Source organism: Solanum lycopersicum, chromosome 5, assembly GCF_036512215.1.
Source record: "Solanum lycopersicum chromosome 5, SLM_r2.1".
NCBI lineage: Eukaryota > Viridiplantae > Streptophyta > Magnoliopsida > Solanales > Solanaceae > Solanum > Solanum lycopersicum.
Genome location: NC_090804.1, coordinates 52,155,278 through 52,227,366, shown reverse-complemented (window position 1 = coordinate 52,227,366; position 72,089 = coordinate 52,155,278). Strand labels below are relative to the sequence as shown.

Sequence of the window (72,089 nt, the reverse complement as noted above, 5' to 3'; positions counted from 1 at the left end):
GGTAATTATCATTGGGGGAGGTGTTTGGACTGAAGTTGAAGGTGGGAAAAGCCCTAGCTGAACATTGTGATCATGGGTTTTGTCTTGGGTTAATAAGTTTTTTATAAGTCGGATAAATTAAGCATTGTTTATTGATTCTTGCGTCGATTACTTGTTTATAGACCAAGAACAAGCTCAAAGAGTTTGAAAGGGAATACTCAAGTGTCTTAGGAGTATTCAGGTTTGGTCGAGGCAAGTGATAATTTTATTTCCTTTTGTGTAATATATGCCCGATAATTTATTCGTTTTATACGTGCATGTATGTGAAGATGGATTGTGAATCAAATCAAATGAAACAATTGTGTGTGAAAAATACATTTCATAAATATGTTACTTTATTGTATGATTATGAATATTGTTCATTATGTATGTGATTGTTATTGTTGTTGTGCTGACTGGATCGGGTGTCACATTTCTATCAAACCCCCAGCCTACACCTAAACGTGACCGACACGCGAGAACAATTGTTGGCTCCAAGCGATCATTAGCCTGACTTACATACTCAATGGAAGACTTTAGCATAAGAGATAGTCTCAAAATATAAATCAAAATTTATTCGTCTTTGCAAAAATGACATTTCAAGTCTTAACGAATACAACTGAAAACAAAAAGACTAAATAACTATGACTACTTCGCTGTGAATTCTCTAAAACAAAGAGGGATGTCAGCATAGGACCCCCAATCATCCTAAGACTTACAGATAAACAATTATGGAAAGGATTCTCCGGAAAGCAAGGAGGATCACCAACTGACTCTGAGTGCTCAATCTGATCAATGAGGCATTGGTTTCTAATCATGGTTATCTATGTCTGCATCATAAGAAGACGCAGCATAACTAGCATCAGTACATTGAATGTACTAGTATGTAAGTGGAATGCTAAACATAACATAAGCTTGAAAAGAATCTGAAAGAAACACTTACCTTTTCTTTACTTAACTCATTAATAAATCAACTCAAATACAGTGTAAAATAACAATAATAGTGAAATTTATACAAATCATTTAAAACAATAAATAACTACTAATTTTTTTTAAAAAATTCAAGATCAAACTAACCTTTACTCATATAACAAAGTAATATAGTTTCTGTGGGAGATTATCTAACTGACAACCGCTACTATGAGTCTAAGTGGTGATACAATGTCTTACCCATGCTACCAGAATTTTCCTATAATTTACCGTCATATAGAAAAGCTTAACTAAGTGGATCCACTAGTATATGCTAAAAATCACTTCAGGAGTAATCTAGGAAATATGACCCTTTACAACCCATGATGACTACATGGTTTATGGAGACTTGAGTTAATATTGACTCACATCCCTCTATCGTTCTCAATACTATTCCCAAAAATATACTTAGCTCATATGTTCTTAAAAAAAATTCTTTCTTTGGTTTGAAATAATTATTCAAAACATAGCATAAAAGTTTTTTAAATCAGTGTTTCACTTTCTTGTTCAAATGTAAAAACATTTTAAACTCTTTGAAATATGTAGTTCCTTCATATATTTTAAACAAATGAACTCAAACCTTTACTCTTTGGTTAACTCAAAACTTAAGTATTAAAACAAAGTTAAAACATTTGTAAAAGTTTTCAGAAAAACTTTATGAACTTCTCTTGACTTAATTCATAAGTTCTTAAATTGACTCTTAACTTTCCTTGAATTGAATTTATGGATTCAAGGATTTTGATTTGTGATAGGAAGGATCTCATGATGTTTATAAGTGTGTTTAGATAGTTGAACATGAGAAAAGATAAAGAAATCAGTGTCTGTAAACTAGTCCACGAAGCGGAGATGTATTAAAATAATTGATCGTGAAATTAAATTTTGGAACCGAGGAGTTCACTTCATAACCGCGATGCGGAGGTGATTTTTTTACATTGGGGGAGCAACTCCCCGATGTAGACTTGCGTGGCAAAACCTCCTCGACCTCGTCCTTCTTCATTGTCATGTCCTAAGCCTACACCTTGGGAGCGACTAGCACTCCAACACTATTGTTTTCCTGGAGCAACCCTTCGCATGACTTACTCATTCAGGGGAATACTTAAATACAAGAGAAATTCATGAAATAACTTTAAAAAATGCTTATCCAAAGCGGGAAATCATTTCATAATCGTTTACAATTGAAAAGAATAAGAATAATGAACTATACTATATTTCTATGAAGCCTCTAAAAAAAGAGTGATGTTGGGACAAGACCCACAATCATTCTAACAACTGAAAACATATAAAGAAGGTGATAGAATATTTCCTCTGGTATGTAAGGACTCTTACCAACTTAATATGAGCTGCTCACTGGATCAATGGTACTCCGAATGTTGATCCTCGTTACCTGCGTCTGCATCACAAGACGGTACATATTAATTGGCATCAGTACATTGAACGTACGAGTATGCGAGTTGGAAATCTAAATATAACTTGATCTTGCAAGGAGTATGAAAGGAACATTTACCTTGGCTCTGCTCAATTCATGAACAACTTAATTCCATATAAAGCAATAAGAAACATGCAATATATATAAAGCTTGTAAAACTGTTGAAAACTTAGTTCATTAAATAAAATGCAATAACAAACTCAACTTTACTTATATAATGAAGTACCATAGTTTCTGTGGGAGATTCTCTAATCAACAACCACCACTATGAGCCTAAGTGGTGATACTGCATCTTGCTCACGTTGCCATCCTATACTTTGTCGTCATATAGAACTTCTTAACTTAGTGATCCAGTAGCTTAACTTAAGAGATCATATAAAAATTATGATCCTTTAATGCCCATGATGGCTTCATGATTTGTGGAGATTTGAGTTATTATGAACTCGTATCCCCATATCGGTGCTCAATACTACTCTCAGAAATATATACTTAGCTCATATGTTTTTAAAACTTCTTTATTTGGGTTGAGAAAATTACTTAACATTTATCTTAAAAACTCTCTTGGAATCGATGTTCCCTTTTCTTGCTCAAAACTCTTTTGGGAATCGTAGTTTTCTTTTATCTTAAATATGAAAACATTTATAAACTCTTAGGGAATACTTAGTTCCCTTTCAACTTTAGAGAAATAAACTCAAATATTTACTTTTTACTTAAACTTGAAAGTTGAGTCTTAAAAACAAAGTTAAAACATTGCTAATGATTCTTGAATAATTTTAAGAACTTTACTTTGACTTGCTTCTTAACTTTCCGACTTGACTTTTATGTTCTTTGACATTGATCTTAACTTATTGGATTATTGATTCAGGTTTATGATATCATGTTTATGAATGATTTCATCAAGTTTATATGTAACTTAGAGTGTTAGGATCAACTAGGAAACATTGATACATCACTTAGGAACTAGTACGAAAAGATGGAGAATAATCTATTTTATAATTCAAATATCACTAGAATATTTTAGCCTCTTTAACATGCTATTTTTAAAGATTTTAGATATTTCAACAGGTTCAAAATACAAGGTACATACATATATATGTCATATGCAAAAAGGTAAAAATGTTATATTTTAGTTCTCTATACATGCATTACTTATTATTTTGAGACACTTTATATTATTATATCTACTATCAATATTACAAATGTTATTTTTTTTTATAATTTATAAATCCTACACTTCCATACTCTACATTATAACTCCTAAAGTTACATATTTTACATGCACATTATTTTGTTACATGTATACACTCGGTTACTATCCAATTTTACTTTTTTCCTTTTCTTTCACGTCTTGATTCTATACATAAATTAAATGAAAAATTTCCAGATCTTTTAAAGTCAGTATTTATTTTGGAGACATTTATATAATACGCATCTGTATTTTTCAAAATATAAAATTGTCATACACTTTTAGTACATTAATTTATTTTTATAATATCATAAACATACTAATATTAATTTTATTTAATGGATATATATATGTTGTACCTTATGTTTTGATTCTTTTTTTAAAACTAATAAAATTTACTTACCGTTGACTTTAACGCAAATAAATAAACAAAATTTCCGAATCATATTTTTCTAAATTGAGTACAAGGACTATGTTCTTATAAGCTCTGAAGGGTGCTTAACACCTTCCCCTCAAGTAACCAAAACCCTTACTCAAAAGCTCACTGGTTTCGCAAATCAAAAACAGAATTTACATTTACATAAAAAATGGTTTTCCTAATATTTTCCTTAAATTTAGGTGGCGACTCTAAACAAACAAAACATATTTTTTAAAAAAAAATCAGGGTATCAGCCATATTCTGTTGTGAATTTTTTTGGGTAGTTCGAAATAGGGGTGCAACATCTTGGTGACTTTGCTGGGGACCTTACTTAAGTTTAAACCTTAGAAAACTTTATTTAGGAATTAAACTGTTGATGACTTGTTTATTTCTGTGTGTTTTCTCATCCAAATTGACATACAGTTTTGACTGAAAGATTGCAAGTGAAATCCAAGCTTGTGTTCCTTATATATTTTAAAACACTTCTTGTTATTGCTTTTCTTATATTGTCATTTGCATATTCTATCGAGTCTTGGTCGTACACGCACACACTGTGTTCCTGCGCTCCTCCGAAACTCTCTTTGGATTCCTTAGTTTCAGAGTTGGTGCAACTTAAATAGTTCACCTTCTCGTAATTACTCAGTCCCACTCTCAATCATCTAACAAAATAACCTTACTCATAGAATTCGTCGTGTTGTATAACTTAGGCAAGACAATATACGGTATTGCTATTGCACTTAGGAAACCATCCAAATGTCAAAGACATTATTCTTTAAAACTCAACAACATAAACTTTGTGTGAAATTGATATAAATTATCCAAGCTTAAACACTTGACGGATATGGAGAAATAAAATCATCCTACCCTTTACCTTTTTTTTCAAATGTAAATCAATCAAAACCTTTCTAGCATCAGCATGATAACTGAGGTCCCTTGAAATTTGAAAGAGTGTTGGGGTAAAGTTCGAGTGGCATACGGAGCTGAGATCATGCCACACTTAGGGTCATTAATTGATCTATTGGATGTGGAGGCAAACAAGTCACTCATTAACATAATTATTGAATTTTGGCAGCCAACAATAGTGACTTTCTAGTTCGTAGATTTTGAAATCACACAAACATTGTAGGAAATAAGTCAAATTGTAGATTTAGTTTTGGCTGGACGAGCACCCTTGGCCCCACGCACTATATCGGTAACCGATTTTCTCTAGTCCTTGGGTTTAAGGGTAGGCCCATGTTTGCGAACTGTTAACGAGGGATGGGTTAAATTTAGACTATTTTCTTAAAGGTTCGGCCGCCGAGAAAGCTATGATAGATTCCAGCAGGAACTTTTCATCTCAAGGGTTGGTTGGGAAAGGTTAAGGTCTATTGTTTTCGTGATGGATTTTTTTGTGTATTATGATTTTCCCAAAGAAAAGAGGTGGTGTCGACGTCAACTTACTGTGTATGGTCATATTCATGTTTAGGGGACCTGTTAGAGTGACCATGGAAACCATGATCTTGGTAGAAATGTTTCAATCATTATCCCTTTACTGTAGAGGATATGATCACTTCAAGAAAAGTAACTTGTTGTTGCAGATTTGGACGCTTGAACTCTTCTATCAGAAAAGAGTAGAAAATGTCACTGAAGCATTCTCACATAACAGGATCAGGAATCATACGATAATATTGAGCATGTGGGATTCCCCCAAAAATGAAGAAGGCTGGCGTATTTTCCTGACCCACCTCACAGGGAACGATATTCAATGGCAACTACCATGGGTCCATGGCCGAACTTTGTGTTGAGCTAACAGGCTTATTTTATTGAGTTTATTAGGTTGGAAGTCTTCGATCCCTACAGACCTTCAAGAGTCCTCCAATAGGTTAGGATTATCCAAGGCGTTCATCTGTGGTCAAGTATGACATTGATAGATTTCGATTATGAAGGAAGAATCTCGATCAAAAGGATCTCTGCTTTGGTATAAGAATGGTGCAGTATTCTTCACTCAGACATGGGGGTTGAATCATAGTGCACACTTAAATATTATGCTTGGTTTATGATGGGAGGAATTTTTTCTAGACCTAGCTAAGAGGGAATTTTTGGGTTCAGAGACACTCAAAGGTGAATCAAATCGACATGGAGTTATTGAACCTCATGCACATCAGTACAACCATGTATCTGTAGATGACCCCACGGTCTACCGATCATATAAGACAGGCAGTTGATGATAGGACAAATGAAGAGATGGAGGAAGACCCTAACGAGGATCTGTGAGAGACAGTTCAGGAGATGGAAGAGGATCCAGAAGAATGCTTACAGCATGACCCTAACTTGAATGACCCTTAAGATGGAGGAGTGATACATATGGAGGATAAACCTTCCCCAATAGTACAAGATGTTCACTTGGAATATGGTTCCATAGGGTTTGGTGATGATCAAAAAAACTGGGAGTGGAAGACCGACGAATCCCTAGAATACCATCCAGAGCAATTTTATGATGGGGACGGTGGCGGTAAGATGCTCTAACATGGCCATAGATCACCTTTTTTCTTTGAACTCTTTTCATAAGCTCCATGTGACCTATTCCTCTTGTTTGTCTAATGGCCCCCCGTACTTTCATTTATTAGGTATGTGATTTCCTATCTCAATGTAACATCCAATACTACCTTAATCAATAAAGTTATATTTGCTCCAAAATCTAAAATGTGTTTAAATGAGTTATTTATTATAAAACTGATTGCAACGTAGGCCTACCTCAGGCAAAAAGAGGTTCTACATTAGCAATCGTTTTGAATGTCGCCAAATCGATGTATATATGTGTTACACTTATAAATTTGTTACATCTTTGAATACTTCCCAAGCTAACATAGTTTTCTTTTTCTCTATCTTCTGTTAATTTTCATCGTTTATCTCTAAAAGTACGTTGATTTGTGTTGACTTGCAAATTGGCTAACTCACGATACAATCTTCAATCAAAAGGAAAAATGATTGAAAAAGATGAGGTCAATGCTGCTGCAAATATAATAGTACATATTGAGAACCCTGAAAGTTCTCGAAGTGTAACGGATAGCAAAAAGAGGAAAGAATGGCTCACATGGAAGAAGAACTCAAGATCTTGAGGAAAGCTTCCAAACTGGCTGACTCATGATACAACCATTGATCAAAAGGAAAAATGATTCAAAAAGACGAGGTCAACGCTGCAACAAATATAATAGTACCTATTGAGAACCCTAAAAGTTTTCAAAGTGTATTCGATAACAAAATGAGAAAAGAATGGCTCACATGGAACAAGAACTTTAGATCTTGAGGTAAGAATTATGTCTAGTGCGATACTTGGCCAAATTATCAGCAATCACTTTTCCTTACTTTATAGACACATATCTACTTCCCAATGGCTGACTTGCCTTCTGCCGACTTACTAAATATGTCGGAACTGAATCAACATGCTCCTATTAATGGTCTTCCGCAAGCTTCTCCAATAGTGGTCAAAACCTTTCCCGACCTTTCTAATCGTGACCCCACCAAACCTACACTGCAACAAATACTTGGGGAACATGTTGTCTCACCCTATGAGCCACATGTTCCACCCGTATATGCCGTTGGAGCTCCTACCTTCACATTCCAGCATTTTTTAATGTTACATACAAGGTCGATCAATATGTAGAAATAGAGAAAGATGCCTAGTCAAAAGAGGATGTGTTGTGTTAATAAATTCCCAACTTCAGGGTTTAAGAAATGCATCGAAAAGCATGCAAGTTACTAGAGGAACAGAGACTCTGGATTATGATGACTTGTGCATCCATCAAAACAATGACATGCCAGTAGGGTACAAACCACCAAAGTTTGACATGTTTGATGGAAAAGGTGATCCTCATGTACATTTAAACGTGTACTGTGACATGTTAGTTAATGTTGGGAGAAATGAGAAGCTGAGGATGAAGTTGTTCATCCGGAGTCTGTCTTAGAAGCATTGACCTGGTATCCCCGCCAAGACCCTCACAAGTGGTGTGACTGCAAGAAGGTATCTACTTTGACAAGATGATGTCAATGATAGACCAGAAGTTTGCAGAATTGGTCAAGATGGGTGACTTTATAAAGGAGGATGATAAATCTGGGAATATTCAATCTATTATCGCATTGCAAGCTGTAAGTAGAACCATACAATCAGGCGCCATTAGAGGCATCAAGAATAGAAGAGAGGATTGATATACCTTGGTTTCACGGTATAATTAATACTTTTTCCTTAAGTTTACTGTGTCCGAAAGCCTTGTTTGTGCTAAGTTTAATATAATTTTCTCTTTGTTTTGCAGGAAATCTGTCCAAAGCTGAACGCGGAGATTTTGAGCGAAAATTGCAGAAGAGACCACCTACGGAGCTTATGACGGTCTGTAGGTGGCAGCGTAGAGAAGCTGCTGAAGGAAGATGGGGAAGTCTGACAAGTGTGGGGTTACAAAGATTATGATGGTCCGTCATGGCTATGACGGTCCGTCCTGCAGGTTCGTCGTGAAGATCAGAGAAGTGATCCCAGTACCCAGATTCCAAGAGTTGAAGTATTTTAAAACGAGACCCTCGACGGACCGTTGTGCTTATGACGGTCCGTCACACTTGCCATCGAGGGGAATGAAGAAAGCAGCAGAAGAATTGCACCAAGTATGGGACGACGGAGTTCACGACGGTCCGTCATGACCACGACGGTCCGTCGCGTGGTCCGTCAACCCAGCCGCGTTTTGGCAGATTTTCAGTAATTAGAATCCTTGTTTAATTAGGTTTTTATTTTTTTTATAAATAGTTCGAAAAACCTCATTTTTGAGGTTAGACTCTGTGATATTAAACATTATATTGTGAGACTTTGTGTTTTGAGTGCTTGATTGTTAGAGATTCTTCCAAGTGATTTTTGTTGATTAATCAAGCAAATTTTTGGACTTTATTCTTTCTCATTGAAGTAAGAACATGAATTCTTGTTTACCATATTTGAATATTGTGTTTATGGCTATGAGGAACTAAACTCCATAACTAGGGTTGTGGGAACTATAGGCAAATAATGAGATAAACCCTAGCTAAAATAACAATTCTAGAATCGTGTCTTGCATGTATTAATAATTCTTTCGCTTAGAAGTCTTTTTAACGGATGATCAACGTTAGAACTCGCCTTAATGCTACTTGCCGGACCAAGGAGGTAGATAATAGGAAAAGAATTATTAACATAGATTTAGTGTATACTATCTAATAGGCTAGTATTGATTGGTACGAGGTAATAACTTAGTCAAATATCGAATACGGTGCTTAATATTAGGTAAGGATAAGGGTTAGGAAAGCAACACACGTACACGGGCCAAGGTGCAGAGTGAGATTTTCTAGATGCCGGACCAAGGATTTAGAAATACATAACTTATCACTTTGCATGCAAGATACTAGGAAAGAATTGTTATAGTTAGGATTATCAAGTTATGAACCTGTGGGGAACACGTAAACCCTAGTTACTTTGATTACTTGATTAAAACTCAACATTAAAAGCTGTTAAGTGTCTCTTTCAATTTCGTTAGTTATTTTTGCTCATTAGGAAATACAAACCCCCCATTTTATGCTTTTTCTTTCTAAGGAAGTCATCAACCGAACAATAGTAATAACAAGTAGAAGTTAAGTCTAGACTATTTTCCTCGTGGGAACGATCCCAACCTCACTAGTTGGGTTATTTACTTGACACGACCGCTTTACTTCTCATTTGAGAAGTAAGTTTGAGCGTATCAAATTTTGGCGCCGCTGCCAGGGAATTTAGCTTTTAGATTAACTTAAACTTCTTACTATAGTTTAGTTGATATTTTGTTGATTTTACTTTGTTTTATTGTTTTTGATTTCTTTTCAGAATTATCCTCCTTGTATGCCAAATACACGGTGAGGAAGAGAACCGTTGTTCCCCTACGATCACGAGCTAGAACGTACACTGCGAAACATGAATCGTAATTTGGGAATCAATGATGAGGATCCAAACCAGAACATCCCAGCTCCGGCTGATGTTCATGGTCAGATGTTACCCGATGCTCAGGATGAACATCAACAGAGGGGACAGAATCCCGCTCCACGGCCCCAAGCATACTACAGAGGCTATGATAACATAGCAGATTCGGATGGGCCACTGGTTTTGCCTCCTCTACCCACAGTCCACACTTTTGTGGTAACTAGTAGTCTGATGCAAATGCTCACTGCCAGAGGTTTGTTTTCAGGGCTACCTTTGAAGATCAACATGCCCATATAGCTAAGGTAAGGGCAGTGTGTAAAAGTTGTGTGGGGAGGCCTGATTTGGATCTATATGTAATAGGTCTCAGAGTGTTTCCTCTCTCACAGACGGGAGAGGCTGCTATGTGGTTTACTGAGCTCCCATACAACTCCATTTTCACTTGGAACCAATTACGGGTTGTCTTCTTAGCACGCTACTATCCGGTCTCCAAGAAATTAAACACAAAGACAGGGTGAATAACTTTGTGGCACTACCAGTAGAGTCAGTTAGTAGTTCTTGGGATAGATTCACCTCATTCTTGAGAAGTGTCCCAAATCACCGTATTGATGATGAGTCACTAAAGGAATACTTCTATAGGGGACAAGATGATAACAATAAAGCGGTGTTGGACACTATAGCAGGTGGATCTTATGGAGAATGCCCTTATGCTGAGATTGCTGAGAAATTAGAGAAAATCTCCCGTAACAACAATGCTTTGAGTACTAGGAAGTCCGATACAGGGAGAAACACCTTCGCAGTGCAGTCCACTCACAACCCAGCCACAGATGATATTCGGGAAGAAATGGCTCAGATGAGAATTGAGCTTGGGTTGGTACTAAAACATGTCACTGGGGGTGCATAAAAGGTTAATGCAGTCAACTACTTGGCTAAACCACCACCTCCAATCGATGAGTGTTATTATGAGGAGGATTCCTATGCAGTAAATGAACAGATGGGCGGTTTCCGACCAAGTGCCCAAGGCTCTAATCAGGAAAATTGGCGCCAAGGTCAAGGGAACCAAGGTCGGAACTATGGTAATTACAATCGTGAGGGTCATTATGTCCGAGGGAAACTACAATCGCGACAACAACTTCAACAGGGGTAGCTATGGTAACAGAAACGACAGAAATGGACCTTATGTTCCTCCTCAAAATCGTGAAGTTACTCCTAGGGATGGTGGAGGTAGTATGTCGCGAGTTAAGGATATGTTGCATAAAATGATGAGGAGGTTCGATGCTAGTGATGAGCAAACTAAAGAGTTGAGGAATGATCTATCAGGTATTGGACAAAAAGTTGATACCCATGCAATATCAATTAAGCAACTTGAGTTACAATTGGCCCAATTATCTGCAACTGTGATCACACGGCAACCGGGCACTCTTCCTAGCAACACTGTCCAAAATCCGAAAAATGATGGACATTGTATGGCAATTACTACTCGCGGTGGCAAGCAAACCATTGATCCACCTATGCCATCTGATGAGAATAAGGTGAAAACAGAATCTTATAAAGTGGTAGAAGTTGATGCTGAATTAGAGGATAACACTGCAAAAGATGCTGAAGTGCCTAAAAAGGTAACTCCTATGCCTAGGCCACCACCCCCTTTTCCTCAGAGATTAGTGAAAAAGACCGAGGATGGTAAATACCGGCGTTTTATAACAATGTTGAAGCAACTTTTTATCAATGGCCCTTTGGTAGACGCTTTAGAACAAATGCCCGGTTACGCCAAATTTATGAAAGATCTGGTTACAAAGAAAAGATCGGTCACTTTTGAGGATGATGATAGAATGCAGCATTGTAGTGCTATTGCTACAAGATCTCTGGTCCAAAAGAAAGAAGATCCGGGCGCATTTACTATTCCTTGTACAATCGTGCTATTACATTTTGCGAAAGCATTATGTGATCTGAGGGCAAGCATAAATCTCATGCCCCTCTCGATTTACAAGAAGTTGGGTTTGGGTGACCTAAAGCCTACTGTGATGCGGCTACTGATGGCTGATCGAAAAGTAAAACGACCTATAGGAATACTCCACGATGTGCTAGTAAAAGTGGAGTCATTCATCTTTCCAGCCGATTTTGTTATTCTTGATTGTGAGGTTGATTTTGAAGTGCCTATTATCCTTGGGAGGCCATTCCTAGCTACGGGAAGAGCCTTAGTAGATATGGAAAAGGGGCAGATGAAATTTCGGTTGAACAGTGAGGAAGTGACCTTTAATATTTGTAGGTCCATGAGGCAGAGTGGTGAGCTCCAATCGGCATCTGCTATATCCTACAACATGGGTGAGACCTTTGAGACACAAATAGAAGAACGTTTAGGTGTCGAAGCATTAGCGGCAGTGATAATGAACTTTGATAGTGATTGCATTGAAGAGTATGAGTCATTAGTAGCAGCTCTTGACCGAGGTGATGTTCGGTTTAAACCGAAGAAATTTGAGCTTGATATGAAGAATCGCGAGTCCCCACCCGCTAAACCATCTTTAGAGGAAGCTGCAAAAGTTGAATTAAAAGCTCTCCCACCTCATCTTAGGTATGAATTCTTAGGAAATGTTGACACTTTGCCGGTAATCATTGCATCAGACCTAGATGAACAACAGGTTCAGAGTTTGGTGAAGGTACTAAAAAGGTTCAAAAGAGCTATTGGGTGGACCATTGCGGACATTATTGGGATCCCTCCTGGTATTTTCTCTCATAAAATCCAACTCATGCCTGATCATAAGCCGAGTATTGAGCACCAGAGACGCTTGAATCCTCCTATGCAAGAGGTTGTGAAGAAGGAAATTATCAAGTGGTTGGATGCTGGAGTAATCTATACAATCGCCGATAGTAGTTGGGTATGCCCAGTTCAGTGTGTACCTAAGAAAGGGGGAATGACTGTGGTCCCCAACGAAAAGAATGAACTTGTTCCGATGAGACCGGTTACTGGATGGAGGGTGTGCATGGATTACCAATAAACTGAACTCATGGACTGAAAAAGACCATTTTCCTATGCCCTTCATGGATCAGATGTTGGATAGACTTGCCGAAAAAGGGTGGTAGTGTTTTCTTGATGGGTATTCGGGGTATAATCAGATTTCTATCGCACCAGAAGATCAAGAGAAAACCACTTTCACTTGTCCATATGGGACTTTTGCGTTCAGAAGAATGCCATTTAGGTTGTGCAATGCACCCGCAACCTTTCAGAGATATATGATGTCAATATTTTCTGACATGGTGGAGGATACTATAGAGGTTTTTATGGATGATTTTTCTGTGGTTGGTGATTCAATTGAGCGATGCTTGACCAATTAATCTGAGGTTCTTAAGAGATGTGAAGACTGCAATCTGGTACTAAACTGGGAAAAGTGTCATTTCATGGTAAAAAAAGGTATTGTGTTGGGTCATCGCATTTCAGAAAAGGGAATAGAGGTTGATCGAGCTAAAGTTGAGGTAATAGAGAGACTTCCCCCACCGATCTCTATGAAAGGTGTGAGAAGCTTTCTTGGGCATGCAGGTTTTTATCGGAGATTCATCAAAGACTTTTCAAAGATTGCACACCCATTGTGCAAATTACTGAAGAAAGAATGTAAATTTTGTTTTGATGAGTCCTGTCTTAAAGCATTCAGTGAGCTAAAAGAGAAGTTAGTGTCTGCACCTATCATTATTTCTCCGGATTGGAAAAGTCCATTTGAGGTAATGTGCGATGCTAGTGGGGTGGCTCTTGGTGTAGTATTGGGACAGAGAAGAAACAAAATCCTTCACCCAATTTACTATGCTAGTAAAGCCCTAAATGAAGCCCAGAAGAACTACACAGTGACTGAGCATGAACTCCTCGCAGTAGTCTTTGCTTTTGAGATATTTTGCTCCTATTTGCTAGGTACTAGAGTCATAGAGCATACTGACCATTCAGTACTGAGATATTTGATGGCGAAAAATGATGCGAAACCAAGGCTGATTCGTTGGGTATTACTGCTGCAAGAATTTGACTTTGAAGTGCTGGATAGAAAAGGGACTGAAAATCAAGTTGCTGATCATTTGTCCCGTCTAGAGGATGAAGCTATGAGAGAGTTAGGGGATAAGACTGACATTGATGATACTTTCCCCGATGAACATGTATTGGCTGCTTCACAAGACTTGATTCCATGGTTCGCAGATTTTGCGAACTATCTGGCTAGTGATATTGTTCCATCAGACTTGTCCTTTCATCAAAGGAAAAAGTTCATGTACGATGTGAAGAAGTTCTTTTGGGATGAACCATACTTGTATAGGAGTTGTGCCGACGGGCTTATTCGGCGTTGTGTGCCAGAATGTGAAATGTTGAGTGTATTGGAGGCATGCCATTCTTCACCTGTTGGCGGACATCACAGTGGTATCCGAACCGCTCACAAGATATTGCAATGTGGTTACTATTGGCCAACTCTTCATCAAGATGCTCATGGGTTTGCTAAATCATGTGACAAATGTCAACCAGATGGTGGTATTTCAAGAAAGCAAGAGCTCCCTCTAAACCCCATTCTTGTGATTGAGTTATTTGATGTGTGGGGTATTGACTTTATGGGCCCTTTCGTGAGTTCTCATGGGATGAAGTACATTCTTGTAGCAGTTGATTATGTATCTAAATGGGTCGAAGCCATAGCTCTCGCAAACAATGAAGGGAAGAGTGTCACTGCATTCTTGAAAAAGAATATATTCTCCCGTTTTGGCACACCAAGGGCCATTATTAGTGATGGGGGTTCCCACTTCTGCAACATATTGTTCAAGGGGTTATTGGAGAAATACGGTGTTCACCATAATGTGGCCACGCCTTACCACCCTCAAACTAGTGGGCAAGTCGAGGTATCGAATCGGGAGATCAAACAGATATTGTCCAAAACAGTGAATGCTAGTAGAACAGATTGGTCAAGGAGGCTTGATAATGCTCTTTGGGCCTACCGGACAGCTTATAAGACTCCCATAGGTATGTCTCCATACCAACTTGTATATGGGAAAGCTTGTCATCTTCCGATTGAGTTAGAGCATAAAGCCATGTGGGCTATGAAGAAGTTAAAATTGGATTGGAGCGAAGCTGCAGAGTAACGGTTAAATGGGTTGAATGAACTTGATGAATTTCGCTTGAAAGCCTATGAAAGCTCAGCCCTATATAAAGAAAAGATGAAGAAGTATCATGACAACAAAATTGAAAAACGAGAGTTTCTGGTCGGGGATTTAGTGCTTCTATTCAATTCCTGATTGCGCTTGTTTCCAGGCAAACTCAAGTCCAAATGGACTGGTCCTTACACGATTACCCAACTATTCCCTCATGGAGAAGTTGAGTTGGAAACTAAGGAGGGTGTGCAGTTCAAGGTGAATGGACAGCGCATAAAAATCTATCTAGGGCATGCTGAATCGGTGAATGAAGTGATCGAGGCATACCATCTTGATGAAGTCTGAGTAATCAAGTGGCCCCAGTCGTGCCGCGACGTTAAATCTGGCGCTTGTTGGGAGGCAACCCAATACTTATCGTCTTTTTAATAATGGTAGCATTTTTCTATAAATGGGTTTTAAATTTGCAGGCACATCACCAGGAAATTCTGCAGAAAACTACTCCGCAGTAGCCACTGATGGATACAACGACGGACCGTCGCGACTGAAACGGACCGTCGTATGCACCGTCACACCAGGTACGTATTTCTGTCATTTTTGAAATTAGGGCACACACGACGGAAACCACGACGGGGCGTCGCATGTGCGACGGACCGTCGTCGGGGAACCGTCGCGCGATTAATGAAATGAACCCGACCCGACCCGGCTGGACCCCTTTTCAAAATTTGACCGTTTATACTCCCCACCCCTCCATATTCCACCCCATTACTTCCAACTTCCTCTCATCTCCCCTCTCTTTTCCACTTCCACACTTCCCCCACTGATCATTACTCCCACAATCTCCCCAAACCTTATTACTATCATTTACTTGTCGGTGCTGCTGCTTTTGGTATCTACCTTGCCACCTGAATCATTCCCCACTTGTGTTTTCTCCATTTCCAAGGTATGTGTCTCTAAGTTTATACTCATTTCTCTTGTATTTTTGTTTATTAGTTAGTATTAGATTCGCTCTTAGTCGTATCTTGTTTCCTTTATATGATTATGTCTAGACCTAGGCTCTAAATGTTTGAATTTGCCATGTTAATAACCCTAGACATAGGTGATTTCACATTAATAGTTTCCTAGGTAGTTGGGATAGACACATATAGGTCCACAACACTACAAGACCACGTGGGTTCATTGGGGTTGCTTAGGGTACCTACAGTTCTGTCTCTGATATTCAGAATGAGACCCCAATGACGGTCCGTCGTATACACGACGGAACGTCGTAGGGTCCGTCGCATAAGCCCTAGCACACTCCCCAATGACGCTTGTGACGGACCGTTGTCTTCACGACGGTCCGTCCTGCACGACCGTCATGATGGTCAGAGACCCCTCTGAAAAGGGTCTCAAAAAATTTTCCAAGTGTCCAACGACGGACACTTACAACGGACCGTCACACCCACGACGACCCGTCCTCCACGTCTGTCATGATGGTCAGAGCCCCTCTTCTTAGGGTCTCCCATCATTTTCTAAGTGTCCTACGATGGATTCTTACGACGGACCGTCATACCTACGACGGTCCGTCCTGCACGACCGTCATGATGGTCAGAGACCCCTCTGATAAGGGTCTCCAAAAATTTTCCAAGTGTCCAACGACGGACCGTTACACCCACGACGGTCCGTCCTGCACGACCGTCATGATAGTCAGAGAACCCTCTTATGAGGGTCTCCCATCATTTTTTAAGTGTCCTACGACGGACACTTACGACGGACCGTCACGCCCACGACGGTCCGTCCTGCATGACCGTCATGATAGTCAGAGAACCCTCTTCTGAGGGTCTCCCATCATTTTCTAAGTGTCCTACGACGGACCCTTACGACGGACCGTCATACCCACAACGGTCCGTTCTGCTTGACCGTCATGATGGTCAGAGCCCCCTCCTTCAAGGTTCCTTATATATACATATACCAAGTATAACACGACGGACCTCATGACGGTCTGTCATAGTCATGACGAGCCGTTATAGCTCCCGTCGTGTGATACAGTTTAAATATTACTAACACATTTTTTTCAAAGTTTAACGTCATATGATGTTGCCTGTTTTGATTGCCATTACTCATACTAATATTGCCCCTTTACAGGTACGATCGACTATGGCACCCAAGCAAGACCGCACTTATGCACGCGGGCGATCTAAGTCTGTCGCCCCGTCTGCCCGCCTGGTCATCGGCTCTGATGATGAGCGGGACCCTGAATACATGCCCCCTGGCACCTCCGCCCCTTCCCGTGCTACACGTGCCCCAAGAGCCACACCCAAGACGGTGGCGTCTGGCGTAGTCACTGCCTCCCAGTCTGATGAGGAGCGCACACTGACCGGCACACCCTCTGCGTCGACCACAAACGAGGAAGGAGCATCTGGCTCCTTGGGAGTATCCTGGTCCGAGGAAGCTTCAGGATCTGCTGAGGTTCCCACACCCGCCACTGCTGCAGCGTCGGCCTCGTCTGATGAGGCTGACAATTCAGACTCTACATCCGGCGCACCAGCCCAGGTCCCCACCCAGCCTCTGACCAGCCAAACCGGTGGTGCGTTGAAGGCCAGTTTCAAGTTTACTCCGACGCGAAGTTCTTGACCGATAAAGGAGTAATGACTCGAACACTCACCCTGGAGCGGCGGGTACTTACAGGGAGTCTCCCCTCGATGCCGGAGATCCACAACATATTCACCAGGCATCGCCTAGAGTGGACAGCCCGTCCGTTGGGACGATACAGCGAGGAGATGGTCCGAGAGTTCTACGCATCCTACGTAGCGACTCTCCGATCACAGATTGACAGGCGGGTTGCTCCCGCGAAACAGGCCCCATTGGAGCAGGTTCTAGTCCGGGGCGTGCAGGTTGACATTTCCCTGCCCGCCATCCACCGGTTCCTATACGGCGAGAGTGCAGATGCTACTCGGACCCCCATCACTGTCGAGTTTGACTACCGCTGGCAGGTAGTGAAGGATGGACAGTTTCTGCGAGAGCCAGCACTGAGGGAGACCACCAAGCGGTGGATGGCCCTACACTTATCAGTCGATGGAGAGGGTGCCGATTGGTTCACCGAGCCGAAGGGGGCCATCAAGAAGGCCAACCTCACGTTCGTCGCCAAGTTCTTGTGGCTGCTCGTGCGTCACTGCCTATCCCCCACAACAGCTGATAACATAGTCACCTGGGATCGAGCAGTGCTGATGGCGGCGATGATAGCCGGCTTCGAGGTGGACTATGCATGGCTTCTCTAGGTAGTCATGCACGAGAGGGCATTCAAGGTCACCACCACCTACCCCTTTCCGTGCATGATCTTTGCCCTTTGCAGGTCTGCAGGTGTGCCCATATGGCACATAGATCTGTTGAGGACCCCGCCGGGTACCGTTGACGTCGGCCTCATCAGAGACGAGGCCAATGAGTTGGCCCCACGTCGAGGGACCCGTCCAGAGATGCCACCACTATCTGATGATCTTGCGGATACGGTGGCCCAGGCTCGCACAACTACACAGGCATCCACGGACACTACCCCGGTTGAGTCTATCCCGGGTAGTAGCACAGCCCCTCTACCGACACCGGCCCCGCTTGCCCGAGTCCAAAAACTGGAGGCACAAATGCCACTCTTCTGCATCATATCCAGCCGTGGATGCAGAAGTCTATTGCTGAGTCTAAGGCGCGTATGGAGAGGCAGATGCAGCGGAAGATTGCTGAGGTTAACGAGCGCCTTGATGCCTTTGAATTGAGAGTATTAGCTCGACCAGCCCCTCAGGTAGATGTGTCGACTCTCCAGGCTGCAGTCGACAGTCTTCGTGCAGATATCGACACGATCCTAGGGGCAAGAGTGCCGGAGTCTGTCAAGCCGGCTGAGGATACTATATTGGCGGCCCTGTTTCCTACTCCAGACATTCCCCATCTTCCCCTCGAGAGAGTGCCAAGAGGCGTAGGGGTCGATCAAAGGATGAGGCGCGAGCAAGGAAGAAAGAGCGCCTAGAGATGGAGGCCGCGATGAGAGCCTCACTTGCTGAGGTGGAGGCACACCAGATCAGAGCATCGCAGATAGCGGCTGGGGCGTCTAGCTCCCGCACTGTAGAGACAACAGAAGGCACTACTGAGGGTGCGGTTGTTGCTGAGGACATCACTGAGGGTGTCCAGATTGCAGAGGATGTGGGTTCTGGGAAACCACACCCACTAGCTCGTTGATCGACGGCGCTATGCGCCATAGGTTTTCTTCACCTACCCCTCTAATCTTTAGATATTTTTTTTATGCATTGGGGACAATTGCATTCTTTTTTGTTGGGGGTGGGGTAAATGGAAAGTGAGTGTTAGGTTGAAGTCTGAGTAGCCCAACTCACTATCCTGTTTTGGGGTTTTCTTGCCTGTGTTCTTTTTCCCCAAAAGACTGTTTACTTTTTCTGTTGAACCGGCATGTTATATCTTTTGTACATAGTTTAACCTTGAAGCATGATGGCTAAAATGATATCCCGATAAAAATGTTGCATGACTAGGCGTAGTAACTGATAATTGTGTGGCTCTAAACATGAAATAGAGTTACGCCATTGCATCACCCTAAATCTTCAAGTCAAACTAGGTGTCTAATAATCTGGTATAGTGATGAAATGTCAAGTGAGTGTGAGGAAAGTTGAATAGTCCACTATTGGTACTGAGCTAGAACTTGCCTGGTTAGTCCTGCTAAAAGTAAGTTGTAACAGACAATTAGGAAAGGATAATAGGCCCTTATTCAATATAGCCCATTTCTAGCCTACATAAAAGAAACCAAATGAAAGTTATCCTTCTTTGATCCAAATAATTTGAGCTTAAGATTAGACCTTTCTTTCTCATCCCAACTGATCTTTTCTGGGAACAATATGTTGGCCCTGGTCCCTCCTTGGACATGTGCACCTCAGCTTATGCCAAAAGCATATGTTGAGGGTGGCTAATGTATAAACAACCTTCGTTATGGCCCTGACCCGACTTTGGGTATTGTGTACCTTGACTCATGGCAAAGCCATGAGTTGAGGGTGGCTATTTTGAGGAATGTTCTGGAAAGTGGGGTTGAAAGAACAAAGAGAGAGAAAGAACAAAAGTAAAATGACTCAAGAACTCGTTGAAAGAAAAGGAAAGAAAAAGAGAAATATTCAAGAATTACAAACAAGAAAAGAAAAGAGTTACTTACACAAATGAAGAAAGAAGGGAAACAACAAGGTGAAAGAATAGGAGAAACTGGGCGAGATAAAGTGATAGAAAGTGGAAGGTTTAGCCGATATGTCAAGGAGGGCAAAAAAGTCACTAAAGTATACCTAAATATACCCTACCTGACTCTGAGCCGATGTTACAAGCTAAAAAAGTCCTATCGTGATCCTAAGGGTTGTATAGAGAACTTAAGGTAGTGAAAATAAGGGCAAGATTATGGCAATAGGTATGAATGAGTGTGACTTTGTTCTGAGAGCGAGTGTTGAAATGTAATCCTTATACTCAAACTGAAATCATTTTGTGAAAAATGAGGATTTTGTTCTAAAGTGAGGACACTAGTTGCTATACCAGAATTGTTAGCCTCTCGGTGAGAAATTGAAGAGGATAGGTGTTAGTGCGTGGTGAGTCTGTGTCATGTTCGAATCCTACAAAATTTAAGCCTGATAGTGATAGCATGCATAGATTTGATGAGTGTAATCGGGATTGATAGCCAAATGATTGCAAAGGATAAAAACATGAATAGTATTGTACAAAGATTGTGTAGTGAGTCATAGTGCGTCGCTTGACGACAAACAACGAATTTAAGTTGAGGGTGTTGATATACCGTGGTTTCACGGTATAATTAATACTTTTTCCTTAAGTTTAGTGTGTCCGAAAGCCTTGTTTGTGCTAAGTTTAATATAATTTTCTCTTTGTTTTGCAGGAAATCTGTCCAAAGTTGAACGCGGAGATTTTGAGCGAAAATTGCAGAAGAGACCACCTACAGAGCTTATGACGGTCCGTCGTGCTTGTGACGGTCCGTAGGTGGCAGCATAGAGAAGCTGCTGAAGGAAGATGGGGAAGTCTGACAAGTGTGGGGTTACGAAGATTATGACGGTCCGTCATGGCTATGACGGTCCGTCCTGCAGGTTCGTCGTGAAGATCAGAGAAGTGATCCCAGTACCCAGATTCCAAGAGTTGAAGTATTTTGAAACGAGACCCTCGACGGACCGTTGTGCTTATGACGGTCCGTCACACTTGCCGTCGAGGGGAATGAAGAAAGCAGCAGAAGAATTGCACCAAGTATGGGACGACGGAGTTCACGACGGTCCGTCATGACCATGACGGTCCGTCGCGTGGTCCGTCGACCCAGTCGCGTTTTGGCAGATTTCCAGTAATTAGAATCCTTGTTTAATTAGGTTTTTATTTTTTTTATAAATAGTTCGAAAAACCTCATTTTTGAGGTTAGACTCTGTGATATTAAACATTATATTGTGAGACTTTGTGTTTTGAGTGCTTGATTGTTAGAGATTCTTCCAAGTGATTTTTGGTGATTAATCAAGCAAATTTTCGGACTTTATTCTTTCTCATTGAAGTAAGTACATGAATTCTTGTTTACCATATTTGAATATTGTGTTTATGGCTATGAGGAACTAAACTCCATAACTAGGGTTGTGGGAACCATAGGCAAATAATGAGATAAACCCTAGCTAAAATAACAATTCTAGAATCGTGTCTTGCATGTATTAATAATTCTTTCGCTTAGAAGTCTTTTTAACGGATGATTAACGTTAGATTCGCCTTAATGCTACTTGCCGGACCAAGGAGGTAGATAATAGGAAAAGAATTATTAACATAGATTTAGTGTATACTATCTAATAGGCTAGTATTGATTGGTACGAGGTAATAACATAGTCAAATATCGAATACGATGCTTAATATGAGGTAAGGATAAGGGTTAGGAAAGCAACACACGTAGCCGGACCAAGGTGCGGAGTGAGATTTTCTAGATGCCGGACCAAGGATTTAGAAATACATAACTTATCACTTTGCATGCAAGATACTAGGAAAGAATTGTTATAGTTAGGATTATCAAGTTATGAACCTGTGGGGAACACGTAAACCCTAGTTACTTTGATTACTTGATTAAAACTCAACATTAAAAGCTGTTAAGTGTCTCTTTCAAATTCGTTAGTTATTTTTGCTCATTAGGAAATACAAACCCCCCTTTTTATGATTTTACTTTCTAAGGAAGTCATCAACCGAACAATAGTAATAACAAGTTGAAGTTAAGTCTAGACTATTTTCCTCGTGGGAACGATCCCAACCTCACTAGTTGGGTTATTTACTTGACACGACCGCTTTACTTCTCATTTGAGAAGTAAGTTTGAGCATATCAAGGATCCCATCGATACTTTAACAATCCCCAGATTGTTTCACATACTTTCTACACCTCACACCTAGTCTATAATGCCTAACTACATTATAATCCACCCTGAGCACCAGCATACCAAAATCCCCCAAGACCATATGTGTCTGTCCAAGCACCAATACACCAAAATACTCAAACATATGCACCAAGACCACATTCAAATCCCAAAGCTTGAAATACTCTTGCTTACACACCCATTGCCGAACCTTATGCCCAATCTTTTGAAAGGTTAAGGATAGAGGGAGTGCTAAAACTAGTTGAAGGGGAACTTCTTGATCCAATCCCTCGTAATTTTGATGGAAACAAGCAATGCGCATACCACTATAGATTCCAAGGGCATGCCACAGAAGATTGATATGGTTTGAAGAACCAGGTCGAGTCAATAATCAGGAGAGGAGTGATCAAATGCACTCCACCATCTCTGAACGTCAACAACAATCCCTTGATGAACCATGAGAATTGGGATGTCAATATGGTTACTCTAGATGAAGAATATGGGGGCCCTGACTATCCAGACATGGATGAACTAGATGTCACGACATCTTTGGCCCAACCTGTTATCAACGTTCAACTAAGGGAACTTGTGACTGTCCAAACATATCTTCCGAGAGTTGTAATGAGTACTCTAATTGATATAAAGGTTGAGTATAAAATCAAAGTAGTCCCTTAGGACTATCAAACAAGCGTCAAGGGCAAGATGATCGACAACGCCGTGGCTCAAGGAATGACTAGGTCGGGGAGGTTTTATGCCCCAGAGAATATAAATGAAAGAGTTCTCAGTGAAGAACAGAATCCAAAAAAGAATGTTATTGATTCTGAAGCCGTAGAGTTTTACATGAAGATGCAGTTTAAAGACTATTCAATCAAAGAACAACTGAAAAAGACGTCATTCCACATACTCATTTGGTCTTTGCTTATGAGTTATGAATATTATAGGAATTCTTTGATGGAGGGGTTAAGCAGAGTAATCATTCAAAGAGACCACAAGTGAAGCCTTAGATGCATCAATTGGAAAAATAGTAGAAGCTAACAAGATCTCTTTCCACGGTGCTGAGTTGTCTGCACAAGGGTCTAGTAATAACAAAGCACTTCACATCGCATCCAAATGTTGTGATAAGATTGTGACTAGAGGTTGAGATGCTCTGTTGCTAGTTGCGCTACGAGATGAGGAAGGGTGTGGAGAGGAATCACCTCATATCCCATATGTTGAAACCTATTAAGTTTATCTTTACTTGTTTTTACCACAACAATGAGATCCCTAATATTGATCTGAAGGACTCCACCCAGTTCTCTATGATGAATTAGTCCTGGGCTGGTGTGATAACCCATAGGACCGTGACTCTAACGTGGGCACCACACAGTCGGAGAGTTCCTTTTTGGATTGTTACTTGCCTATGGCTTGTAATTTAAGACATATTTTTTTATATTACAATTATCCTAAGTTTTGCAAGAACATGTATGCTAGTTGTTGTTTCTAATGAAGCAATATATTTGATCTTATGGTTCTTATAATCTATTAACTTTGTTGTTGAATATTGTAAGACTAGTAGGGGTCTAATCGTAGATCGAACGATGATCCGTGCTGGTCAATTGTGGTTCACTTCGGAGAGTGGGTGAATGGAGTGTTTATCGACGGACTCAAACTACGACCATAGTCTGACTACAGATTGTAAGTTCGTCGTCATTCAACACTCAGTCAAATTTTTTGGATTGAGATTTTGGGATTTTCAGACCCGATCGATGGATGTGCAGGACGGACTGTGGGTCAAGTACGGTCCATCAATGCACCTGCAGATTTTCTGAAAAGCTGGTTTTTGGTCTGTTTTGGATATAGGGTGCTACAATAGTCATGAGTTCATTTCAGTCTTTTAGTCATTTAGTTTCAGTTTTTGCTAGACTTAGATGGGGCTTGTCCAAGAATTTCTAGTCCAGTTTAGAGGCTATTTTCAGACATAGTTAGTTTAAACTTAGTATTGAGTTAATATTTTCTTTGTATTAAACTTATTGTTTTCAATTATCTCAGTTGTAGTATATGGGTATTCCCCATATTTTTAGTTTAGGTTATGATTTAGCTTCCACATTTAGTTTATTATCTTTAGTATGCTCATTATCATACCCGCAGGGTAAGCTTGGGATCAAAAGAGGTCCTAGGTTCTATGTCCGCGTGTCGTGGATAGCTCGGGGCATTAAAAATTCAGATACCATTCGGGGATGACAATTGAAGTTTGGGAAAATAGGGAGCCTATGTTGAGGTTGTACCTCACCCTGTCCCGCTCTGGAGCAAAACTCCTAATATGGCCGTTTCGCTTTTGTGGGAATACTCTGATTTGATATCCTTGCTAAGGATGAATAATTCCACCCGATCGGCTCAGATGGAACCAGAACCTAAGAGAACAATTTGGGTTCTTTTCGTCTTCTGAAATTCCCCCCAAGGTCCCTAGTTTTACATAGCATGTTTTAGAATAATTTTCATAACTAAGACTATCATGGCCTAACCCCTAATCAATCTCACGATGCACAAATTGATTCATTTGTTTTAATTCCACACCATAAGTGATACATCCCCAGGTTACACCTCGACATTTACAATTCACATAATCTATACTAATTAGCTAACACATTGTATATAAATAGGTTCAGACACACGTGTATTGTACACAAAATTACATCCTTACATTCAACAAGTTTAACCTTACATTCGCAGTTAATTGACTCAACAAGAGTCACACATTCGCATTTCACAAGATAGAACGCGCATACAATTTCACCTCTTTAGTTGTTTTGTCCCACAGATGACAATTATTGGTCATCCTTGCCTTTTACAGCCCCTATGGCTAGTTACAAATTGGAACCTTCCCAATTTCAATCAACTAGTTGGTGTCCCATCAATCTTATCAATGAAGTCAAGTTCACTTTGTTGAGATACCAATTGAATTTAACTCATACCACAAGCAACATTGTACGAAAGGAGAGAATAAGTTGAACAATTTCCTAAAATGCTTTGTAGCCTTTTCTAGATTAGAAGTGGACATCCATAAACCTATATGCAAGAGTCAAGTCTACAATGTTTCTCTTTTACAGAGACCGACAACCTAGTATGTGATACCAATTTGTCATGATCAAACCCATCAGGCCATTAGCACCCACTTTGACTACTATGTAGATGAACCCTCATATTCTTATAGTTAAACTAGCGGGCGATCTTAGAAAAAAACAAAGATAATAATATTTGTTTATAAATGTAATCTTTAGACACACATTTAGTTAAGTCTTGTAAACTAATTTAAACAACTCCCATGTATATGTCTAAAGAGGTACAAGATCTTCTAAGAGTACAATTGGACAAAATAAAAATCAGACTTAACTTCCAAAATCCAGAAGAAAGAATAAAAGATGCTAGACCATTTATTCATGTATTCATGGAACGTCGCTTACTCTGCATCCAGTCTAAGTACAAAAGACATAGCAAGAGTAGTATCAGTACAGATACACGTACTAGTAGGCATCACCGTTCAACCCGACGTCCACCACATAGCATAAGAAATCAACTAGTAAGATTACAAACAAGCCACCAACTTCTCCACCTTTTCAACAACTTACTCACCGGGTTATTCATCATAGCTTAACAACTCTAAAACATTAACGGACTCTCCAATTCTACCTACAAGCAGTCAAGCTAACCTCTCACTTTGTACTCTTACCTCCTCGTCACGCTACTCAACCAATATCACAAAGTACACTACATCAAAATTTCTTACCACTGACCCCAAATCATTCTCCCCAAGGTGAACCTACCTACGTACATTCTGTCACATACTCTATCTTTATTTCTCTCTCACAACTTAAAAGATATAACAACCCTTGATATCAATCACTTATCCCTTAAACCCTTTGTCATGTCTGTTACACCCCCGAGTTTTCTTAACACAAGGAAAATCAATATAAATAACCACGACATATAACCACTAGCTGCAACGTAAGCAAGTCAAACAATCCTTATAATCACATAGATATATATATAAACATATACCATATCATCACATTTATGAAGAACCTACAATTTAAGGATTCTCACGATATACAAATATGTCAAGTAGTTTATCCTCTAATAGACCTAAACACAAAACTGTTAGTGCACAAGAATGTGGTACCCGATCTCATAGTTTTGTCTAAACGTGGAAATCTAATCCTATTTTCATACTTGAACGTGGAAATATGATTCGAGTTATTTATTCCAGAACGCGGTGATCATATCCATGTTAATTATGCCGGAACATGGAAATTGGATCTATAAGCACAGTTTTTTCGAGGTATGGAAGCTCTCATAGTGATGGGTTCATTCACCCATACACAAAACATGTGATTCTTGTCTGTAGTTTCGTTCTTGAGGTTGAATAATTTAACTTCTTGAGGTTTTGTGCTTAGTTCTTTGACAATGAAGTTTGGGTTACATGTATTTGCGTCATGAAACGATGTAAGGAAAATAGCGTTTGTACTTTGAATGTATATGCATGATAAAGGAATTCCTAACAAAACGCAAGCCTTATTGGAATCTGAAAGAAGTACTTGCCTAAGCTTTACTCAACTCATTATACTTAACTCAATGAAGAAATAAAGCAACAATAAATATACATATTATAATAAACATTTAAAACAGTACATAACAACTTGAAGTATTGAAAAAATACAATAATATTTTAGATGTATAAAAGAATACATAAATAAACTTTTTTGAAGATTCCGTAACTGAAAATAATCACTGTAAGGTATGTGAAGATCCAACATCTCATCCATGCTGCCATTACCGCCCTATAACATGTTCGGATATAGCATGCATCAACTAAGTTGATCAATTATGTTATGTTTAAAACCATTAAATAATCATTGAAAAATTGTGATCCTTTCTACCAACGTTGCCTACATGGGTTATGGAGACTTGACTTATTAATAATATTTCCCTTTATCGGTGTTTAATACTATTCCAAAAATATACTCAACTCATATGTTTAAAACATAACTCTTTCCCTGTGGCTTAAGATTATTACTCAAAAACTAGCTTAAAATCTCTCCCAAAAATGGGTGTTTTGTCTTGTTTAAATGTGAAAACATTTAATCTTTGGGATACATAGTTCCCATATAATGTTTTGGATAAAATGAACTTCGCTCTTACTCTAACGCAACTCAATGCTCAAGTTTTAAAACAAGTTTAATAAATGTTGTAAAAGATTTTGAAATGACTATAAGATCTCTGTAGACTTGAGTCTTAACTTTCTTAAATTTGAATGAGTTCATGCTATGATTTATGTTTATGGATTATTCTACATTTTTGTAAGTCATATAATAGTTAGAATCGAAAGGAAGTGTTAGTAAATTGTAGAAGGACTTAGACGTGCTAAACGATGGAAATGGGTGGGGACCGACTTCCCGGACGCACTGCTGGCGTTGGGTGCCAACCTTTGCAGTTCAGAGGAACAAATTATGCATAGTGCTGGCGTGCCACTACAAGACTTCTGTTGCATCGCATGCACATCACCCCAGACCTTTTGGCGCATCGGGGGCCCGTCACCCCAGCCTCTCCCCGGAACATCTCGATAATTTTTTTCAATTTTTTTTCTTAATTAAATTAAATTCGGCTTGTTTATTAATTTATCTTTAGATTAAGATATACAACACAAGTACAAAAGAATTTTACTCAAAATAACTCAAATAATCGACATAATTATGTCAATGAGATCATCAATCTCACCCTAATTCAAGAACGAAAGCAAATTCAAGAACACCAATATCGAATATCAAACTTTGAATTTCATAAAACAAATTCGCACTGATATAAACATGTTTGGCGCTTGGGTGAATGAACATATGTCTATATGAACTCACATATATCTGTAAGGATAAACCTTGGCAAAATCCGCACGAAACCTTTGTGAACTTGACGAAATTTTGGCCTTCTCTCCTCCTTCTCATCTTGAGTTCTTTTCTCCAAAACCCTAGCATGAGTTTTAGCGCGTAAACTGAAACAATTCAGTTTAGACCTCTAATTAATTAATAAAAATGAGATAACTTAATCGTATAAGTTAAAGACCAACGCACACCTATGAAATCCAGGTAACTTTCCTTATTAGGACAACCCAACTTCAATCGCGCATCTCTCTCATATGAGTTAAAAAATGAGCAAATTTGGTGGTTTTTGAAAGAGGATCCCAAGACATTTCATTTGATATTTTGTTGGCCACCTAACTCATCATGTACAAAAATTTATGATCATCTGAAGGTGACAAAAAACGTATATTTAACATAACTGTGCATAATTTTTGATTCTCAGTCTTCCTAAAAATAGTTCTTTCTAATTCTAGATCTTTCATAAAGCGGTTTTTTACAATATCTTCCCCTTGAAAATATTTATCCTCGAATGAGATCACTCTAAGTATCTAAGGTGGTAACATCTAACATTCATCTCAAATACCCTACAACAAATTCTAACACCTTTAGTTATAAATTAAAGAGTACTAAGAAGAGAATTAGTACCTTGATCTGGAATGTCTCCCAAATCCAAGAGATGTGGATATCTCTTCTTTATGTCCTCTTCAGCCTTCTATGTAGCTTTCTCTCAACAAACTGTTTTACTCTAAGACCTTGACTGATGCTACCTCCTTGATTCTCAATTTGTGAACCTGCTAGTTTAGAATATGCACAACAATCTCCTCATAAGACAAGGAACTCTAAATACCAATATATTTAGTAGGTATGATAAGTGAAGTAGCGCCCATACACTTCTTCAACATAAAAATGTGAAACACTAGATGAACTGTTGCTAGCTCTTTCGGTAGCTCCAACTCATAAGCTACATTACCAATCTTCTTAGGTATTGTTGAAGGACCAATATAATGAGAACTAAGTTTACCCTTCTTAAAAATCTCATAACACCGTTCGTGGATGATATCTTCAAGTATTCAATTGTCTTCTTTGTACTCTAAATCTCTTCTCCTAACATCTGTATAGGATTTCTCACCACTCTGTCTATTTTCTACCTTTCTTGAATAACCTTTATTATATACATAGATTGATAAACTAAGTCTAATGCTATCAACTCAGATTCACTAACCTCAAACCATCCAATAGGAGATCCACATCTTCTCCAATAAAGATCTTCACAAGGAGCCATCTGAATGCTAGAATGGTAATTGATGTTACAAGCAAACTAAATGAGAGGTAGGTAATCATCCCAAATACCCTTGAAATCAATCACACAATCCCTTAACATATCTTCGAATATCTGACTATTGCACTCTGCTTCACCATTGTTCTTAGGATGAAAAGCACTACCGAAATTCACCTTCAAACCCAAGCCTTTCTCGAAAGACTTTTGGAATTGTGTAGTAAATTGTGCACCTCTATCTAAAATAATTGAAACTTGAACTCCATGAAGTATTACTAACTCTTGAATATATAACTTTCAATAATCCTCTATCAAATGAGTAGCCTTTTCGGCAAAAAGTGAGCTGATTTGGTCATTCAATCTACAATCACCCAAATGGAATCATGCTGTTTGCAAGACCGCAACAGACAAGTAATTAAGTCTACATTGATCATTGCACACTTCCATTCTGGAATATGTATATTTTTAGCCAAACTACCAGACCTTTGATGCTCTACTTTAACTTGTTGACAATTCGGGAACTTGACAGCGAACTCTGCCAGACCTTTCTTCATACTATTTCACCAATATACTACTCTCAAGTCACTATACATCTTTGTGGAACTCAGATATATTAAATAGATGTAGCAATGAGCTTCCTCCATGCTCCTCTCTTGAATATTATCCACCCTTGTCACACAACCTACCTTCATATCTTAACACACCATCTCCACCATATTAAAAAGCCCTTACTTTTTTTTCTTATGCATATTTGCCTTCAATTCAAGAAAAATAGGATCTTGGTCTTGTTTCTCTTTCCCTTCTGACACTAATGAAGATTCAACCATATTCATCACCACTAAATAGACTCCATCAGTTGAATTCCTAATCGTGCAAGTCTGTGCGCATTTTTCACTAGATCTCTCTTGTCTTCGCAGCATAGGTGTTATACCCATGGACAACCTAATCAAATTATATATAACTACATCATCCTTAAATAGTGATATGGAATACTCAAGTCATAATCCTGGAGTAACTCCAACCACCTCCTTAGTTAGAGATGAAGCTTTTTCAAACTAAACACATACTAAAGGCTCTTGTTATTGTACTTCTAAATAAATATCATGAAGATAGGGATGCGATATTATCAAAGAAAATAATACGGAAGCCAAATATAGATTATGGGTTTGGTAATTCTTCCTGTGAAATTTAACCCTGTCTTGACGCATAAGCTATAACTTTACCATTCTGTATTAACACATAACTCAGTAAAACTATTGACCAAAAACAATATACAAAAGGACTTTGTGTTCCTTCTAGTAGAGTCAATGGTGGTGCGGTTGTCAACCACTCTTTCAATTCCTAACAACTCTTCTCTCAAGCTTAAAACCATTGAAACTTAACTGTTTTAGGAGTCAACTTAGTCAATTGGGATTAATTGGATGAGAACCACTGAACGAACCTTTTATAATATTGACGCAAATCTTGGCTAATTCTTCACTACCTCTATATATTTTGGTATCAACTCAAATCCCATCATTTAAAACAGTATGGACTAAACCTCGGTTATCACAGTATCTAAATAACCCCATGTATTTTCTACTACCTCAGTATCAGAACTCTGTCTAAAACATATAACTGAATGGCTGCCGGTTTGGCGGCTGTTGATATTCTAGGGCCGCTGATATAATCTAACCGTCCGCAACATAAGCTGACTCTAGAACTCATTTGTGACATACTGATTCTATTAAATTACCCCAGTATCTACTCGAATATGCATAATCATAGATGGATTATTAGGGGATGCAAGAGGTGTGACATTAATCTAGGGTGGTCACGACCACACCGGATGGGGATGAATCCTGTAAAATAGAGGATCCACCTCTATCTCTGGACTCCTACCTATCTCGTGCTAGAGCTGAAGCCCCACCTTGACCTCTAGGTTGATTTCTATGGCATATGCGAGCCATCGTGGAATACAGTGAAACAATTAAGATCCCATGAAATCAATTGGACAACAATGCATAAATATGAAACAAAATAGGTAACGTGGAAGTGTAGTAGATCAATGCTTAAAAGTCGATTCATCTCTTACATTAAGGCCAAAAAATGATTTCCAAAGGGTTTATCTATCATATCATTCGTGTTAAGGAATTGAAATCTTAAATCACAACCATTGGATCAATGTTAGTGGTAAATGAGTTTTAAGAAGTGTTCCCATAAGATCTTTGCGGTGTTCTTCCCACGAAAGGAAATCGACTTCGAAATATATCTTTTTCTGAATACCCACCTAATTTTGATTCCTCCATATAGAATTTCTTCATCCAATCAAAAAGAATTGAAAGAATAGTCGAAATACCTTCTAGATAAAGGCTTCAATTAGATCTAGTATTTCTCTATGGGGTGATTCAGTGTTATTAGTAAAAAATAAAAAGGTACTCTTAGAATGTCATTGACTATTGTTTGTTGAAAAAAGGCACAAATAAGAACAAATACCCCATCCCCAGGATTGATGATTTGTTCGATCAATTTCATAGTTCTAGTTTCTTTTCTAAGATAGCCTAAGATCTTGCAATCATCAACTCAGAGTCAGAGATTTTGACCTCTCAAGGATAGCGTTCAGGACGTGGTATAGTCACTATGAATTGGTAGTTATTTTTTTACTAACATATTATCATGTAGAATGGTGTCCAAAAAGTATATGCACTTATTTTCCATCGTGTTTATTCATGATATCCAGAGTCAATCCAATTGATATCAGAAGTTTCTTAGGTTTAGAGTGTTATTACATGCGGTTATTAAAGGCTTTTGATCTATATCTTCCACATTAACCAAGTGAACTCAGAGCCATGTCAAGTTTCACTGGTCAAATGAGTGTGAGAAAAGCTTCTTTGAATTGAAGACCATGTTGACTACAACACCGATCTTGACTCTAGTAGAGGGTTAAGTTGGTTATATGGTTCATTATGATACATCTAGGGTCAGCCAAGGTTTTGTATTGATGCAGCAAGGCAAGTTCATAATTTATGCTTCTAGGTAGCTTAAGGTTCATGAGAAGAACTACCTAACTCCTGTCCTCGAGCTTGCATCCATTATGTTTGCTCTAAATAATTGAACACATTACTTTTATGGCATTCATGTTGATGTGTTCATAGATCATAAGAGCCTCTAGTATATGTTCTCCCAGAAAGAGTTGAACCTTCGTTTCGGAAGATGTCTTAAATTTCTCAACGACTATGATAGAAATTTTCTCTACCATTCGGGTAAGTCCAATAGAGTAGGATAATGTTCATCAAGAAAAGAAAGACTTAGCTAAAGATGTTCACCGGCTTGTTTCCTTAGGAGTTTAACTTACAGACACGTCAAATAGTTGTGTTATAGTTTAGAATGGATCAGAATCTTCATTTGGTAGCACAGGTTAAGGAAAATTAGGATATCGATCCTATATTACTTTAATCAAAAGGTGAAGTTCATCACTAAAGAAACCCATACCTATAGGTATTCTATTTATCATAATCGCTTAATTGTGTATTCTAAATGTGGTGAGTTTAGGCACCATATAATTAAAAAAGCCCATACCTCCAGGTATTCTATTTATTAAAGTTACATTAAGATGTAACGTGCTCTGCGGGAAGTCGATTGCTGCAACAACGTGAAGATGGGCATTATAGATTTTGTGACTAAGTGTTCTAATAGTTAACAGGTTAATGTAGAACATCATAAATTAGGAGGTGTGACTAAGGAGATTAGAATTCTTATGTGGAAGTGGAAGTCCTTACTATGAACTTACTATGGGTTTACCTTGAACTCACAAATACGATGACTTCATTTAGGTGATAGTTACAGTGTCAGTAAGTCAACTCACTTCTTGGCAGTCAAGACTAATGATTCAACATAATACTACACCAAACACTGTATCAATGAGATAGTCAGGTTGCATGGGTTGCCTTTTCTATTATCTGAGATAGAGGTTCATAAATTACATCCTATTTGTGGAAGTCATTTCAATTGGGTTTTGGTACTCTGTAAATCTCAGTAAAAGATTTCATTCACAAATCGATGGTTAGTCAGAAGTGTACCATTCATAACTTAATGGAAAACATGAGAGTTTGTGTGATTGATTTCAATGGTAGTTAGGATGTTCACCTACCTTTCATAGAGTTCGCCTATAGTAATAACTTTCATTCCAGTATTCAAATGGCCTCTTATGAGGCCCTATATGGATGTAGTTGCAAGTTTCTTGTTGGTTGCTTCGAAGTAGGTCAAGGTGACTTGATTGGAAAATATTTGGTTCATGAGGCTATGGAGAAAGCTCAATTGATCAGAGATATACTTAAAACAACTAAGAATCATTCTAAGTCCTATCAATTGGAGAAAAGAAGTGACTTGGAATTTGATTTCGTTTTTATTGGATTTTCCTAAAAGTGTCATCCATAAAAAGGGTGATAATATTTTGGAAGATGGGAAATATTTGTTCTAAGTATATAGGTCCCTAAAAAATCCTGAAAAGGGTTTGCAATATGGCTTATGAATTAGAGCTCCGAACATAACTAGCAGCGATTCATCAATTTTTTCACATTTCTATTAGAGAGTGTTGCTGTGAAAGATAGTCTCACTAATGAAGAAGTCCTAGTTAAGATTCTTGATGTCATGACCAGAATCTATACCCCAGACGAGACCGGCGTTGTTGACCTCTCAGAGGTCGCAGATAAGCCTACTTACGTCATTCTTACTTTACATAGGTAAATTTTAGCAGAAAATTTGAAACTTTTTGTTTCTTAACATACCTATAAAAAACATTCTTATTAATACATAATTTTTCACCATCAACTATCTAATATTAAGAGATAAGCAACTGAAAGATATAGTTCAATTCTTATTAAGTGTATAATTGCTAAAATGGCACCAATACATAGTCTGAATAATAACAGGAAAGAAACGCTAGTGGAACATGCTCCAGTAGCTCAGTTCTAAAACTAAGCTTGAATATAAAACAGTAGAATTCTCGAAAGCATTAGGACCTACAAAAACTGGATGAATGCTGAACGTCCGAATAACTGCAGCGACGATCCTGTAGCTCTATCGTGCACCTGTACCTGCACCTAAAATAGTAGAGATTTTATAGGGTTAGTACACACTTGTACTAAGTATGGGTATATGCAAGCACACACCACGGAGAGGCATGAGAAAGAATAGCTCTTTCCTTACAACATGATTTTTGGAAGTCAAGTCACTGTACTTGCAAAATTGAGATTTGGAAAGTTTCCGAATTTTGATTAGGAAAGTCAATGAGCTTTCCAAATTTGGATTAGGAAAGTCAGTGAGCTTTCCAAATTTGGAATAGGAAAGTTATGCCATGAGAATAACAATATACATCATACTTTTCATATTTGCACACAACACATAACATTTACACATAGAACATATTATATAGCTTAAAACAAACTTTGCATGTAGCACATAAATTCTTTAATATCATTCATTCATATGTCACGAGACCTCTAAATCATGGACTTAACATTCAGACATCCTAGAAATGAGGGCTCAAAAGATGGGACTTCAACTAGGGAGTCTTCATTAGCAAACACAGAGTCTGCTTCATTCATTTATACGTACTCCATTTCATTTCATTCATAGGCCAGTGTAAACACCAGCTATATCCAGGATGTAGTTTAAGACTTTCATTAGGTTCGTTGTGTAATGATCAAGAATGACCTAATGTCATTACTTAAATCTAACTGAATTTTGATTATCCTATCCTAACACCTTTGGTATCATTCATTTCATTATGTGCATCATTTGAGGCTCGCCTCATTCATTCATTGGGTCATTTAACCAACATATATCATGTAAGCATCATGAAATCCAGTGTCTCACCCATATAAAAAAGAGGTGGAATCACCGGCTAAAGTGACCCATAACATGCTAGTGTACATGGGATTTAACCCCGCCAGATCCCTATATTGGCTGTATATATAACGAGACCCATGTACGGCAAGCCGGACAATCTCATCTCTTAAGAGTTACCTGAACCTCTGCCCTTACCGAAAGAAGGCATCACCGCTCATAGGTAGCCTATTGGTGCTTAGTATAAAGTTCCATTACATTCATCTCATAGTTCATGGAAGCTGGCTTCTAGAACGAGGACATCATAGCTCATTAGATGATTTCTCATTTCATCATTACTATTGAGTGTGTTAAGCTCAATACTCTCATTAGAGTGTTAATAGAGACTGGTCTCTTCATTATCTTACGCTCTCATAGGTAAGTACGTATTGGTAACATTTACTTAGGCTCTTTTGAGATTACTCTCATAATTTACATTAGTATCATATCATGTTGTTACAATATTCATTATCATTAGCACCTTTTCTTTTCATAGTTACTCAACTCTTATCACGTGGATGTTCATTTCATCATATTTCAATACACTTGGACATTTAGTGTGTTTCACACCCTTACTTAACCCTTCTAGGGTTTCATCATTTCATTGAGCATTTCATCATTTCATTGTTCATATCATTATATACCAATGCACTTGGACATTTAGTGTATCTTACACTCATACTTAACCCTTCTAGGGTTCATCATTTCATACATACACCTTAAGTCCACTTACTTTTGAACATATGTATAGGCACATACAAGTTATGGGGCTTTATTCATAGTTCGTTAAGTGATTCATACATTCCTAAGATTATGTAGTACACGATTTATGTATCTTTTATATATGCAAAGATCTTGATTTGATCTAAGTAGGTGTCATTATTCTTTAATATTTTGGTCACGTATGACTTATGTATCAATACATAAGTTTGGGCAACGGAAACCAAATCAAATCTCTTGGATAACACTTTCCATTTTCATTGATTTTATTTTTAATCTCCATGATATTGGGACTCTATATTAAAGCCCAAGATTAATAACATATCTTTAATTCTCTACTTGGTTTTCCTCTTAAATTGGCTGAAGGCTTGTGGGTTAAAACCCCCACAGCCCCTTTTTATTTTTCATTAACATCTCATTTTTGCCCAAACCAAGAGGTTGTGGGATCAAACCCTCTTTGTTATTTATTTTTCTTGAATAGAGAGATTGTGGTTTCGAACCCCCACAACCTCCTTATTTTAATTTAAATTTGCTAAAGGTTGTGAGGTGGTGGGTTCGATCCCCCACAGCCTCACCTTTTTTTAAAAAAAATTAATTTTTCTTTTCTCCTTTCTATTCCTGAGGTCGTAGGTTTGATTCCCACGTCTCACACATTCTTTTTCTTTAATTCTCTTCTTTCACTCGCTACCTGGAGGTCGTGGGTTTGATTCCCACGCCTCCCATTTAATTAAATTAAAGCATTCCTCTCCTTTCTCAAACAAGTTACAAGGTTCGATTCCCCCCAACCCCATTTTTTTTCCTTTCTCGCAAAAACCAGCAGCTAAAGGGTAAGGTCACAATTACGAATCCTGGTGGCGTCACCTCTTTTAAATGTATAAATTTCTAGATTTCAACCCCCTTTTTAACGATATTTAAAGTACACTAAGCTGGAAATTTATTCAAAATTTTTAGCTTCCATTCGTCAACCATTTCATGTTAGTTTCTTATAGCATTTCACCAAGCATTTAGTGTGTAGTTAGGTGTAGTTTAGGGGTTACATTAGTCAAGAGTTTTCACTCAAAATTTATAACTTCAAACACCATATTAATATCATATTGTGCACAACTTTAGCACATATAATACAAAAAACATGCCTTTACACGTCCCAAAATAGTGACTACTTCACTGCCACATGTTGCACACACACCACCTTTTTCATATGATTTCGAACAACATAATCATTATTCAACACAATCTAGAACATGCATACTTAAACATAAACATCACGAAAACATATTTCATCCCTACTTTGTACCAGCAAACATACCTAACCTAAAGTTAAATGGGAGCTAGTGACAGGGACTGGCAAAAGGGGAACAATGCTAGTTTTCAGAATGATTATCTTGAATTTTAAGGCGTCTCTTGGGAAAGGGAAAAAGAGGAAAGAAACTCATACCTTAATTTACTTGTTCAAACGTGAAGTTGCTGCCCAAAACCCTCTCCAAAACTAGTCCAAGCTTCCTCAATTTCCGAACCACTCAACGGCCAACTTCTCTTTGCGTTAACGTATTGGTTACTTTGTTTTTCTTAAAATTTCATGTGAGTTCTTCATGTGTGAAGAAATCTTGATGTATTTTAAGTTCTTCACCTTAATTTTGGCAGAGAATAAACGTGAAAGAGAGTTTTTGAGCGTCTAGAGGTGATAGATGTGAGAGAGTGAACGTGTGAAGTTGTTTAGGATTGACTTAGTCAATTTAGGACTCTCCTTAACAAAGAAAAACCTGATTTCTTTAATTATATGTTAAAGGACGATTTTGCCCTTACAAGAAAATCAGATTTTAATTGATAATTAAATCATCAATTCGTTGCTTCCAATGGGCTCGAACCCGAGTGACACCCTTTCGCGAAAAAAGGTCACTTCTGCTCGACCCAACCCAAATTGATTCTTTAAATTAAATTAATTAATTAATTAATAAATTCATTAGGGTAATTACAATATTATTCTTGGACTGGAAAAGACCATTTTACCGCTGGCCCCTCAAAACTTACGATTTCTTCTTTTTAAGTCTAGTAAAGACTCCTTTGATTAAATATTCATTTTCGAGAGCCTTACTTAGTTGGTTCCAACTTTTCGAAGCTGAACTAACTGCCCAAGTTAGTTGGCTTGGTCGTAGTAAGGGTTCTGAGGTTTGGTTCTACGCGTATCAATCTGTGTGAACGTTGGTCTAATCGCAAGCATTCTTGAAACCTTAGGTATTTATCTTATTCATTTTTAGGTTTGTTACATTATCCCCCCTTAGGAACATTCGTCTCTGAATGACACTATCACTATATATTGTAATGCCAATCAAATCATAACATAATCACTTTTCCCAGTAAAGAAATATCAACAAAGTATGTAGATATAGGAAAAACATAGACCTAAGAGTAGAAAATCTAACCTCAAGAGCTGAAAATATGAGGGTAGCGGGATCTCATGTCGGCCTCAGCCTCCCACGTAGCCCCCTCAACAAGATAATTTCTCCACAATACCTTCACTGTGGCAATCTCCTTGTTCCTCAGCAACTTAACCTGTCTGTCTAAGATCTCAATAGGTACCTTCTCGTATGACAAGTCTTCATCAACCCCCAAAACCTTCCACAGGTAGAATCGATGATGGATCACCTAGGAACTTCTTCAACAAAGAGACATGAAAGACTGGATTGACAGAAGCTAGATCCGCAGGCAATGCTAACTCATAAGCCACCTCAACCACACGCTGTAGGGTCTTATATGGCCCAAATACCTCGGACTCAGCTTCCCTTTTCTACCGAATCTCATCACCCCTTTCATAGGTGATATCTTTAAGTAAACCTGGTATCCTACATCAAATTCTAAGGGCCGCTTTCTGTTGTTTGCATATGATTTCTATCGGCTGTAAGAAGTATCCAACTTATCCCTAATCACTCTAACCTTCTCTAAGGCCTCATGAATGATCTCTTGACCCAAAATGGATGACTCTCCAACCTCGAACCACCTAACTAGAGAAGTACACCTCCTACCATACAGTGCCTCAAATGGTGTCATCCTAATGCTGGAGTGATAAGTATTATTATACGAGAACTCTATCAAAGACAGATGGTCATCCCAACTACCTGTGATGTCAATTACACACGATCTCAACATGTCCTCGAACGTATGAGTGGTGCGATCTACTTGCCCATCAGCCTGAGGATGAAAGCCAGTACTAAGCTTCACCAGCGAGCCCAAGATTTTTTGGAAAGATCTCCAGAATTGTGAAGTAAACTGAGCTCCAGTACATGAAATCCATATTAATAGCCTCCGAATTTTAAGTTAGAACCTCAATAATCTGAGTCAAACCACTAGGCTTAAGATCCTCTATCTTAACCTGCTAACAATTTGGACATATAGATACATATTCTTCAATGTCCTTCTTCATGCCATCCCACCACTAGATCTTCTTAAAAGCATGATACATTTTGTTAAACCTAGATGTATGGAATATCAGGAACCATGGGCGTCTACAACAATCCTTGTCCGTAAATCATCCACATCTGGTACACAGGATGTCCTGGTATCTAAGTATGCTATCACCTACCAAAGTGAACGACTCATTCATTTTTAACAACACTGAGTCCTTCTGCTCCATCAACACAGGATCAAGATGTCAAACCTTCTTGACTTCAACTACCAAGGATGATTTAGAACTAGGATAAACTGAAACACCCCCACTAGTAGAGTAAACCAATCACACACCCAGTCTGGCAAGTCTGTGTACCTCTTTTGCCAACTCATTCTTTTCATCCTCAATGTGGATTGTACTCCCCATGCTCATCCTGCTCAAACCATCAACCATAACAATAACCTTACTTGAATGGTAGTGCACATTCTTATCATAATCCTTCAACAGCTCCAACCATCTCTGCTGACATATATTCAACTCTCTCTGTGTGAATATGTTATGATATGTGAAAACATCCACATGTACTCCATACAGATAATTCCTCTACAGCTTCAGTGCAAATATCACAGCTGCCAACTCTAGGTCATAAGTGGGATAATTCTTCTCATGAACCTTGAGTTGTCTGGAAGCAAAGGCTATTACCTTAGCAGTCTGCATACGAAGACAACCAAAACCAACCTTAGATGCATCACAATACACAGTGTAACTATTACAACACTTAAGCAGAGTAAGCACTGGGCTGAAGTGAGTCTGTCCTTGAGCTCCTGGAAACTCTTCTCAGAAGTCTCTTTCCAACAAAACTTGGCTTTCTTCTTCGTTAAAGCTACCAGTGGGGCAGCAATGGAAGAAAAGCCCTCCACAAACCTGTGGTATTAACCAGCCAATCCCAGAAACCTACTAATGTCAGTGGGAGTAAGGGGTTTTGGTTAGTTCTTAACTGCTTCAGTCTTCATGGAGTCACACCACATGACCCAGGAAGGTCACTGATCCCAGCCAGAATTCTCACTTGCTAAATTTGGCATACAACTGATGTTGTCTAAGTAATTGCAAGGTTATTCTCAATTGTTGTTCATGCTCTCCCCTGGTCTTAGAGTAGATGAGAATGTCATCAATGAATATTATGACGAAATATTCAAGGTATTCACGGAAGACTCTGTTAATGAGATCAATAAATACAACAGGTGCATTCGTGAGACCAAATGACATAACCAAGAACTCATTAACATAACCAAGAACTCATAATGACTATAACATGTACGAAAGTCTCTCTTTGGGACATGCCATTCCCTAACTGTAAGCTGATGATACCCTGAACGAACATCAATCTTAGAGAAAATTCTAGACCCATAGAGCTGATCGAACAAAGCATCTATTCTGGGAAGTGGATACTTATTCTTTATAGTGACTTTGTTGAGCTGCCGATAATCGATACACATTTTTAGGGTCCTATCTTTCTTCTTTACAAACAACAGTGGAGCGCTCCACGGGGATACGCTCAGCTGAATGAAACCCTTATCAATGAGATCTTTTAACTATAGCTTTAAGTCTTTGAGTTCTGCTGGAGCCATCTATAAGGAGGAATTGAGATTGTTTTAGTATCAGTTTCTAAGTACATACAAAAGTCCATCTCTCGAAGGGGAGGAACTCCAAGAAAATCTTAAGAAAACACATCTAGGAAGTACTTCACTACAGGCATTGAGTCTATGGAAGGAATGTCATGATCTAAATCATTAACACTCAGAAGATGAAATAGAAACCCCTTGGAAATCATTTTATTCTCCTTAAGATTTGAAATCAAGAGATTAGGACGAATCAAATTGTACCCCTCTCGGACTTACTCTTATTCATTAGGAGAAGCGAAATCTCACCACTCTATTACGATAGCCCAAGCAAGCATAACAACTGTGAAGCCAGTCCATGATAAGAATAACATCAAAATCATGCATGGGTAGTTCAACCAAGTTCGCACACATAGTCCTACCACATACAACTATTGGACAATCCTTGTATACTCTATCAGTTCTTACACTTTCTCGTAAAGGTGTACTAACAACTATAGGATCATGTAAAACTTCAGGTAGTAATTCAAAAGTAAGAGCAAGTAGACTAGTCAAAAAGGAAAGCGTAGACCCTGGATCAAGTAGAGAATAAACAAAAGTTTAGAATATTTGCAGCATACCTATGACCTCATCAATAAACTTCTCCTTCTCCTCCCTACCCTTCAGGTCATAGAATCTGTTCCTTTTGGGAGGCTCGATTGCTGCTTCACTCTGTGGGTTAGACCTAGGCTGAGCATAACCTCTAACCTGACCTCTGTTTTGTGGACAGTCTATGACCATGTGTCCGCTCTTACCACAACCAAAGCAGGCATTAGTGCCCTGTTTCACTCTCCAGTGTGAGCTCGGCCACACTTAGCAGAGTTCTTCTTAAAAAGCTTTATCTCACCGTCATTGCCCCTCTTGGGTTCAAGTCTGCCTCCTCTATGTGATGTACTCCTCTAAGAGTTAGAATTCAATAAACTCTGTTGCCCCTTGTTGAACCTGGACTGCTCACGGATAACAAAATCATTTCTGTGGCCTCTCTATGCAACATCCTTGAGCTGGTAGGAAGCCATCTCTGCCTTCTTAGTATCAGTGGCCCCTATAGACACCAGAATCTTATGTACTTCATCAAAAAACTCCTGAGGATCCTCTGATGTCTTAGACCCTATGAAAATAGGAGGGTTCATCCTTGTGAAGTCTCGCAGCCTGTCCGCCATGCTGCATACCGGGGGGTTCTCTCTATGAACCTCCTGCCGGTTGACTTGGGAAGTCGTATCCCGAGCCAGCATCGTAATGGACTGTGCCATCTGAGCAAAAGATGCCCTCACTTTAGCATCTGTCAACCCAACTAGGTTAACTGACATGTCCACTCATTTAGTTGGAGCCTGAGGTGGACTATAATTACCCCTAGCAGTTGCTCCTCCCCTCCTATGACCCTTAGCTCTCCAAGTGTTCATTATATGAAAAACAACAAGGATTGATGTTCTACACGCTCATAACACTAAGAAATCAGACATTAGGAAAAGCACGATAAGATCAAAATTTTCCTACATATCATGTAGTCTCTATTCCAGGATAGTGGTGCACTTCACTACCATGACTTAGAAACTACTCAATGTGGTTAACCTAGTGCTATGATACTAACTTTGTTAGGACCAGAATCTAGACCCAGACGAGACCGACGTCGTTGACCTCTCATAGGTCGCATACAAGCGTACTTACGTCATTCTTACTTTACATATGTAAATTTTAGCGAAAAATTTGAAACTTTTTGTTTCTTAACATACTTATAAAAAACATGCTCATTAATACTTAATTGTTCACCATCAACCATCTAACATTAAGTGATAAGCAACTGAAGAAATACTTCATTTCTATTCTTGTTAAGTGTATAATTGCCAAAATGGCACCAATACATAGTCTAAATAAAAATAGGAAAGAAACGCTAGCGGAACATGCTCCACTAGATCAATTCTAAAACTAAGGTAGATATAAAACAGTAGCATCCTTGTAAGCATGAGTACCTACAAAAACTGGATGAATGTGTGATGTCCAGATAAATGCACCGACGATCCTGTAGCTCTATCTTCCACCTGTGCCTGCACCTAAAATATTAGAGATTGTATAGGGTTAGTACACACTTGTACTAAGTATGGGTATATGCAAGTACACACCACGTACATGAATGAGAAAGAAAATCTCTTTCCTAAAAACATGATTTCTGGAAGTCAAGTCAGTGGACTTGCCAAATTGAGATTCAGAAAGTTCCAAAATTTAGATTAGAAAAGTCAGTGAGCTTTCCAAATTGGGATTAGGAAAAGTAGTGAGCATTCAAGATTTGGAATAGGAAAGTTATGCCATGAGAATAACATACATCATACTTTTCATATTTCCACACATCACATAACATTTACACTTACATTTCGTATAGCTTACAACACACTTTGAGTGTAGCACATAACTTCTTCAATATCATTCATTCATATGCCATGAGACCTCGAAATTATGGAATTAACATTAAGACATCCCTGAAATGAGGGCTCAAAAGATGGGAGTTCAACTAGGGAGTCTTTATTAGCAAACACAGAGTCTGCTTCGCTCATTCATACGTACTCCATTTCATTTCATTCATAGGCCAATGTAAAGACCAACTATATCTAGGATATAGTTTAAGAGTTTTATTAGGTTCGTTGTGCAATGACCAAGAATGACCTAATGTCATTACTTGAATCTAACTCACCTTTTGATTATCCTATCCTAACACCTTTGGTATCATTCATTTTATTATGTGCATCATTTGAGGCTGACCTCATTTATTCATTAGGAACTTTAACTTTAACCGACATAGATCATGTGAGCATCATGAAATCCATTATGTGCATAATTTGAGGTTGGCCTCATTTATTCATTGGTAACTTTAACTTTAACCGACATAGATCATGCGAGAATCATTAAATCCATTGTCTCCCCCACACGAAAAAGAGGTGGAACTAAAGTGACCCATAACATGCTAGCGTACATGGGAATTAAACCCCGCCATATCCGTATATTTGTTGTATAGGTTCGAAGAATAGGAGATATAAGGAGACACATACCCGGCAAGCGGGACAGTATCATCTTATGAGAGTTACGTGAACCTCCGCCCTTCCCAAAAGAAGGCATCAGCGCTCATAGCTAGCCGATACATTACATCAACTCATACGTCATGGAAGCTGGATTCTAGTATGAGGACATCATAGCTCATTAGATGATTTCTCATCTCATCATTAGTATTAAGTGTCTTAAAGCTCAATACTCTCATTAGAGTGTTCATATAGACTTATCTCTTCATTATCTTACACTCTCATAGGTGAGTACATATTGATAATATTTACTTAGGCTCATTTGAGATTGCTCTCATCATTTACATTAGCCTCATATCATGTTGTCACCACATTAATTATCATTAGCACCTTTACTTTTCATTGTTACTCACCTCTTATTACGTAAATGTTCATTTCATCATATGCCAATGCACTTGGCCATTTAGTGTGTTTCACACCATTACTTAACCCTTCTAGGGTTTCATCATTTCATCATTTCATTATTCATCTCATCATATGCCAATGCACTTTGCCATTAAGTGTATCTTACACTCATGCTTAAACCTTTTAGGGTTCATCATTTCATTACATACATCTTACGTTGACTTACTTTTGAATGTATGTTAGACTTATGTGTCTATACATACAAGCCATGGGGATTCATTCATAGTTCGTTAAGTGATTCATACATTCCATAGATTATGTTGTACAAGACTTATGTATCTTGTATATATGCCAAGATCTTGATTTGATCTAAGTATGTGGTATTTTCATTGATTTTATTTTTAATCTCCATGATGTTGGGTTCTAGATTAAACCCCATTATGAATAATATATCCTTAATTATCTACGTGGTTTTTCTCTTAAATTGGCCGAAGGGTTGTGGGTTTGAACTCCCACAACCACTTTTTATTTTTCATTAACATCACATTATTCATTTTTGCCCAAACCAAGAGGTTGTGGGATCAAACCCCCACAGCCTCTTTTATTTTTGTTATTTATTTCGCAGCAATAGGGAGGTTGTGGGTTCGAACCCCCACAACCTCCTTATTTTAATTTAAATTTACTAGAGGCTTTGAGGTGGTGGGTTTGAACCCCACAACCTCCTATTTTTTTAAATTTTAATTTCTCTAGGCTAAGAGTTTTTGGAAGTGAGGTTGTGGGATCGAGCCCCCACAACCCCACCTCATTTTTCTTAATTAAGTTTGCTCCCTCCCTTCTATCCCTGAGGTTGTGGGTTTGATTTCCACGCCTCACACTTTTTTTTCTTTAATTCTGTTCTTTCACTCATACTTGGAGGTCGTGGGTTCGTTTCCCACGCCTCCCATTTAATTTAATTAAATCATTCGTCTCCTTTGTCAAACCATTAAACAAGTTTAATTCCCCCCTGCCCCATTTTCTTTTTTCTTTCTCGCGAAAACCAGTAGCGAAAGGGTGAGGTCACATGTTCGAATCCTGGTGGCCTCACCTCTTTTGAATGTATTAAATTTCCCAATTTCAACACCCTTTTTGAACTAAATTTAAAGTACACTAAGATGGACATTTATTCAAAATATTTAGGTTCCATTCATCAACCATTTCATCTTAGTTTCTTAGGGAATTTCACCAAGCATTTAGTGTGTAGTTAGGTGTAGTTTAGGGTTTACATTGGTCAAACATTTCCACTAAAAATTTATAACATCACACAGCATATGAATATCACATTGGGCACAACTTTAGCACATAAAATACAAGAAACAACATGCCTTTACACGTCGCAAAACAGTGACCACTTCACTGCCACACGTTGCACTAACACATCACCTTTTTCACATCATTTCGAACAACATAATCATTATTCACACAATTTCGAACATGCATACTTAAACATAAGCATCACAAAAACATATTTCATCCCTACTTTGTACCAGCAAGCATACCCAACTTGAAGTTCAATGAAAGCTAGTGACAGTGAGAAGCAAAAAGGGAACAATCCTAGTTTTCAGAATGGTTATCTTGAATCTTAAGGGGTATCTTGGGAAAGGGACCAAGAGGAAAGAAGCCCATACCTTAATTTTCTTGTTCAAATGTGAAGTTTCTTCCCAAAACCCTCTCCAAAATCAGTTCAAGCTTCTTCAACGTCCACACCATTCGACAGACAACTTCTCTTTGCCTTAACGTTTTGGTTACTTTGTTTTTCTTAAAATTTCATGTGAGTTCTTTAATTGTGAAGAAATCTTGATGTATTTTAAGTCCTTCACCTTTATTTTGGTAGAGAACAAATGTGAAAGAGAGTTTTTGTGCGTGGAGAGGTCATAGACGTGAGAGAGTGAACGTGTGAAGTTGTTTAAGATTAAAGGATGACTTAGTCAATTTAGGACTCTCCTTAACAAAGAAAAATCTTATTTATTCGATTATACGTTACAGGGCCATTTTTCCCTTACAAAAAAAATATTTTAATTGATAATTCAAGCATCAATTCATTGCCTCCAATGGGGCTCGAACTGAGTGACACCCTTTCGCGAAAAAAGGTCACTTAAGGTCGACCCAACCCGAATTGATTCTTTAAATTAATTAATTAATTAATTCCTTAGGGTAATTACAATATTGCGTTTGGCCTGAAAAATACCATTTTACCCCTGGGCCCTCAAAACATAAGATGTCTTCTTTTTAAGTTCGGTAAAGACTCCTTCGATTAAAACTTCGTTTTCGAAAGCCTTACTTTATTTGTTACAACCTTTCCAAGCTCAAATAACTCCCTAAGTAAGTTGGATTTGTTATAGTAAGGATTTTGAGGTCTGGTTCTACGCGTATCAATCCGTGTGAACCTTTGTCTTATCGCAGGCATTCTTGACACCTTAAGTATTTATCTTATTCATTTTTAGGGTTGTTACACTTGACCACAACGTTTTTAGTTGGACAAATAAGGAAATTGGTTCATTAAAAGTTTTGTGGTGGAGTCAGTTCGTAGAGGGAGCTACTTAGGAAGCAGAAGCAACCATCATGACCAAGCCTCCTCACCTCTATCTTTCTTGTTGTGTTACATCTTGAGGCAATAGTTCCTCCAATGTATCAATTTATTCTTACGTATTTTAGCAGTAGGATCATGTTCCCTCAATTACATTACATTCAAACATATTTGCATGTTCATGGAACTTAGTTCAGTTAGATATCAACTTCTAGTATTCAGTCGACAAGTGAGATAAATTTTTCTTCATTTGTAATTGAACCATTATCACTAATTTAGCGACTTAATAAAATAAATTATTCTACTAAAGGGAGATTATAAGCTATGTAATCAATAATTGAATTAAATAAATAAAATGAATAATTTGAAGGTATTTTAGTAAAATAATGGATCATAATTGACATTTCAATGTCCAACGTGAAAAATTATGTAAATAAAAATGAAAATATATATATATATATATATATATATATATATATATATATAAAGAGAACCCTTTGAAAGTTATGACTTCTATTAAAAAAATTGTGACTTTCGTGAAGAGTTGTGACTTTCGTGAAGAGTTGTGACTTTCGTGAAGAGTAGCGACATTTATGAAGAGTTGTGACATTTATGAAAAGTTGCGACTTTTATAAATAGTTTCGAGTTTTACGAAAAGTTGTGACTTTTGTGAAGTGTTGTGACATTTTTAATAAGGCACAATTAGAATAACCAATAGTATCATTTGATGTCTATAAATTGAGCAATTTCCCCTCATTTTAAAAAAATGAAAATTCTGAACTTCTTCTTCTTCTTCTTATACACACAATTAAATAATTGTGTACTTTGATCCTTTTGAGTTGTTCAATGACACATTATTTTTGTATGAATACACTAGTAAACAAAATATTTTTTATCTAAGTCTATTCCTTCAAACCTCAGGTTATAGAGGAGAATAATTTTTTAAAGGGAATAATTTGCATTCCGTAGGATTGATTTTTTTATGATTGTTTCATTCTATTGTTACAGATGGTGGTATGCTTATTACGGTCATCGATTTATGCTTATGTTATATATTTTTTTAGTACATGTTTTAAACTTTGTTATTTATGTTTATACTTTTGATCATATTTTTGATCATTATGTTGAAGTAAATATATGTTAATCATGAATTTGATGTAATCATTAGACTATTAGTTTCATGTATATTAAAATTCTTAAAATTTTATGCTAAACACTTTGATTTTTATATAGTTTTCAGTGGCTAAAGATAAATGGGATGTCCAAGAAAACACTTTTCATTCTTCTGACGTTATGGTTGTTTCAAACTACTTTAGTATATTAGTTATTCAATATTCTATCTTATGAGTCATTAATTCAATTAGTGACATCCAAAAACAAAGGAATGTAATTAGACGGTATGTATTAATTGTACTCAACCTTAATCAAATATTTGGGGTTCAAATGTTGGATTAGAGTGAATAAATTACTCCTCAAAGTAGGATGAATCCATAACGATCAAATCTTAAAAAAATAATTTTCTCCTTACAAAAATTAGATTAAAAATCACAAAGAAGTCAATAGAATTATGAGCATATTCATGGAAACATAAACAACAAAATATGTCTTTTTGCTATCGAAATAGTGTCATCGACTGTGAATAGTTTTGCATAGGGGACTTGTCAAGGCATCATTTAACTCAAATTATTTGAGCTTCATATGTTATTTCATCGAACTCAAAGAGATTTCCTTATAAATTTTAATTAACATATAAAGTACACAACTAGTTATATAAGATGTATAGTATTAAGATTCTTTATGTAGAGGCCTTAATTAGGAGTAAAACTCTCGCATTAATGAATAAATGTTTGTTTAAATTTTCAAAAATACAAATATAGAAGATGAAACAATTACATATATATTATATAGACTTTGATAAAATACCACAGTAATGTGAAGAAATAAAAACAAAATACATGAACACTTAGAATCAAATATTTTTTCGTTTAAGATAAAAAAATATCATTTCATCTTTGAATAAAATATTCTTTACAATTTATCGTAGTGCTATACCCACTTGAAAAAACTTACATTATCAAATGTTGAGAAGTAGATTATTGAAATAGTTCACCGCCGCGCGAATCGCAGGAAATTTACCTAATTTGAACTAAATAGCTTACCAATAAATGAAAAAATGATTAAAAAAAGACCACTATAGATTTCTAAATTTTGGATAGTAACATATTAGATGGCTCTATGAGAATTGTGCTTGTTAACCATTTGGCCGTTTGACGGATTACATTAAATATAAGGGTGTCCAAATTAATACATCAAAACAAAGCCTACGGTTTTGGAACTTATATGAAGGTCAAATTTCAATTTTAAAAACACATAAATTATGTTGAAAAAGGTATAAAAAATTATGTTGTACTGTAAAACCTAAGCCTTGCAAAACTCATGTTGCATGAGGCAAAAGATCAATTTCTAAAACAACATGTTATCCTCTAAAAGATATAATAAGTTTTGTTGTATTGCATAACTTAATACTTTTTCCATTTTTAATCTTTCTTTTTGGTTTTCACATAGTTGTATGAACCATTGATTTAAAAATTTTATTCTAGATCCTAAAGTATCTACCATTCCTTCATTATTCCAATCCTTTATTACGTTTGTACTAAATGGTTCTGGTAATTTTGTATAATATTGTTTTCTTATTTCTTTTGCTTCGTCTAAATTGTATTTAGCTTTGTAATAATATTCTTTAAATGCGCAAGTATATTCTTCTAAGTAACACATTTTACATATAGCTAATTTTGTCATAAGTTGTCTATTTATTATTTTTTCTCTATTTTGTTCTCTTATATCTGTAGTCATGCCTCCAAATTCATTTCTTATTGCTGATTCATATTTATCTAGTATATCTAAAACTTATGTATGACAAGCTATGTCTTAAATATACTACACAACTTATGTTACATAACATAATTACTACATAACTTATCTGAGCGAGATATAAGTTCTCTTAACTTACGTCTTAATTTAATAAAATATATTATGTTCAATTTGACTATATGGTATTATCATGTAGGTGAGGCTCGCTAATAACAATCCCTGAATCTTGCGTCAAAGAATTTTTATCTCTATTCCAAGTTGAAGCCACAAATATCATCATAATAAATATTTTGCATCATTGCTCAAAGCTTTAAGCATAAATGTGTTCAGCTAGATATATGAATTTTGTTGGATAACACTGTCACACTCTTTTTGTCAGATTTTTCCAAGTAAAATAACGTTATTGTGAGGATATTATTTTATTTACTGAAATAAAGTCGTCACTTAGAATTGAGTTATGGTGTTTCAAGTCATATTTTTAAAGCTTTAATGAAACAGAAATTACTATTTGCATAAGTCAATTGAAACAATGGATATGGTAAGAAATTCGATTGATGCATTAAAAGGTGTGAGGTACTCTTGAATCACGTAGTTCTAACACAATAGATTTTATCAACTTATAGTTGGCACAAGGTAGTGCTGGACAAATCAAATTATTAAATATTCCCATGGCTTGCTTAACTAAATCAATTTGATAAGTCCCAAACAAATATGTAAAGTCACAACAATGACCTCGATATACACCGGTTAGAACGCATAAATGTGACCTCACTTTGTATAATACATCCTAAATTTAAGCCTATTCGTCTTTGTTAAACTAAAGGTTATTATATTTTTGAAAGTGTGTAGGTGAAGACACATAAATATTACCTTGTAGTTTTAATTATATTTCCTTCTTTGATACGCGAAGTTGCGACCTCATGTAAGAGGATATATTATATATGTCCTCATTAGATCTTAAGACTTACGACACATTTATTCTACTATGTTGGGAAAACTATTTTTTCCCTTTTCTCTCATTTTTTTATCGCAACTGGCTTTGAATAAAAAAATAATCTTACCATTTATATTGTCATTAAGTAGTTAAACCCTTAGATTTCTTTATCGAGTCAAATTTTCTATTGTTGACATATGTGTTCAATATAATCAAAAGCCTAATACATTATTAGCACTAAATAAACTGACTACCTTGACCCTTATTTGCAAAAATAATCAAACAAAAGTTATTGTGATCTACTCCCAAATAATCCAAACAAAATAGTTCACTTTAAACCTAAAATCAACTAAGAAAAACCTGACATATTATCAGAAGAAATAGAAGCACACAAACCCGGAATATGACTTTTTTTTGTATTATCTTCTACACGACAAAAATTGTATATAAGCAAGCTAAACAAACAATCATTCATATTATAAATATCATAAGAGTCTACAACCTTAACTAACAAGTTTATCTATTCATGTTAGAAATGAAAAATACAAGATAAAATATATTGCGATAATATTGTGAGTTAACTAGCACATAATCACAAGCAAATAAAATAGAAGTGAAAAATAACACAAGGATTAAACAAGGTTAGGCTAGACTAATCCTCAAAGCAAAAATGAAGATAAAGTTTTTCACTATGAAAGATAGAAGAAATGTACAATCCTTTAGAATCTTCAAGGAGTATCCTATATATAGATCCCAAGTAGTCTCAAACATATAAGGAAAAGGTTATCGTAATCCTTAAAGGGAATTATATTTCTTTTCCAGATCTATTAGAACAAAGAGTGTTCTAAACAAATATGGATTACAAATTATTATGGAAAAAATCAAGACATAATTTAGAAAATGTAATAAGAAATAAAATTAAAGACTCAACAAAGAATAAGATGCAAACTTATTGAGTCAAAATGACCACGGAAGTGTACGCAATCATACAAATATTATATAATTTTTAGTCGAGATATCATACCCACAAAGATTTTTCAATCAATTATTTACGAACTTAAACTAATTAATGTTCAACCTTAAGTGCCAAACTTCAGAAACAAAAAATTCGACCACGCTGCCGCACTGCTTGGCACACTGCACACCCTAAAAGGGTACTATGTAGCGCACTGCTTTAGTCCTTTTTGAGTAAAAAGTATATCAAATCAAAGTACAAGATGATTACCATAGATATAGATTATATGAGAAGATAAAAAAAAAGTTAAGTATTTTATAAAAGAAGTCTGGACATTCCATCTTTTGAATAGATCGTTGTAGACCAAATAATAGTTTAACATTTGAATGTAAATAAACGAAATTTTAGTCTTAACACCAAATTATTTGCTTAACTTTCAGAACCATCAACATAAATGAAAATATTGTGCAATCTTCTGTCAACAAAGAACAATACTAATTGTCTTCAAAATATTTAGCCACATAAACACACTGAAGGCCATAAAAGACTTATCAAATAGAAACAAATTATTTCTTGTTGGGATGAGAACCTTCTCCTTCACGGACAACGTGAACTTGTAAGTAAAGTTCATTTTTGTGTTTCTCTCTCACGAATTCACAAATGCACGTATCTATTTCCTCCACAAGGTTCCACTTACATAAATTATGCTACCCTCCAATTAGCCATATTCTACTGTCCTGTCAAATCTTGAGTTTTGTCTCAAATTCTCTACCAGCGGAGTCACGTATGGTCATGCATGAAGGAAGTTCAAGTTGGTAATCTCTGACCACATCAGCCGGAACGTACTACAATTAGAAAAAAACACTTTGTTAAATTAAAATATTATAAGAATGAACTATAAAGTTATCAAATAAAATAGTTATATGTTAATAATTACCAGATGATTTTTCCTATCTGGGCGTATTTATGTCACGGAGAAAGCATTTTTTTGGCTTAGTTCCTCCTCCACTTCTGAATATATTTGTACCAAATTGTCTCCTTAAATATATTATGACAATAATATGAATACAAAATTATGCCTAAATAATGACAAATGTCAGTTTTGTGGTAACATAAATAATAAAAGAATTGAATTGCATAGAAATTAAACATAAGAGTATATTTAAAGATATCTAATTTTTGTCTACCTTTGGAACGTGTTGTCATTTTTTTTAATATGCCAGTTCTTTCTTTATCATCCTCGTCTTCTTTGTATTCATCAGGTTCTTCTTTTTCACCTTCTTCTACTGGAACATCTTCCCTATTTTCATATTCCTTTTGTTCATCCTCTTTTTCTTCTACTAGGGTATTCTCATCCGTAATATCAAAAGAAGAAATGTTCTTGCTATCTCTAGCCCTAGTATTCTCCTTTGACTCCACACTCTTTTGATGTTCAACATTCATTTCCTCTACTTCCTCCTCCTTCACATTAATTTTTAAACTCCCAACTCCTTTCTTTACACATCCATTTCTTCCAAGTAGTGTAAAGTCAAAAATTCTGGTTCCATCAAAGTCAAAAATAAAGAAGTCTCCAAGCTCTACGATGTTGTCCTTAATGAATTTTTCCCATCCATATTCAAAATAAATATCTTTTGCTGCTTTGGTTACCCCTATAGGCCACATATTTCCAAACCGATCCCTTAGGATAATGTTGCTAGGTAATATTCCATCCACGTAATCGGTATAAGTTGTAGGAAGTTTCTGTGAAAAAAAAAAGGTTCACTTTTGAAAAACTAAATGCAGAAGAACATTAATTTATTAAATCACATTGCTAATGTCATAGAAGCAAACAGGTTTTAGATGATAAAATATTTCACATAAACACAAAGTTTGAGACTTTTGTTGTTAGAATTCAAGAGTCTAGCTATTACAGAAAGGATAAAATGTAATATATGGCATTTTCAAAGTTTTATCATACGAGTACTTCGTTCAACCCTTATAATATTGTTAGTTTTGAACAAATGCAATCTCTATCATTGATGGACTAAATTAAACATAATACTTATAAAAAAAGTACGTCTTTAACATATATAGAAAAACATTGCACAACAAAGGGGCTCTTATCAACCTTTTAGTTTCCCTGCCCTTATTCAACACTTATATTAAAAAAACTATTGATTGAAAAAGTTTTTTAAAAAAAAGATTCAACAACAATTATAGATCAAATACATGAAGATAAGAACAAAAAACAAGATGAAAGGGAAAGAACAACTAAAAAAAATAATAGCATGAGGCATCCATGTTTTTCAGATCTGAATCTCAACAAATCCTTCCCCCTCCACTATTTATATTCGCTGCTTACATATATCTAAAAAGAAGAAAAAAATCAAGAAAAAGTTACATCATAGACCATAAGGGGGGGGGGGGGGGGTGAGAGTAGACTTACCAACCGCTTTCCATTAGTTTCAGGGATAAATACCTTGAAGAATCCCATGTTCATTTTGATTGTTAAGATTTAGGAGGAGAGCACAATTGAAGCACAACCTATAAACCCTAAAAGTTAATAGGATTGAAAAAAAAGTTTATCATCGATTATATTAAGCCTGTTAAGCGGGTTATGTCATGTTTGACCAGCCCATTAAGAAATTCACTGTATTCCAACCACGAGCTGGGCTGGATCACAAATAATTGCGTCGATCTGGGATCAACAGTGTAAGACTTTTGTTTGGCTCTGCCCACAATCCATTAGCCCAATTTTTTGGGCCAATTGGTCCAGGTTCTTGTGGACCGAACGGACCGTGTCATTGTATAATTATTATTTATTTTTCAAAATGTTTATTAAATGGAAAGTTTGATTCAATTATCAATAAGAGTTGTATTCTTAACTATTTAATTTTGAAATAATTATAAATATTTATAGTATAAAATACTTATATTATATTATATGTATACTAAAAATTTATACCAAATACTAGGTATTATAATATATACTTACAGTGTATACTAAATATACACACAATATATTATCTACCATCAAAGAGAATATTTAAATTATACTATTTATACACACTTATAGTGGATACCAAATATACACACAATATTGTATCTATCATAATATTAATAGTATATAAAATACATAAAAGTTACAACATAGGACTTAAAAGATACTAAAATAAAAGTATTTTGAATTTTATATGTCAATATTGTTTTAAGTAATATTTGCTAACATTATTTTTTCAAGTATTTACTTATTATAGAGATTTCATATTTCATTTTCAATATATGGTTCTGTAAAGTAACTAAAATATATTTAATTGGATTTATATAAATTTATAAAAATGAAATAAAGAAATGCAAAGATCCAATAAACCTTTGACTTTATTAATATATCGTTAATACTAATAATTTCTCCTCCTCCTCCTCATTTTTATTCTTCCTTCTCCTTCTCCTTCTTCTTCTCCTTCTCCTTCTCCTTCCTCTTCTTCTTCCACTTCTTCATCCCATTTAGATCATATTCTGCATTTATATTTTTTGTACATATTTTACATTTATTTTATAATATAAACTATAAACTATAAACTATAAAATGTATTTAATATGAGAGTTTAATACATGAGAAATGTCAAACTCAAATACTAATTTGAATGTAACTATGTCTGAAATAAACCTCTAATCTCACTAGATGTGCTGGGACATGCCCCATCACAATCTTGAAAGCATTGAAAACTAAAGACTAAAAAGCAAGGGAAGATATTAATGTCACTCATCCTCGAAAAATGAGGACTCACCACTACTGCTGAACAGAAAAGTCGGGAATAGATATATGATTGAAGTACTCAACATGTAGGATACAGTAATCTTGAAATAAATATGGAAATGATAAAGTAATAAAGCAATAGTATAATCTAATAATGATATAGAAACTTAATACTGAGCTAACAAAATGAATAACATGTTGAGACTGAATAGTGTGTATACTGACATATGGTAAATACAATAAAATGTGGGATTGGAATGCGGGAGATGTTCATAACCGATAATAAAATCACATGAGCTCAATGTGTGGTCCAATGTATACGCCCCATCGAGAGAACCCAATACAACTGATGAAAGGTGTACATGCATGATAGAGTGATCACTGAAATGATGCCCACCGAGATGACTTACAACCTACGTGACTAGTAGTCCGTGGACTAATTGAGAACGTTGAAACCTAGTCTAACTTGGAATTATACTGAGGCCAATACATTAAATCATTAACATATTATGACTAAACTTCTGTAATACAATGGATATATCAAAACTTACATGCAAACTAAAAATTCAACAATTAATCTACTAATGATACATTCATAACTAAGGCATGTATAACTAAATACTGAAATATCTGACCTATTAATGTTGTATACAAGGACTACAGAAATACATAGCTAGGGTTAAAAAATACATGCAAGAACTTAATTAATAACATTATAATATGATTGCGAACATTAATTAAACTAATTTATGAAAATCTATTGAAATTCTAGAAACCATAGGCTCAATTGATAGTAGCGAATCAAGAATATGACTGAAATCTATATACCTAATGGGAGAAAGGAACCCACTAGTGAAATATCATATATCTGGTGATGAATTCCAAAGAGAAATCTTTGGAATTCAGGGCTGGAACAAATGGAATCTTGTCGCATTCTTGAACAAGGTTTTTGTCGCCTCTTTCTTCTCTCTAGGTTCTAATTTTTTAAATTTTGATGAAAGATTTGACGTACATAAGTTTTAGTTATGTTTCTACGCTATCACTAACCAAAACCACGTAGTTTACGATTACAACGACGTAATTTAGGTGTCCAACCAAGTAGAAGAAAACAAAAATACCCCTAACCTAAAGCAGTAGACGAGCAGACCATGAGCCATACCACGGTTCGTGTAGTGGACCACGAACACTGAAGGATCCCCTGATCTTCATTTGTTCCGATGATCTGATGTTCCCAGATAGCAGACGCTCCCACAGACCGTGAAGGTGTCCTTGCTCTTCAATGTTATAGGTAGTCTAAGGGATTGTCCGCAGGGGGGGGCTACTATCTAACTTCCACGGGCCCTCCCACCGTCCGCGTGAAGGACAACACACTGCATAAGTGTCTATGGTCTTGATGTAGACCTAGGGGTCTAGGAAAATGTTAGTGGGTCCACTGTTTGACTCACCAAGAACATCACTACGACCTGTTGTCGAGACCACGACCGATGAAGGGTCCCGTGGGCGGATTCCTTGGCCAGGTAGAGTCAAACACTAGACCACGAGCAGGTCTATAGACCATGTAACCTATCACGGTGGGTGACCCCTATGGTGGTTCACTTATATACAAAAGTTTTTTTAAAAAAAATGGGTCTGATTTCCGAGGTGTTGTATAAGCCTCCAAAGTTCTAGTAAAAAATCCTTGTATGATATCGCTAATGTTACTTAGGTTCACTTTTAAAAATAACTCTAAAACGAGCCTTTGCTCGCAAAAGAAAAACGCAAATAGAATGTGACTCTCTATTTTGTGAACCAACATTCACTTATGTGATTGTTGAGCCAACAAGCAATTCTGCACAAATATGATGGTTATTACTCGACCCTTCGTGGATCTGAGCTGACCTTCGTTAACAAGAAGTTTAACAAAGAGTCGACCCATTGCTAAAGACAAGCATAACTAACATTTATATATTCAGCCTAATCTCTAATCTTTGAATGGGCCCGCTAGATTCGTTGGAACGCATTACACACAAAATACATATACAACATGACCAAACATGCAATTTCAGAATTAATTGAACAATCATAATAGATATCCTAAGTTTTCTTGACCTAATCACCATAATGAACAAACACAACACTTAAAAAGTGTAAAACAAGCTTGAGACCTCTGAAATTCAACCAAAACCTTCTTCAAGCCTTAAATCATCCCTCTATCCAATGGAACCCTAAAAAATCTAATACGAGCATCTGAACCCCAAATGTTAACTAATGTCAATTCAAACACTAAAATTTCAAAAAAAAAAATTAACTTACGATCTCAAATCCATGAAAAGAGTATGAATCTGAAACCGAAAACTCTCTTTAGCTAATTTACTTATTTCCGAACTATTGGATTTAATATAATTCAATTCTGGGACTATTGAAATTCACAGAAACCAGTTCTGAGATCAGAAACTCCAATAGACACGAAAATCATGTTTCAGAAACTTTATCCTTTTGAACAGAATAATTTTCGTAATTCAAATATTCTTACTCATAGTTCAAAACCAAATTCAAAATCCGATCAGAAATTTCTGGGATCGATATAACGAGGGTTTTAATGGTTACATAACAAATATTCAAAAAATGACCTTCTGGGTCACCATACATTGGTTGTTAAACTTTAAGACAATTGTAAAATTGATGACAAAACCTTTTTAATTTATAATGTTCTTTATAATAAAGAAGAAAATATAAAAGAGAAGGTTTCAAAAATTTGAAGATCTCATAAATTGACCATTTGCATTTTTCCTCTTGTCGTGTATTTTTTGATTTGAGCAAACAAAAGTTATTTTATTACAGAAGAGTAGGTGGAGGGAAAACGAGTAAAATAATTACGACATCGAAAATTGAATAGTCACGAATAAGATGGTCAAAATTTATGTAGTCAACAAATTGTCCTACTTAGTTCTGTTATGTAGTAAATAATTATATCGTTATCGTCTTTTACTATTATAAAAAAAGATGTAGGATAACAATCATGGAATAATGTAATGAGTTATTATAACTCAGATAAGTTTTCCTCATTTGCAATTGAACAATGGTAGCTGACGGACTGACTTAATAAAAGAAGTGACGCTACCAAAAGCGTTGTGATAAGCGATATACTAATTTATTGAGTTAATTAATTAAAACTAATAATTTGATAAGGTATTTTAGTAAAATAATGGATCATACTTGATATTTTGATGTCCAAAGTGAAAACGTTATGTAAAAAATTGAAACGTTTGAAATAATAAGCTTAGTAATAAATAAGAAAATGAGAAAAAAAGACCTCTATAGGTTTTTAATTTTTTTTATAATAGCAGAGTGAATAGATCTATGAGATTGAGGTTTTTGACCACTTGACCACTTGAAGGAGCTTTCCGGGTCAATTTAAGGTTGGTCATATTAACCCGTGAAAACATGACCGAGCGTTTAGAAGTTGTATGGAGGTCAAATTCCAATTTCAAAACATATAAATTGTGTCATAAAAGGGAAAAAACTTTATGTCATAATGTAAAACCTAATTCCTACAAAACTCATGTTGTGTGAGGCGAAATATCGATTTCTGAAACAACAAGTTATCACTTAAAAGATATAATAAGTTATGTTGTACTACATAACTTAATTCCTACTAAAGCTTATGTTGAGTTAGAAATATATTTTTTAAATTTATGTACAGAGAGTAATGTCTTAAATATAGTACACAACCTATGTAACATAACTTATTACAACATAACTTATCTGGAGCGAGTAATAATTTCTCCTAACTTGAGTCTTAATTTAATTAAATATATTTTGTTCAATCTAATATATAGTAAGCATATCCCAAGAATCTTGCATTAAATAAATGTCATCTCTATATCCAAGTTGAAGCCACAATCATCATCATTATTAAGATTTTGCATTATTGGTCAAAGATTTCCACTCACTTGTGTTCATCTAGATATATGATTTTTGTTGGATAACATTCTCACATCCCTTTTTATAAGATTTTTCCTATTAAAATATTGTTATTGTGAGGAGATTATTTTATTTGCCAAAATAAAGTCGTCATCTACAATTGAGTTATTGTGTTCCAAGTCATATTTTTTAAATCTTCTATCAAAGGAAATGACTCTTTGCATTGGTCAATGAAAACAGTGGACAAGGTAAGGAATTTGACTGATCCATTAAAAGGTATGAGGAACTCTTGCATGAAATTGTTCAAATACAATCGATTTATTAACTTATAGTTGGCATAAATTAGTGTTGGACAAATCAAATCATAAATATTACTATGCTTGGGTTAGATTGTTCAATTTTATTAGTCTTAACTAACATGCAAAGTTACAACCACGACTTTGATATTCACCGGTTAGAACGCATAAATGTGACCTCGCTTGGTGTATCACATCCTAAATTTTATCCTATTCGTCTTGTTGAAATTAAAGGTTATTATATTTTAAAAAGTGTGTAGGTCAAGACGCATAAACATTACCTTGTCATTTTAATTATATTTCTTTATTTGATAGAGGAAGTTGCAACCTCATGCAAGATCATATTTAATATGTTTACCCTTTAGATCTTAAAACTTATGACACATTTATTTTACTTTGTTTGTAAAAACTAATCTCTTCCCTTTTCACTCATCTTTTATCGATCGGAACTGTTGCTGAATAAAAAGGGCATCTTACTCTTTAATGAAGTTACTAAGTAATTAAGCCCTTAGATTTCTTTCTTGAGTCAAAATTTTTATTATTGATGTATGCTTTCAATAAACTCAAAAGTATAATGCATTATTAACAAAAAAACAAGTTGATTACCATTACCCAATTTGCCAAAATAATTAACGAAATGTTATTGTGAGATACTCTCAAATAATTAAAATTAAATAGTTCACTTAAAACCTAAAAGCAAGTAAGCAAAGCCTGACAAACTATTAGAAAAACTTGATGCATGCCAATCCAAAATATGACCTCTTTTTTTTCAAAGGTCCGATGTTGTAAATAAGATAAACTCACACCCATACATATTATAAATATCATAAGAGTCTACAACATCAATTAATATGTTTATCTATTCATACTAGAAATGAAAAATACAAGATAATATATGTTGCGATAATGCAGTGGGTTATTAACTAGCACAAAATTACATGAAAATAAAATAGAAATGAAAAATAACACAACGATTAAACGAAGTTGTCACAGCTAGATCCTACACCCATGAGGTGGCCGACACTCGAGAACTAATTTTGGTCCCTAAGTGAACCGTCATCCTAGATGACTAAAAGTAGAAAACTGAATGAAAATCTAAATGTGAATAAATATTTTATAACTCAAATAAAAAACATTGAACTAAAATATTTACTCTCTTAATATAAATAGAATATTCAACTAGGTGAAGTCTTTACAACATTTTCAAAATAATGAACAGAATTCTAAAACTCTATTGTTTATCTATGAAGCGTTCAAATGACAAGATAGATGCCAGGACAAAATCCACAACATCTTGAGAAAACATAAAAGTAAATGAAATTTTCCATAAGCAATGAGGCTCACCATAGCTAACTCAAACCCCATGTGGTATCAAGGAAGATACTATTGATGATCTTGAATACTTGCATATGCATCATGAAAGGATGCAGGGCCAAATGACTCAATACGTGGAATGTACGATCACGTCACGGGAATTCTAAAGCATATCATAAGTTTGAAACTTAAAAAAAACATACTTACTTCTTCTGAAACTTACTCAACTCAAGGAATTATTAAAACACATAACTTACTCAGCTCCGAAGTACGCAAGGATAAGATACTCAACTCAATAATAAGGTTCTTAACTCACCGAACTCAACAATAAGGTACTCGACACTATGAAGCATAAATCAACTCAAGAGACTCTACTCTATATACTCAAATCAATATAAGGCAACAATAATAGATTAAGTATATGCAAAGCTTTTAAAAATAGCAAGAATTAACTCAATTTATTTAAGAATACAACATACTCAGTTTGTATATATATATATAATTACAATTATATTTTGTGGGAGTTTGTCTAATCGCCAACCAACACTATAAACCTAAGAGATTATACATCGTCTTGCAAATGTTTCTAGAAAATTGTCCTATAGTTTACTCTCATAAAGAACGCCTTAACTAAGTGGATCCAATAGTCTATGCTAAAATGCACTGATTAATCATAAAAAAAATGTATGATACTTTACTACCCATGATAAATATATGGTTTATGGAGATGTGAGTTATCTGAACTCACACTCATCCCCATATCAGTGCTCAATACTACTCAAAAAATACTTAGCTCATATGTTTATAAATCATAACTTTTCATTGGATTGAGATAGTTATTCAAAAATCTGTCTCTTCAAATAGATGGTACTCAAATAACTCAAAACTCTTTTAGAAAGCTGATTTTCGTCTCATTATAAAAGTGAAACAATTAACTCTTTTTTTATTACTTAGTTCGCATATATTTTTGCAAAATTGAAATCTACTCTTACTGTTTAATCAACTCAAAGCCTAACGTGAACGACAATGTAAGATTTTCAATAACCGTAACTAGAACTCAATACTTGGAACTCAAGAACTTCATATACTACTTATTTAAAGAAAACTCAACCTAGACGGTTCATGCAAAATTATGAGCATGAACTACTCAACTCAAGGATCAATGATACTTCACATCTCAAGAATGTTCGACGTATAGGGTTCATGAAGAATAATAGGCAGGAAAAATTCAAATCAAACACTTCATGGGTAATATGTGATAGTCCAGTGATTGGTATTATAATCTCAAAGGGGATTAGGAACTCAATACTAAAGACTTTGAACCTGAAGATATTATTCCTCTTAATGATTCTTAATTTATAGAGTCCATGTGTAATATATATGAATGAACGACCCGACTCGAAGGTTTGTGTAGCTACATGGAACTTATGTATTTCAAATATTTTCATTCTCTTATTTACTTCCTGAAAACTTAGGTCAAATCAATAGTTGATCTAAAAAAATTCACAAATGAAACCAACGACTTCCTTGAAATCTACTCTTAACTCTCTATTGTATGTGAACTATAAATTTAGGAGTTCTGCTTCATGATATGAAGGATATCATGATGATAAAGTAGACTCATGAATAAATTATCCTCATTCACATACTCACTTGCTACAGTCTTGAAACAAGTCATGATAAATTTTAAAACACTCATAAAAATAGACTCATCAGGACTTCCTAAAAATGTTTGACATAAGTCTCAAAACTTGACTCTCAACTCTACCTTGAACTTGATTTATGAATTCAAAGTTGTGATTTGTGTTAGGAAAGATCTCGAGATGTTTAGGTGTGTTTTTAGACAGTTGAACATCAGAAATGATTGAAAAACACTCAATTTGGGAGAAAGTACTCTATGATGAATAAAAATGTTTGGTTGAATATTTTATAAACATTGGATCTCACGATGTGGAATTTTCAAACTGAAGGAACAGGTCCGACGCAGATATGGTACCTATATATTCCTTGTCTGACTTTTTCTTCCTCATTTTCTAACCTCAATTTGCCAAAATTCGAATCTTTTTCTCAATTACTCTTTACATTAAGAACATAATGCATGTTCTGAAGAATATAATCTAACACAACTCACAAATCGACTCTATTTCCTCAAGAACTCATCAATCTCATCTTAACTCAAAAACGAAAGCCAATTTAAGCTTAAAATGGACAACTCTAATACTTAAGATGAACTAAAATCCAAAATCAAGATGGAAAATAATCCAAATTAAGAGGCATTCCAATAGTGACAAAGTTACACCCACAAGACGGACAAGGTCCTGACAAGTGTGACAAGTGATCAATCAATCCGTACAAGTGGGCGAGTTATACAAACGTCTTTAACATCTTAAATGACAACAACACGACAATGCAAAGTGACAAGAGGTAACCAAGGTACCAAAATAAAATTTCAGATATGCCACGAGGTAAAAATAGTACATGTACAAGTTTATTCACAAACCTCAATGCTTTAAAAAAGAAACAACCCAACACCACTTCAAGAGTTCAACCATAGACCAACCAACCTATGAAGGTCCTCAACTTGTTCATTAGTATATACAACCTTAAAAATACAATTAAATGACTTCTCTAAGTCCTAGAATATCAATAATGTCTATGTAAAATAGGATAATCATTACAAGTAAGCTTAGCCTTTACAAATATGACTATTCTCCCAAAACAGTGATTCTGGTCAGCCTAATACCTCATGTCGAAACATGGTTTTGTAAAGGAAAATGGAAAAATTGGATTTTATAATCTTCATGAAATATTTAGGTACATCTATTAATCTTGTAAATAATCAAGAATCAATGCAAAATACGTATTTTTACAAACATATCTAATCAAAACACTAACAGATGAACATATAAGATTTTTAATTCCAGAAGCTGGACATAACTTCTCCTAGGTTGCATCCTAGATTTTGAATTCATAACAGCAACATTAGAGTTTCACAGAAACATAAGAGTTTTATATATATGAATTAGATTTCCAAATCATATTTCTAACTGTATACTAAGTTCTATTGAACAAGATATAATTAAAATACAATACACTACCCAACATAGAAATAGATTCTTTATCACATACCCTGGAGAAGTGTGAGTCTCGAATTCTAGCAAAAATGACCTAGTTTTTTTATTTATTTATAAGAACAACTTAATATATAATTTTGAAGGTTCATATACTTCAGGTGAGATGAAATTCACTAGAATAGGTGTCAAAATATAGTCTCAAAATTGAGGCAAGTCATATGTACAACTGTTACTAAAAGGTGCTGCCCAAGAAACCTATATGTATATACATGATACCAGTACATTAAATTTATAGGTAATCCTAATTAGTCAATTTGCGTAACTACCCTCATACAATGCCTTAAATAACGATCACACTATGTTAAGCAATGTTGTAAGTATCACAAAGTTTCAAGTCCCCAAAATAAGAATAAAACTTATTGTATTAATTAAGCATTAATGTAGCGACATGTGAATCTTGGTCTAGTGTTTTAGGGGTGTTAGAACTCTCTCCCCCTTAAAAAAATTTCATCTCAAAATTTACCTTAGACTAGTCCGAGACAAGTGCAAATACTGGCTCATTATGTCTTCTTCTATCTCCCAGGTAGCTTCTTTTCCAGAATGGCTCGTCCAAAATACCTTTACGAAGTAAGCTTGTTTTTAAGTAATTTTACTTCTTTAGCTTCAACAAGGATAGGTTCTTTGTTATACCTCAAGTCATGATTCAAATGGATCAGAATGATATCTTCTGAGCATAGAAACATGGAAGACATTGTGGATCTTGTCTAACTCAGGTGGAGAAGCCAAATTATATGAAACTAGTACAACGCTTTCAAGTATCTCATAAGGTCCAATAAATTGGGGACTAAGCTTTCCTTTTTTCCAAATCTCATTATCTTTTTCCATGGAGAATCCTTTAAGAATACTTTATCTCCAACTTGATATTCAATCTCACGCCTTTTAAGATCAGCACACGACTTTTGTCTATCTGAATAAATCTTTAGAGGACCCTTGATAATTTTACCTTGTATTCTATTGGTTGAACAATTTTAGAGACAATAAGCTTACTTTTGCTCCTACAAAGAGGAGTCCGACATTTTAGAGCCAATTTTAAGCCACCTGCTTCTCCACATTCTCTACAACCTAGTTAATGATCATAGCTTAACCATTCTTACACATTAATGAACCCCCCAATTCTACCTACAAGCATTCCAACTAACTGCTTACTTCGTTCTCTTACCTCATCATAATATTACTTAACCAAGATCACATAGTAGCCTACATTAAATATCCTTACAACTAACCCCAAAATCTCTCTCCCCAAGGTACACACATCCAAGCACATATGCTATCTCTACTTCTCTTTTGCAATTTATAACACATAAAAATCCTTTCTAGCCATAACTCGTCCCTTGAACCCTTTGGACCTTCAATTATACGCCTCGAGTTTTCTCAACACAAGGGCAATTAACATAAACTATCACGACATATAACCACTAAGTGCAACATAAGCAAGTCAAACAATAATTAATATCAAATGCATACATGTGAAAATATACAACATCACATTCATGAACAATGTACAATTTAAATAATTTCAATACGATTGATGTTTGTTATAATGAAATATGCCAATCCAATCTATGTTAGTTATCCAGGAACGTGGCAATCCGAGCAATCAACACACCACAGCCGTAAAAGCAAGTATACTCTCTACTCATACAATCAAGAAGTAATTCATGTCATATATACTCATTCATCTATCTCATATAAAATATGTTTTAATCAACAATGAAACATTCACATACATACATGTATCATAATGAAACAATAATAAGAATATGTCACACAATCTTGGAATAACAACCATCACCAACCAAGAAATTTCTCATCACGCCCTCATGCAAACCCTAATTCGACCATACTCAACCCTTATATCATCGTGTCAGGATTCTTTCTAAGGTGTAACTCATAAATAAATCTTTGCACTAAGGCCTACGGATTAATTCTATCATCGAAGAACATATATTACGAACTGAGCATATATTGAAACTACTCAATTCATAAAACCTAGCCTACCTAGGCGCCAAACAGTTCCATAGTGTTTTTGAATTTTATTAGAGTTTTTGGGCTTCGTGATAATGAATATGACAAAGAATTCGCAAGATTTTTACCATATCCTCGCTAGAAATTTCATTCTTATTCATCCCCCAAGCATAGAGCAACTTTTCTGAGTTTTCACGGTATTTTACGAGTTATTTAGGTAGTTTAGAAATATGGAGAAAATAGGACTTCACGTAATTGACATTCTATATTGTTTTCTCTCTATGGAGCCAACTATCTCGCCTTGGTGCTGCCACCCTAGAGGCATCTCGCTCTCTCTGGCAGGACAGTGTCAAAGAGTTCTTTGAAATATTGTCCCTTCCTAATTAACGAAACTATTACCATAATTGGTGACATTTCCATTTAGACAATATAAGTAAACTAGTATACCAAAGAATCAAAAAAAATTTATCCGACACATGAGCAAACAAAATTGGTTACACTACATAGTCTTTCCAATCATGGAAGGATCTCTCCCGCTACGGTGATGATCTCCTAGTGATGCAGATGATCGGGAACAACAAATAGGGGGAAAAATAACATTTCCATATTTCTCCCTAATATCAAAATTCATCCCAAATTTTCTCTCAATTTCCCTAGTTGTGAACGTGAAAGTTAAGGTAAACTCCCCTTTCATTTCACTCTATACTTTAGTATTTACTAACAACAATTGCATGTTGATTGACTGATCAAAATAGATGGTCTTTTCGAGTAGTTATTTTTTATTTTAACTAGATTTATAAGTTGATATAATAAATGAAGCATGGTTACTTCCCATACTTCACCAATATTTTCACAATGTCTTGGCCGTAAGTATTTCCCAAATGTATGGTTAAATCGATAAAATAATGGGTAGGGGAAATGAAATGGTCTCTTGGTGTAAAACTATGATTTAGGCCTTTTGAAAGAGTTATTTGACTAAAATGATTTCATATTTAAGTTTAGGATAGTTATAATACTCTGATCTGCTAAAATTCTATGGAAAATAAGGGTTTTGGGACAAAGAGAAACCATTATCACGTCGGAAGTTCATTCCAGATGAAGGCCTCTATAGTAATCTTCATCCCTCTATGGTAGCCTCCATAATCCTGCCACGATGAGATTGTGGCCGTTCTTCTAGTATTCTCTAAGCAGTGGCCTAATCCTTGAAATATTTTTTTTGTTTCTTAATTGTTAATTTTTATCCTTACCCCGACTATTATTTTGCATCCTAAGTTAAATTCAACTCATTGCAAGATTTCTAAATGGCAGGACAAAATGATGAAAACTTGCCTTTCCTTATGCCGCTAGTCGAGAAAGGTATCATGACTATCGAAACATGATGTTTAGTTGGAGGGTTTTTGTTGTACCTATAGAGGAGAAGGAGCTCACATTTTATTCTCAACTATAGAGTTTCGGTTGGTTCTGTTCACTGGGTCTCATCATTCCACTCGAGTTAATAAGGTGGAGGAGTTCTAAGTTATCTTTTAACCATCTGCTAGGACGATCTTAGACCTGTCATCGTCATTCAGGGAGTTGATATCTATTTGAATGCCATAACTATAAATGAGTCCCTAGGGGTACTGGAGTTCCCGAACCATGAATTTGAGACAAGGCTATGGAAGATGGACTTGGAGTGGTTGACACATACGATGTTGAGCCCATGCACAGGGATCAGGTTTACTAGGCTACTGCATAGTGTATCATTAGCACAGATTTGTCACCTGAAGATAAAAGGTGGCTGCACTTTTTCCGTCGGGAAACCACGCTAACGTGGACTTTCCCTCGGCATTAGTTGTGGCATGCTCCATACACGACGCACACTTGAATGTAGGAACATATATCAACTCAGAGCAGAAGATTTTCTATCTCACCAATATGAAGTCTTTTTTTCTATTACTACAATGTGAAGGCTTTCTTTCTATCGATGACAAGGTACTTTCTATGGATCCCCCCTTTTCACCCTCTTATGGTCAGGTCTAGTGCTACTTCCATGGGAAACAAGAGGAGAACGGGCAGGTGTAGACACACTAGGGCAGGTGCGGGTTAATTTAGAGAGGACCCACTCTTAGGTGCCCAAGTCGAGGAAGACTTGGAGACTTTCGAGAAAAAAAAGGGGAGCGCCTATGCCGACTTCACTTTAGTTCAACCCAACACCGCTCTAGAAGTTGAGATGATCCATAGCCAGCTACGCTACGACATGAGGAAGGTTGTGGAGAGGGATAGCCTAATATCCCGTATGTTGAATACTATTATGGTTGTCTTAACTTCCCCCCCTCCCACCCGCAAATAGATCCCTCATCTTGATCTGAAGGACTACACTCAGTTCTTTATGATTAATGAGTCCTGTGCTAGTGTGAGAGCCCACAGGACCTTTACTGACATGGACAGTACCTAGTCTGAGAGTTTCTGATAAGATTGTCCCTTGCCTCTATTACTTGTAAATTTAAGAAGAGTTGGTTTTATCTTTCGATTTTCATAAGTTTTACAAGGACATGTATGCTAGTTTTTGTTGCTGATATAACCACATATTTGATCTTTAGGTTCTTATTATCTATTAACTCTATTGTTGAACAGTATTAGACAGGTAGGGTAAATTCAGATACTATTCAGTGATGATTCTAGGGAAAAAGGGAGGCTATGGTAAGGTTTTGCCTCACCCTGTCCCTCTCTGGAGTGAAACTAGTGATGTGGCCACCTCGTTATGGCGGGAATAATCCTGCTCGGGTGGCCTTGCTATGGAGGGAATATTTCCACCATAGCGGCTCAGATGGAACCAGAATCCCAGGCGAATAATTTATGAGTTCATTTTGTCTTCTAAAATCCCCCCAAGGTCCCAAGCATTACATAACAAGTTTTAGAATAGTATTGATAACTAGGATTATTATTGCCTAACCCTCAATCAATCTCAGCTACACAAATCAATTAATTTTTATTATTTTTGCACCATAAATCATCCATCCAAGCTTACACCCCAACATTTACAATTCTCGTTATCTACACAGATTAGACACCACATTGTATATACAAAGGTTTATAGACACGTGTATAGTGCACGAAATTATATCCTCACATTCAACAAGTTCAACCTTACATTTATATATAATTCACTAAAGAAAAAGCACACATTCATAGTTCACAAGACACAATGCACATACAATTTGACTTCATTAGTTGTTTCATCCCATATATGAGCATAACTGGTCTTCCATGCCTTTTACAACCCTATATGTAGATACAAATAGGAACCTTCCTAGTTCCAATTATCTTCTTAGTGTCCCTTCAACCGTATCAATGACGTAAAGTTTACTCTATTGAGATGCCAATTGTATTCAACTCGTACCATTAGTGACTTCGCACGAATGAAAAGAATATGTTGAAAAATTTTCTAAAATGCTTCCTAGTCTCTTGTAGATTAGATGTGGAAGTCAACACACCAATATGAAAGAGTCTAGTCTAAAATGTTTATCTTTTAGAGGGAGACCGACAACATAGGGTATGATACCAATTTGTCATGATCCAATTCATCGGGCCGTGGTCACCCACTCTGACTACTAAGTAGGTTAACCTTTATATCCTACTAGTTAAACAAGCAGAAAACTTAAAAAAACAAAGAAAATTATAATAATATTTGTTCATAAATGCTATGTTTTGACATACGTTTCGTGAAGACTTGTAAACTAATTTTAACAACTACCAAGGATCTATCTAAAGAGGTACAAGATCTTTTAATAGTACAATTGGACAAAATAAATTAGAGAAACAACTCCAACAATACGGAAGGAAGGATAGAAGTTGGTTGAAAATTTCTTCATCTTAAACTGATAATTTATCACCAATCCTAGCCCAGTCTATGTACCAAACACATAACAAGAGTAGTATCAGTAAAAATACATGTACTGGTAGCCATAATCGGTCAACAAGACACCCACCACAAAATATATGAAATCAACTTGTAAGATTACGAAACAAGCAACCAGGTTCTCCACCTTCTCAATAACTTACTGACAAGGTTAATAAGCATGGCATAACCACTCTAAAACATTAACGACCCTCCAATTATACCTAAAAGCACTCAAATTGACTAAATTCTTTGTACTCTTACCTCCTCGTCACATTACTCAAAAAATATCACAAAGTACACTACATCAATCTTTGCTACCACTGACCCGAAATCTCTCTCCCCAGGGTGAACCCACCAAACCACATTTTGTCATATACGCTATATTTACTTTTCGCTCACAAATTATAGAACATAACAACCTATGATATCAATCACTTGTCCCTTGAACCCTTTGTCATGTCTGTTATACCCCCGAGTTTGCTCAACACAAGGACGACAACATGAACTGCCACGAAATATAACCACTAAGTGCTAAATAATCAAGTCAAACAATCAATATAATCATTTGGATATATATATATATATATATATACACACATACATATCAAGATATACCATATCATCACCCTTATAAAAAAACGTACAATCTCAGAATTATCAAGATACCAAAATATGTCAAGAAGTTTGTCCTGTAATGAAAACCAAACCCAAACTGTGAGTGCACCAGAATATGGTAAAAAATTCAATATTTTTGTCTGAACATTTCAATATAATCCCATTTTCATATTGAAATATTGAAATCGGATCCAAGTTAGTTATGCTAGAACGTGGAAATCCATCAAAGTTATTTATGCCGAAACGTGGCAATATGATCTATCAACACTTAGTTCTTTTGAGGTATGGATGTTTTCATTTTGCTGGGGTCATTAAAAAACATACCAAACATGTGATTACTATATGTAATTTCATTCTTAAGGTTGAATAATTTGACTTCTTGAGGTTTTTTGCTTAGTTCTTTGATGACGAAGTTTTGGTTATCATAAAATGATATAGGTCAAGTAGCATTAGTACGTTTAATGTACAGGCATGCTGGAGGAATTCTAAACAAAATGTAAGCTTGATTTGAATATGAAAGAAATACTTTCCTAAGTTTTACTCAACTAAAGATACTTAACTCAATGTAGTAATGAATCAACAATAGAGGATCAAATTATAAGAAGCATTTAAAATAGTACATAACATCTCAACGTATTGAAAAAATACAATAATGTTTTAGTTGTATAAAAGAATACATAAATAGACATTTCTGGAAGATTCTGTAACTAACAACCATCACTATGAGATATGTGAAAATACAACATCTCATCCACTCTCCCATACCTGTCCTATAACATGTCTGAATATTGAAATCCTAAACTAAGTCGATCCACTAATCTATGCTTAAAATCATTAAATAGTCATTGAAAAACTATGACCCTTTCTACCAACGTTGACTACATGGTTTATGGAGACTTGAATTATAACTAATTTGTCTACATACCGGTGTTCAATACTATTCCAAAGATACACTTAGCTCGCATGTTTAAAACATAACTCTTTGTATGTGTTTTAAGATTATTACTCAAAAACTAGCTCAAAAGCTCTCCCTAAATTTGAGTTTTATTTCTTGTTTAAATGTTAAAACATTTATTCTTTGGGATAGTTAGTTACCATATAATGTTTTGTATAAAATGAATTTCGCTCTTACTCTAACACAACTCAATGCTCAAGTCCTAAAAGAGGTTTAAAAATTATTGTAATAGACTTTTGAAGTGTCTTTAATATCTCTCTAGTCTTGGCTCTTAACTTTCCATAAATTGGAATTTACAAATCCATGGCTATGATTTATACTAATGGATGACTATAGATGTTTAA

The 72,089-nt window shown here is 36.2% G+C and overlaps 2 protein-coding genes across 2 annotated transcripts; both read right to left on the bottom strand.

Annotated features, from left to right (window-relative positions):
- Positions 1–39,060: 39,060 nt before the first annotated feature.
- LOC138348886 (uncharacterized) lies at positions 39,061–41,052 on the bottom strand. The gene is made up of 5 exons (XM_069298475.1): positions 40,898–41,052; positions 40,330–40,480; positions 40,164–40,267; positions 39,932–39,989; positions 39,061–39,360 (listed from the first exon to the last, which is right to left on the bottom strand). The coding sequence occupies exons 1-5, from the start codon at positions 41,050–41,052 to the stop codon at positions 39,061–39,063; spliced, it is 768 nt and encodes a 255-aa protein (XP_069154576.1).
- Positions 41,053–52,355: 11,303 nt separating this feature from the next.
- On the bottom strand, positions 52,356–54,505 carry LOC112941504 (B3 domain-containing protein At5g60142-like). Its single transcript, XM_026030986.2, has 4 exons — positions 54,373–54,505; positions 53,135–53,687; positions 52,885–53,026; positions 52,356–52,792 (listed from the first exon to the last, which is right to left on the bottom strand). Exons 1-3 carry the CDS (start codon positions 54,424–54,426, stop codon positions 52,941–52,943), a joined length of 693 nt encoding a protein of 230 aa, XP_025886771.2. The 5' UTR covers positions 54,427–54,505; the 3' UTR covers positions 52,356–52,792; positions 52,885–52,940.
- Between the last annotated feature and the right edge of the window lie 17,584 nt (positions 54,506–72,089).

What these genes read in the sequence shown, in the direction of transcription:
- LOC138348886 (XM_069298475.1), bottom strand. Translation starts at nt 41,052, where the DNA reads ATGTGTATCGATTATCGGCAGCTCAACAAAGTCACTATAAAGAATAAG. An exon ending in CAGCTTACAGTTAGGGAATG is followed by an intron (nt 40,481 to 40,897) that starts GCATGTCCCAAA and finishes TTAATACCACAG; the next exon opens with GTTTGTGGAGGGCTTTTCTT. An exon ending in GTGATATTTGCACTGAAGCT is followed by an intron (nt 39,990 to 40,163) that starts GTAGAGGAATTA and finishes TGGTTTGAGCAG; the next exon opens with GATGAGCATGGGGAGTACAA.
- LOC112941504 (XM_026030986.2), bottom strand. Translation starts at nt 54,426, where the DNA reads ATGAACATGGGATTCTTCAAGGTATTTATCCCTGAAACTAATGGAAAG. An exon ending in AAACTAATGGAAAGCGGTTG is followed by an intron (nt 53,688 to 54,372) that starts GTAAGTCTACTC and finishes TTTTTTTCACAG; the next exon opens with AAACTTCCTACAACTTATAC. An exon ending in AATGACAACACGTTCCAAAG is followed by an intron (nt 53,027 to 53,134) that starts GTAGACAAAAAT and finishes GTCATTATTTAG; the next exon opens with GCATAATTTTGTATTCATAT.